The 65,122-nt window shown below is 40.0% G+C and overlaps 4 protein-coding genes across 4 annotated transcripts in view; 2 read left to right on the top strand and 2 right to left on the bottom strand.

Annotated features, from left to right (window-relative positions):
- The first annotated feature begins 5,943 nt into the window (after positions 1-5,943).
- On the top strand, positions 5,944-13,707 carry LOC103008408 (butyrophilin subfamily 1 member A1-like). The gene is given in 9 exon segments (XM_028161752.2): positions 5,944-6,022; positions 6,601-6,948; positions 9,405-9,686; positions 9,804-9,971; positions 10,347-10,367; positions 10,461-10,487; positions 11,317-11,343; positions 11,549-11,575; positions 13,049-13,707. Coding segments are annotated over 9 exon segments (1,638 nt in total).
- A 2,433-nt stretch (positions 13,708-16,140) lies between these two features.
- On the bottom strand, positions 16,141-30,265 carry BTNL2 (butyrophilin like 2). The gene is made up of 11 exons (XM_007193889.3): positions 30,187-30,265; positions 27,092-27,439; positions 25,115-25,396; positions 23,899-23,919; positions 20,079-20,426; positions 18,761-19,042; positions 17,968-18,070; positions 17,863-17,876; positions 17,715-17,727; positions 16,942-16,970; positions 16,141-16,202 (listed from the first exon to the last, which is right to left on the bottom strand). The coding sequence occupies exons 1-11, from the start codon at positions 30,263-30,265 to the stop codon at positions 16,141-16,143; spliced, it is 1,581 nt and encodes a 526-aa protein (XP_007193951.3).
- Positions 30,266-49,092: 18,827 nt separating this feature from the next.
- LOC103007833 (HLA class II histocompatibility antigen, DR alpha chain) lies at positions 49,093-53,816 on the top strand. Its single transcript, XM_007193888.3, has 5 exons — positions 49,093-49,254; positions 51,300-51,545; positions 51,990-52,271; positions 52,569-52,734; positions 53,407-53,816. Exons 1-4 carry the CDS (start codon positions 49,176-49,178, stop codon positions 52,721-52,723), a joined length of 762 nt encoding a protein of 253 aa, XP_007193950.1. The 5' UTR covers positions 49,093-49,175; the 3' UTR covers positions 52,724-52,734; positions 53,407-53,816.
- Positions 53,817-63,191: 9,375 nt separating this feature from the next.
- Positions 63,192-65,122, bottom strand: part of LOC103002985 (H-2 class II histocompatibility antigen, E-S beta chain) — an 8,977-nt gene continuing 7,046 nt past the window's right edge. Inside the window, 3 exon segments of the mRNA XM_028161800.2 lie at positions 63,192-63,302; positions 63,786-63,896; positions 64,655-64,936. Coding sequence (XP_028017601.1) covers positions 63,265-63,302; positions 63,786-63,896; positions 64,655-64,936 — 431 coding nt within the window. The 3' untranslated portion in view covers positions 63,192-63,264.

Here is a 65,122-nt window from a genome sequence, read left to right as displayed (position 1 = left end):
GCACTGGCATTTGAATGCCTCTCCTGGAATGGGTTTAACGAGAAAGTCACAGCCTGCCTGCAGCTCTTTTACTTACTTTGAAAGTGGAAGTAATAAAGGTCACCCCAGGGGACTTTGGACTGGGCTGAGCTATAGAATGATAGGAACTCTAAAGTTGCTTTGGTCAAAAATGCTCAGTGTAGCTCCCCCCTCCCACCTGCAAAGGACTGAAATGACATTATTTGGGGAGAGGGAATCATCTTCCTGTATAATACTCAGTTCGGCCGGTAATCCAAATGTCCATCTAACAAAGCTAGCTGATTTAGAGAATAAGCCCGGGAGAAGCACGCTTACTCTCACCACACCATGATTGACATTGGAAGCCACGTGCAGAGCTGCACAGGGGGAAATAAGAGGTTGGAAATGGAGGGCTCTGCGCTCCAAGAATAGAAGGTCTGTATTTCCAAAAACCTTAGGGCTCCCCAAAGTAGAATAGATATAACTACACAGTTTTACTGTGCTAGATACAGAATGCTCTCATGGCATTTTCTTTCCATTTCACACACTTTCCAAGTTTAATTCATGTTTCTTCATGTCACACAAGGTTTACAGATAATCAGGGACACAAATAGCAATTGCATAAATATTAGTATGTAAGCCCCTAACAGTCTGGCCAAATGAATACCAAGATCCTAAATAAATATTTTCTAGAGATAGTGAGGTACATTTGCCTTTTTAAGAAATCAAATGTCTTGAGATATAATTTGCATGCAACAGAATGCATGGTTTTAAAACATGCATTTGAATGAGGTTTCACAAATGCTTACACTCATGTAACCACCACCTCCATCAAACTGTGGAATTTTTTTGTCTCTTGAAAATTTTCCTCATGTCCATTGTCCATCAATCCATTCCAGGGGGTGGAAAAACAGTATTCTGATATAAATCATGATAGCTTAATCTTGCCTATTCTAAAACTTCAACAAAAATGGAGTCATACAGTATGTATGCTTTTGTGCTTGGCTTCTTTGGCTAAGCAAAATGTTTTTTGAGATTCAACCACGTTGTGTGTATCAGTACATTTAAATTTTTTTTATTGTTGCATAATATTACATTGTTTGAATATAGGACCATATAGTCTTCTGCAATTCTCTTCGGTGCTGTCTCCCCACCTCGTGCATGACCTCTCTTTCCACTCAAATTATTTCCCACCAAGCTGCGCAGCCCTCCTCCATAAGGCCCTCCTGTCTTATTTGGGGTCTGACACCTACTATATGGTTAGGGTCTGAAATATTGAGGAATGGGAAGGGAAAACTGAAGGAGAGAAGGAATGGGCTGAAGACATGACTTGCTTTTTTTGTTTACTTTGAAATGTATATGTTTGTGTGTGTATTCTATCTCAAACTGTAAATATTCTATTCTCAAAATAAATTTGAAAAATTTATATACATACTTATATATTTTTCCCACTAAAAGAGAATTGTTGCATAAAATCAATTAATCTGTGGAGAATATTTTGAGGAATTTCATTGAGTACACACCAGTGTTCGTGTGAGAGAGAAAAGTGAAGAGGGAGCGAGAGAGAACTACAAGATATTATTGATTTCAAAGAGCAGTTTTTAAAACAGTGTAAACAGTATGGTATTGTTTGAGAAAAATAGAAGGATAGACATCAAAATCACAGGAAAATAATGATATGGTATTTCTTTCTTTTTTTTTTGCAAAGTACTTTTTCTTTTTTTTTAAAATTTAATTATTTTTATTTATTTGTGGCTGCCTTGAGTCTTTGTTGCTGTGCATGGCGCTACTCTTCGTTGCGGTGCGCGGGCTTCTCATTGCGGTGGCTTCTTTTGTTGCGAAGCACGGGCTCTAGGCACGCGGGCTTCAGTAGTTGTGGCGCACGGGCTTAGTTGCTCCGTGGCATGTGGGATCTTCCCGGACCAGGGATTGAACCCGTGTCCCCTGCATTGGCAGGCGGATTCTTAACCACTGCACCACCAGGAAGTCCAGGGTATTTATTTCTGAGTAGTGCAAATATGGGTGTTTCTATCTATTATTTTTGCTTATCTCTAATTTTCAGATTTCTCTAACATAAAAAGGTAAAGAATAGTGTGTGTATATGAAGATTTTTAATACAAATATGAAGTATATTAGGAAGGATTCCTTCATAGGAGATACAGGATTGAAGAAATAATCAGCATTCTTGGGAATGAAAAATTGGCTTAAAGTAGAAAACAAATGGAAATGTCAAATATCAGAGTAGACACTCCTGAAGGTCAAAATATTGGGTTAGGAAAATGGAGTTACTACATGATACTTTAAGTCAAAGAGATTTAAAAAATTAGGAAATATAAGTTAAGCAAATAGATCCAGAACTTCAACATTCACCTAGTACACTTTCCAAAATAGAAAGGAGATTAGGGGCAAGAATCAAAAGGAAGGGTACTTCACAAAAAGTTGGAGTATTGCAAAAAAAAAAAACAAAAAACAGTCATTTATACATGAATTCTTATAAAGTTTTAGAGCTCCAAACAAACAACTAAACAAAAAACCAAAACCTCAAAGATTCCAGAGTCCAGAAAAATGTGTTATGTACAAAAGAAAAAAATCAGATTCCATCATACATCTGTCATTCATTATTAATTACTAGAAAACAATTGAAATTAGTCTTTATTTTTGTCGACAAAAATTCAACTAACAATCAAGTTAAGAAAAAAAAGTGGAATTTTATTTGAGCCAAACTAAGGATTATAACTTAGGAGACAGATTCAGAAGTTCTGAGAACTGTTCCACCTGTTAGAAGTTGAAGGCACAGTCACACATATTTTTGAGACAAAGGATCACACATATTTTTGAGACATACTGACATTTTACATAAAAGTTCACCAAAGGTACATAGTCCAGGTAAGCATGTACAAAGCAAGCAGCAAGTCTCCATGATCCCCTACAGAGTAGGGAAAGAATGCTATTCTTTTAGGAAGTTACATTGCTGTCATCACAAGAAAGAAAAAAAAAAATTGATCTTTACAATCAAGCGGGCATTCCCACCTTTGAGGAGGTCTGGTTAATGTATAATGCAGATACACATTGCATGTTACAGGGGGAAGAAGGAGGCCCAAACAGACAGAGAGAGAGAGAATTTTTGTTTAAATTTTCTTGTCCTGCTTTAAAATATAAATTTTATTTTATCACTTTCCTGAGTAGAAACTAGAATTATCTAAGCAACAAAACATTAAGTGTAAGGGCAAAAGAAAGAAAATTCTGGACAAGCAAAGAATCAGAAGTTTTCTCCTCACTAAACTTCTCTTACATGAAGAAGGAAGGTTGCAGGTTTTGAACACAGGGGATTGGAGCAGGGAAAAGGTACAAATAATTTTGAGATACATCCCACATTCTGTTTACACCCGCCCTTTGTGGGGTACTGTTATTTGACTTGGAGTAAAGTGGAAGATAGGAGATTTCAGATATTGTGTCCTGGCATTAGTCACCTAGGAATGGAGGAATCAAGGACTGACTTATTCTCCTTTTCTGATAGCTTCTTCCAATAGAGTAGTTGCCTCCACGGAGACTGCGTGGCTTTCCTGCGGTAGTGATTTACTTCATAAATTTAAATCATTTTCCCAAAGCATGATAGTATTATTCATACTCATGTCAAATCCCTGCCTGTTTAGGAAATGCAAATCCAAATCTCTAATGAGATTAGATACTTAAGCAAGTTTCAAAAGGAATACTTAGAATAAGCAGATATTTTGGTATTAATTTTATAGGCAGACCGGGGAGAGGCTTGGCATTCCAAGCACGGTGGAGGAAAGGGTTAGGTTAAGTATCACACTGACTCATTCTACTAATCCATCTTAATTGCCTGAAGTGGATTTCTGTTAATCAAAAACTAAGAGAAACTGTTAGATCTCACCAAGTCATAAAGTAAAAGATTTGATATAGCATAGTTGTTTAAATGTAGCATATTATTTAACATCTCTATGACTTCATTTATACGTTCTGGAATGATTCTGTTCATTTCTGGTTAATTATAATTTTAAAGTTTTTTGAGTTCCCAACTGATTTTGCGTTTTTAAATTCTGCTGTATGCCGTTAGCACCATGCAATCCTCAGAAGTTATATGCTCTTAATGGATGTCCCTATTTGAAGGCACAATCTTGTTTCTTTGAATGATTTCTCTCTGAATTTTACTTTTATTTTTAAATTAATACTACCATATCTAAAATTTTGTTAGAATATATCTGGTTTATATTTGTTTATTTCTTGTTTTACTATGTCTCTTACAATTTATACATAGATGTTCAATCTTAGATCCAGAATTTCAAAAAATGTAAATTAGAACTTTCATTTTTTCAGGCTCTAACTCAGAATGTCTTTCTGTCATTCTAAGCAAGAAAAACAATTATTCTAGAACTCATAGGATTTGAAGGATCTTCAAAACAAAAATCAATTATGTAAACAGAGGACAGCAATCTCATCCTCACCTCTTCTCATTGTTTACACTATGGAAGGAGGATGAAAGTTTGCAGAGAATCATTTTGGGAATTTTATACCGCTTTTCTTTCATCCTGGTTGAGATGGATATAACCCCCATGTCAGTGGAGGAAATTTCTTTGTCTGGGAGAAGGTATGAATATGCCCGTGTCTTTTCAATTCCCTGTCTAATGGAATGAGGGGCCTAACTGATAGATGAAAATTTTCATCAGAATGGCAGATATATTGAGGTCAATTGAACAAGACATTAAAATAAAAATTGCCAACACTTACACAGAACGTAAAAGTTACTGACACTCTTCTAAGTGCTTTGCCTATATTAATTCATGTAATCCTCACGAAAACTTAGGGTAGGTACTATTATTAAACCCATTGTCAGATGAGGAAACTGAGGCACAGAGAGCTTATATAACTTGCTCAAAACCGTGAGCTTGGAAGTAGCCTTACCAGGCTTTTAACTCAGGCAGTCAAGTTCTAATATTTATGTTATTAGCTTGGATACTATACTTCTCAGAGAGAAAGAAATCACTTGTTTTTGATCCTCTCCTTTAAGAATGTAATTATTAGATAGATTTATTATTCATGCAAGGTCAAAGTTCTCTTTCCTTATCTTATTTTACTTTCAATTTTGAATATGTCAGTGTGACAGAGGAGAATCGCACTGCTGAGAGGTTCCTGAGCAGGGGCGGTCTTTCTTCCAGTTTTCTGAAACCTTTTAAAAAAAAACACCTAAGGCTTCTTTCGGGACCCCAAGCTTTCTAACGTCTGGTATTCCCTTGGCTTCTTGGAGCAAGTGTCACAGGAGAGACCTGTAGACAGCCAACAAAAGGGAACCTGGAGGAATGACGGAGAGCATATATTCCTGGTGCCTGCGGCAGTGAGGGTGAGAAGTTCCAGGATGCCTTCATCTCTGTAAGAAACACTTCGGAGATGTGGGAGTTGCATTTTCTTGGTGACGGGCAAGAGGGAGGGAAGTGAGAGAATCTGGGCAAGGACCCTGGGGGTTGACAGAGGAGAAGCCAAGTTATGTATATTCCTTCCTCCCATAGGAATGTGTGGGGAGAAAATTGGTTGAGGCCAGAGTAATGTTTATGCTAAAGCCTTCTCCCTCAGTGGCTGCTCATTGCCTTTGCTCTGTCTTTCCGTCCATTGGATAAAATGTTCTTCTTGAGAGAGGAGTTTAGAGACATTGTGGTCAGATTTATCACATCAGAGCATGGCTATTGAGATAAAGACCTTTTTCTTGGATAAGGGAAACAAAAGGTCTTTTTTTGTGAATGTCAAAGTCTTCCCTGATGTTCCCTGAGAGAGACACTACGGTCATTTGAGCGCTTCAGGAGGCCATTTCTTAGAAGCACTGTGAACCCCCTTGGCTATAATCTTTTTTACCTTGTGGGTCCCATTTTTGTCTTCACTCCAGCTATTTTCAGGACCTCCCTCTGGGTCGTACTGTTCTCTGCTCTGGGAAAGATGGTGTGTTCCCTGGACTTCTCTCTGCCAAGAGACCTCTTCTTTATCCTGCTTCTCCAGGTGTCCATATGGGGCTCAGGTGAGAATATTTTATATTTTCTATACCTGGATTCTCTTGCTCTCTGAACAGAAGCATTAAACTACTCCATCATGTCTCCTATATACCTAGGTTAATTCCAAATCTTTTATTTTGATACAATAATGTATTTGTCCATATACGAGGACAAATAAATCATTATATGATTATTTTAGAGGGCAGGACCAGGTAGAATTACTTTACTGATGTCTTGTAATTCATTTAGATCTCAGATTCTGGAGGAATGCATTTTCTGATGCCCAAGACCTGATTAAAAACTCTATAGCTTCTTGATTTTTCAGCACTCTCCCCTCCTCCTTCATTGAATTTACCACCATGGCAATTTAAAAATCTTCTTTTTAGTATGAGATCACTCTGTTGATTGTAAGCTCCACAAGGGTGGAAATCCTCCTTGTCTTGTTCACTGCCTTCTTCAGCCTGAATGTGTGCTACAAATTATTGCTGTATGAATGAGAGAGAGAATGTCTATGGGGCTCTACTGGACCAATAATGATGCTGTGCTCTAAAAGGTCCAGGCAGGGTATTCTGATATTCTTTTCACTTGTGGCTCTATTTCACAGATTCCTTTTTGGTGATTCGTCCCTCGGAGCCCATTGTGGCCATGCTGGGTGCAGACACGGTGCTGCCCTGTCGCGTGTCCCCAGCCATGAGCGTGGAGAATATGGAGATCCGGTGGTTCCACTCCCAGTTCTCAGATGCTGTGTATGTGTATCAGAATGGAATGGAGCAGGCGGGAGAACAACTAGTAGATTTCAAAGGGAGAGCAGAGTTGGTGAAAGACTACATCACTGAGGGAAGAGTAGCTGTGAGAATCCACAGCCTCCGGGTCTCAGACAATGGAATGTACAAGTGTTTTTTTGAAAAAGGAAGTGATCTTGAAGAAGCCCTTTTGGAGCTAAAGGTGATAAGTGAGTAATATCTGAGAATACATATCACTCTAAGGGAAATCTAAGTCTTCTGTACTTGATTTTGGGGACAAGGATGGTGAACAGGACAGAAGCAAAAAAGCAGTTATCCTTAGAGCTGGTCAACATCTTAGACACTGGATTTAACCCCAAATCCTCTTCATCTATTTATACATTTATTGTGCTGTACTTTAAAATTAAACTATTTCCATAAATATCTACCATAAAAATCGATCATTTATTTCCCTCTACGTTTCTCCTCACATATTTTGAAGGAAGGCACCATGATTAGCAAAAAGTACCATTACTCTCAGAGACCAGAATTCCAGCTGGGTACCATGATGGACAGAGGCTTAACAGGGAGTGTTAGTGGTCTGGAACCAAATCCACTGTTTGGAGGAAGTGACTGTGAGGGTTTGACAGAGGAGATTGAAGTGCTGGTTAGTTTTGCCTGTTTTTTAATTTCACATTCATAGGCTCTTTTATGTCTGGCTTTTTTTGCTCACCATTATGTTTGAGATTTTTCTATGTAGTTAATTGAATGTAGCTGTAGTTCATTTCTATCTCTTTTTTATTGTTTTGCTTTTTACATTCAGATCTTTCATCTATAGAAATTTATTTTTGGTATAAAGTTTAATGAAAAGCTCAAAATACTTTTTTGTAATGTATATATTCACTTATCTCCATACCAGTAGTGAATAGTGTAGAAAATCTCCACCAGTTTTCAATGCATTGTTTCCCATAAACTTCTCACAGGTACCAGGGTAAGTCTAAATTTTCTGTGTGGTTATAATGATTTATCTGTCTATTTCTTTGGTGTTTCCATTTCTAAAGCTATATACTCTCTACCAAGACAAACATGTTGGTTTTTTTAGTTGTAATGTTTTTCTCATATTTTGACTATGTTGGGCCTACCTTAAATTAATACTTCTCATTTAATACTATCTGACAAGATATCTATGTATTCATTTTATCCATCTTCTTTATGTATAACTTTAATGGAAAAAATTTAATCCATTAGATCTTGAACGAAAGAGTGACAAACTCTCCTGAGCCATGTTACTGTGATCTCACTTCAGTATCTTCCCAGTAAGGGGTCAAAGATTTCATAGTTATGGAAATAACCTCATTCAGGTGACAGCATTTTTCAGTACCTTTCCCATATCAGTTCTTAGACTTACTGGTGTAAAGACAAGTCCAACCTTTAGAAGCAGTTGTTTGATTATATATCCATGCTTATCTTTCACTCATTTAAACTTTGTCTATTACAGCCACTTCTAATGCTTGGAAATGGGTATTCCTTCTTTTTGCTCTTTCTCAACATAGATATAGGTTTCATCTGCTTACGTCAACTTGGAACTTCAATGATTATATTCTTCCAGGAAATGCAAAGTCTATTTGGTTTATTAATTCTTGCTTCCTAGGCTTTGATCTGTTCCATTTTGCTCAGGAGCAGTTTCACTCACTTATGTTTATTTCCTTTTTTCAAGAGAATTGGCAGCTCCCTCAGGCAATTCTGAGAAGATGGATTGTCTTTCAGACTGCTTTCTGTTTTCCAGAAGTATATTCCCCCGGGAAGGTCAGGGATTGGTAGTTAAAATTATTAGCTCTATTATAATTTTTAGCCAGAAAAAAGATGATGTAGCTGAGGTTCCTGATATATTTCCCACAACTGAGAAACTAGAATAGGACTGAGCTATTGGTGGTTCCATACTTTGTGATATCAAGTTTTAAAAAGACAAAATAATATATAGTCTTAGAAGTTAGAATAGCCATCATTCTTGAAGAGACAGTGAATTCATCTAGTATTCTGGTGCTGTTATATTTTGATATGGGTGTTGGTTATGTGAATCTACTAGCAGACCTAGCCTGTGTGGAGTTGAAGAAGAGGAGGGGTAGTGGAAGGAAAAGAAAGGAGTGAGAATGGAAAAGTAAAAAGATCTTGACTCTTTCATGGACTCACTTCATCTTGTTACCTTCATGTTTTAGATAATCTTTACTCAGTGGAAGAAAGAAAATTTGGAAAAATGACAAAAGGAGATTGTTTAAGGAAGTGACTACATGTAGTCTCAATTTAAGCACAGAAGAAGTCTTCCTTGAGACTCCAATAAATGGAATAGACATATGATATAGATATAGAATAGATACAGTGGCAACATGTCTACATTGGCAAATTTTACTCTGTTCCTTCCCTATTATCCTTCTATGGCCAATTGCAGATATGCTTGTGTACAGGAGATATGACAGGCATTAGTATAAGTTTCAGTATCAGCTTCAATGTTCTTGTAATTTTTGAACTTCAGATACCCATTTATCTCATGGGAAAAGAAAAGAACCCCCTTCCATCCACAGAGAGCTATGGTGCTTTGTCCATCTTCTCCCACTGGTGTAGCTGTGAAACATGAGGAGCTTTTGGACAAAAAATGTCCAAGTCTCAGATGAATGACTTTCCTCTCCAGGTTTGGGTTCTGGTCCTCATATTTTCATGGTGGGTCCAGAAGATGAAGGAATAAGGCTGAAGTGCACAGGCAAGGGATGGTTTCCCCAGCCTGAAATACAATGGGCAGATGCAAAGGGAGAGAAGATCCCATCGCTCTCTGAGGACGAGACACAAGATAATGATGGGTTGTTTCAGATTGAGGCATCCCTTCTTGTGAGAGACAGCTCAAAGACAGAAGTGTCCTGTTCCATGAAGAACCCTTTCTTTGGACAAGAGCAAGTGGAAACCATTTTTATCCCAGGTCAGTGTTGCTCATTTGGGGGACAGGACAGGAGTAAGGAGGGGATATTTAGGACCTGGGATGGGCTAGACTTGCTTGGTGTATGTTTTTAATCAGGTTTGGGGGGTCCTGTGTCAGAACCCTTCTTCCCTAGGACCTCTCCTTGGAAGATAGCATTCGTTGTGACTTTGGTGATACTTGGGGTTTTCGTTGGTGCTGTTGTGTATTTGGCTCGGAAAGAACGACAGAAAAAGAAGAAACTATCAGAAGTCAAGAAGGAAAAGGAGAAAGAAAGTAAAGCCAAAGGTAAAACTGTGAATCAGACTTGGTGGGGATCTCTGAATTTATGGGTTTGTTACAATGATTGTGCATGTGGATGGCATCTTTTGGGAACAAAGAGATATGTGTAAGGATGAGTTAGCGTGCCAAGACCTCCAACAAAACATGGAGCCCGGGACATCTATGAGAAAAAAAAAAAAGTATTATAAAGTCCATTGGAGAGAGAAAAATCACTGGTATAAAGATAGAGTTTTTTTTTTAATGGTCATAATAATTCTCAATTAAGGTAATTTTTTTGTTTTAGGTATATGGAAGTAGCACTTAGGATCTGGGCTTAGTAACATAGTCTAGAAAATATTTATTTTCTGTTAAATCCATTTTGTTATTTTCTTTCCTTTTTAGAATCATTTGAGAAAGAGCTCGGTAAGTTTTCTACTTTCTTTGCTCTAATAGAGGAAATAGAGTCATTACTGTATGCTGTATGTCTGGCATCTCACAGGCTGTTATTCCTTTCAGCCAGAAGGAAGAAATTGTATCAGCAAGGTGAGTTATACTGATGTTATGGTTAGATGAACCATTTCATCGGCCCCTCTGTTCTGGTCACCTCCTATTTACCTTGTTGGTGAGGGAGGGATCCCATACCCTAAACAGTATAAGATGCTCAAACGCATGACACCCAACACTGGACAAAAGAGATTGACAGCAGTTTTTTAGTCACATGTACTCACATCCTGGGGGAGAAAGACACCTCACACCATGCAGGACCACATGGAGGCTGCACTTGGGAGCAGAACAAATTAGCAAGGTCTGCAGGAGCCAGGCTTTTCAGGAACAAGAGAATGAGGTGGCCCTGTTTTCTGTGGAAGTATGTAATTGGCTTGTTTGAATAATTTTTGCAGGCTGACAGGGAGGTAAAGTTCATTAGGTTGAAGACCAGCTGGGGTTCAGCTGTTTTGGCCAACAGGGAAATTAGCTGAGAGGGGGAGCTTTTCCTGCTGGGTGGAGGACATACCTGGTGAGAACAGGAGAACTCACAGTTAGGCATTTGGAGCCCTGTGAAGCTCAAAGGTATCAAGGCAGCACATAGAATTTTAGGCTTTCCAATACACTCTCACAATGTAAGCCTACTTTTCCTTTCTCCCCGCAAAAAACCAGACCCTCGTATTTTATCATAGATGTAGACTGTGGAAAATGTGAGAAATAAAACAGGAGATGTGAAAGAGGGCAAGTACATCAGAATTGTCATTGAGATAATGAATGCAGAAATATAGTACTATCATAAACCCTCAGATTTCATGAGGTCACTGCAATTTCACACTCTGAAGTGGCATTCCAATGAATGAGAGAATCTAATTCCTTTGTTTTATTTCAGACTGGAGAAAAGCAGAGTTATAGCCTGGTGAGTAACCGATGTTGTCTTGGGGCTTCAGGTACTTCAGGATTTCATGAGGCATTTCCAGAGAATGTTTCCGATACGTGCCATCATCTGGAGATTTTACTTTGAATCTGGGAGTCCAAAAAAATACAAGAGGTAAAGGGATAAGCATCTCACTAGTTTGGAGGACACGCCCTTAGCATATTTTCTCATATGATTTTCTTGTTAGACTGGAGAAAGGAACAGTTCAAAGCAGGTGAGTGCCCTTACTACTTTTTCTCACTTAATCTCTTTTATACAAATGAGAAACTACTCTATTTGTATAAACTCCCAGTAATACCTAACTGGTTATTCATTTCATGGCTTTCACTTCAATCTCATGCAGAAATGTTAACAGATTTCTTACTGTTCTGACACCGTTCGTTCATCAGCATAAAATTATACAACTATTTATTCAGTGCCAAATAAATAAAGTGGAGCTGGTCTCTAACTTCATGGGAAAGTGCGTGTGCAAACTGTGATGAATCTTATGAAGGAATAAAAGATTGCCATGAGAAAAAAATCGTGGATTAGAGGAATTACCCTGAGGAATTGATATTTAATCTGAGACTTAAGTGATATGGTAGGTCTATTCATGTGAATAACATTGAAAGAATAGTTCAGTCAGAAGGAAGTCTATTACGTACCCAGTCTGAGACACAGAAGAGCCTGTTGCATCTCAGTGGAAAAATGGCGCCTGACCATCTTAGGGTCTTTCCAGAATTATGAGTCGACTCTCTATTTCTACTGCTTGCTACTTCACTCTGAATATCCCTGTATCCACACACATTTCCTAGTTAAGTTAATCCTCTGAAAATTAAAATATATTATAATTGCTAACATACAAATTCTTATGAGAAAAATTTTAATTATTGAAGATGTTTGGTTTGACAAGAAGCAGATTAATTACTACTAGTATTAGCACTATTGCTACTATGAGTACAGGTATTAGTGTTACTACAACCATCAGAAGCTAAAATTTACCAAGTGTTCATCATGGACAAGATGTAGTACTAAGTTCTCTGCACATTATCTTGTTGACTTTTCACACTAGTCCTGTATGTACTGAGGTACCATAATGATGTACATCTTCATGAGATTAAAGTGGGACAGAGAGAGACAAAGTAACTTCAAGATCACTGCTACTAAAGACAGAGTGATTATCAAAATTCAGCTCTTTCTGACCACAGAGCCTGGGATTTCAACCATTAGAAATATAAAAAGAGTGTATGAGAAGTAGATGACTTAGTTTTTACAGAAGCCTAGAGAAAAATGACACCAAAGAAGCTTAAATGAAAGTGGGTACACTGTGATTGGAAATAAGGCATGGCTTAACTATTAAGAGCAAGCAGTAAAGCAACCAGCATTTGCAGGAGGTTAGAGAAACACCAACTTGAAATATATGATCCTGGAGATTTTCAGATGAGACAGACTTCTTGGCTAAATGGTCTCAGCCTGTCTGGAACACATGGTTACCCAAGGTCCTATCCAACCCTGGCCTTCTATGATCTACGCATCATGTGTCTCCTATGAATGAACATAGGATAGAACATGCATTGTTTAACCTAATCTTCCATTTCTCTCCCTCTTGTTTTTCTTCATTCTCCTTTCCCAGTAATTTTCATCTTTCCTAAAACCAACCAGTCTCCACTGTGGAATGACCTTTATTTTTTTTCCCCCATACCTACAGTGGTTTTTACTCTGGATCCAGCCACAGCTCATCCCAACCTCATCTTATCTGAGAGCAGAAAACATATTTATTCAAAAGACAGTGTTTCTCAGAATGGTGATGGCCCAACACACCAAGAGCAAGGGGAGTCTCAAGCCATCTTCAGTGTTCTGGGCAAGATTTTTCTTACTGTGGAGAGACAATACTGGGAAGTAGAAGTAAATATTGGGACAGAAGTTGGATCTAGAACTAGATGGGCTCTGGGTGTTTGCTCAGACACAGCAAAGAGAGACGGGTGGTTTGTAGAACGTCCAGAGAAGAATTTCTGGGTGGTGGTATACAAGGCAGGAGAATTCATATTTCCCACTTCCCAGAGAAAGTCTCTGTCACTGAGGCAGCACTCCTGCAGGATAGGAGTTTTCTTGGACTGGGATGCTGGGAATGTGTCCTTTTACAATATGATCGATGGGTCCCACATCTATTCTTTTACTGGAATCACCTTCTGTGGGACCCTTCGTCCTCATTTTAGCCTTCAGGGTGCTGGCGCATCTTTGACCATCTGTGCAGCTTCAGATCACACTGAAAATTGTCCTGATTCTTCTCCAAAGACCTCTCTAACTCATTTGAATAGTTGTGATGCAAGCGTCCCCCAAGAAACTAACTCCCTATTACCTCCATAAGAAGTGAAGTGTCAGCACCTCTGCTGCCTCTGCTCGAGCTTCTTATAGGTATGTTGTCCAAGAAAGCTCTTCTTCTTGAAGAGTAGGTCATTCTCACTAGGTATAAATCCAACCCCTTTCAAAGAGAGGTAGAGGGAGAAAGAGAAATGGCACAGCTAGAAAATGTCTGGGGGAATTTCCTCCAGTGTTCCCTTTGGGGAAATACTCTTTCTGGGCAGCAACGATTTGTCACGAGAAAACTCCAAGTTAATTCATGGGCCTTTCTTCAGTTCTGGTACTTACTGTGTTTTGAAGTAAATATGTTTAAAGCTACATTTAAAGAGAAAATCTCTCTTCTTACTATTTTTGTTATCAAATATGGAGGAGGGAGTGATGTGTAAAGGGAAGGGTCTCAGTTGAGCAGTACTGTTGGAGATACACACAGAAATCTGTTCAAGTCTTTTAAAAGTTAATGGCTCAGCTTGTTCTTTCTTCAGACTTTGGTGTCCATCAACTTCTAAACTTGGACTTTGCCAAGGTGTGTTGAAGACTGATATATAACTGTAAAACCATTTGAGGAGAACAAGCCTCCTGGGAAGGAAGAGCCCTTTTTTTAAAAAAAAAAACAAGTTCTTACTGGTCAGCAAGTCCAGAACTATATGTGAATAAAAAAGGAATGGATGTTACAATTTATGTTTTCAGAGAAAAAAAAAATCATCAAATAGGAATGAAGAAACGTCCTCAGCCTTCATGAAGAAACAATCATCATTAACATTGCCTTTTTTTTTTCTTTCTGACCAAGTTCTTCCTGCTGTTGAGGGTTTTTCCTTTGCCTTTAATTCATCTAAGCCTTCTCCAGGTGTTTATCACAAAGCTTACATTTTCAAGAATATAAAATATGAGCTTCTCCTGTTGAATGAACCCTCTCTGCCTGACAGTAGACGAGATCAACTTACATCCACTTAGATTTTTCTGCACTTCTAGCAGATCTTTAAGTGGCAATCCCTTTAACAACCTCTCTTGGAGGATACACCGCCATAGCAAAAGTTCCCTAACACACAGCCACTAAGTGGTAGTCAGTATTTGAACCCAAGAAGAATAAATCCAGAGCCCAGAATATTAACTTTACTGACAGTAAAGGAAGGACTTAAATAACAAGCAAGAAATAATAAAAGCAGGAGAGAGGTAAATGAACGGTGGGGAAAATATTAATAGGTATAATCAAATGGACATGTGGATGAGGATATGTGAGGGTAACAACAGAATGGGTACAAATGGTATTGGAAGTATGGTATGGAACAGGAAGGACAACGGGTTCAGTTTGGGATATTTCACTTTTGTCATATATATATGTGTGTGTGTGTATATATGTATATATATCACACAAAATGTGAACCCTGATGTAAACTATGGACTTTAGTTGAAAATAACGTACCAGTATCAGTTCATCAGCTGCAACATATGTACCACACCAATGCAAGTTGTTAATAATAGAAGAAACTAAGGGGTGAGAGGGGAGGGATATGGGAGTGCTCTAGATTTTCCACTCAATTTTGCTGTAAACCTGAAACAACTTTAAAAAAAATAAAGTCTTTTAATTAAAAAAAAAAAGGATGAAGTACTGGTACATGCCACAACATGGGTGAACTTTGAAAACATTACACTAAATTAAAAAAATACAGACACAAAGAAATCCATATATAGTATTTTATGATTCCATTTATATGAAATACCCAGTATAGGCAAATTCACAGAAACAAAGTATATTAGGGGCTGGAGGGAGGGAAAAATGGGTGTAACTGCTTAATGGTTATGGAGTTTCTTTTTAGAGTAATCAAAATATTCTGGAGCTGGATACTGATGAAGGTTGCACATATTGTGAAGGTAAAAATACCACAGAATTGGACACTTTATTTTTTTCTTTAAATAAAATTCTAATGGATATGAAAATTAAACACACTTTGATTACATTCCTTCCTAATTTTGACTGAACTCAGATTTGAGACATCATTTCAGTAATTATGTATCTTTCTCATCTTAGTAATAACATCTTTCCCATTTTGCATTCTGCCATTGAGATTTCTCTCTTCAAGAAACTGTAAAATCAGAGTCTAAAAAGGCCCGAAAACCGTTCATGATTTTTGGTTCCCTTTAAGTTAAAACAACAATAAGAATTGGGCACTTTAAAATGACTAAAATGATGAATTTTATGTGTATTTTACCACTACTGGAAAAATTAAAAAACTAAATAAAATAAATGTGAAAATACTTGTGAAATAATAATATTACATACTACAGTATTACACTACATAGCTTCAAACATAAATTTATGAGTTTAAAAATAGAGAAAACATATCATGACCCAAAAGAGAAAACTCCAGAATGCCGCAGATGAATAATCCTCAAAGGACAGCTAAAACCGTGACGTCTGCCTTCCTAGAAAGCAGCAGCCTGTCATTTGCAGGTATTCCTTATTCTCACTTCAGAAGATTTTAAGACTTTTTCCAAATCTTTATTTCTTCACATTCTTTCTTCTCCTATGTGTGGCTTCTCTATTTTGATTCATTGTGACTTTAAAATATTTTTATTTCCATTGCATTTTATTACTTGTGTTGCATTTATTGCTTATGCCTATTCTATAATTGTTAATTTTAAATTGTGTGCTTTTTTCACTCTGAAACAGAAATTGATATTTTCATATACATCACACATAACACATTTTTCTCTTGGACTAAAATTTCTGAAAAATGTCCTTCCTCCACATTCTTAATTAACTTTCTGAAAAAGTCTGGTGCAAGAATTACACACTTCATGTGATTTTCAAGATTATGTCTTAGTGATCAGATTTTTCTCCTTATATTCAGCTGTATTTTCTTTACCTCATTTTAACTGTATTTTTTGTTTTCTCAGCCCCACTTGGATAATTAATGGTCACCTTCCTAGAGAAAACGATCAAATATTTGATCATTCCTTGCACTTCCTCCTCTAGGCTAAATTGCATTTTCCACTGGATTTTCTAAGGGTCTTTTATCACCGGATATCAGATTGTGATCCGTAGGCAGGATGTCAGAGAGCTTGGGATATGATAGGTCACAGAAGGGATCAGTCTCCAGGTCAGATTTGATGCCAGAGTAAAGTTAAAGCCTCTTGATTAGGTAAATGGGTGATCGTGTGAGTCCCCTTCAAGCGGTTGGTGAAAGGAGAAAAGAGCTAGGACTTAGAATATAATCCTGGTTTCCAGAATCCAGGGTTATTGTTTTCCTTGGAGGTGTCGCTGAGGCTCTCTTAGGTGCAGGGAAAATGTCAGGAGAACCTACAGTAGGGGACCAAAGAATGAAGGGGGGTGCAGAATTTCAGAGAAGAAAATTGGGGGGGAGGTATAGATGAGGAGAGGAAATGGCCCAGTACTCATTTCCATAGCAACTCACTGCCCGAACCCGTTCTCAGTTGACACAAAGATGACTCCTTCACGACACCGTCCTTGGCAACACTCAGGACCCACACTGTCCGGTCCCTAAGCTCCGCTTCTTGTAACCACCTTCCTGAGATGAGCCCCTCCTGGCCCATCGCAGTGAGGAGGCCGTCAGATCACTGTAGGAAGTCTGGCTGCGTGACTGTCTGTGGGCTACATGCTCATTTCCCTCAGAAAAGATCAGTTCTGAGTGAGATGTATTTGGATCCAATGTCTCATTCACTGCAGAGAAAGAAAATCCATTCTGATAATAATCAATACAGGAATATTTTAAAATATCAATTTCATGATATTAACACCCAAACAGGAAAACAAAAGTTACAATGACTTAAGAAATTTAAAGTGGAAGAACTTTCTAGGGCACACAAAACAGCCTATCAATATATGAGAAGTCCTTCACTGGCAGAGCAGGAATAACCAATAAGCAAGTCACCATATTTGTAATGATCTTAGTGAAATGTTCATGCCAACAGAATCCCAGTTAAGTCTCAACTCTCAACTTCAAAGTAAGGATGGCTTTGCCCCTTTTTTTCTTCCTCTCCCTTAACTAGATCACTTGGGAATGTGCACTGGGAGATTAAATTATTGTCTTTTAATCCTTTTGCTTCTCTTATCACTGTAAACTGATCTCTTTCAACACTGATCCTCAATTACATGGATGTAAGCCATGAACTCTCATGTTTCATCAATTATTGACTATCCACTGAATGTCTCTGTGCTTCAGTGCCTGCTGAAAAGAAAGGTTAGGGAAAGTGTACAGTAAGGTCCCCATCACAAAGTGTGCTCCACGCTGTTTCTGTTTTCCTAACTTACCTTTTCTACAGCTCTTCCTCCAGATCAAGCCTACAGCCCCAACAAGAGGAAGCAATCCCAAAATAAGCAGTATCTTCCATGAAAAAGTCATCCCAGGCTCTAAAATGGAAACCCCAGAATCACATTAAATCATGAAACTGGGAAAATTTCAAGATTGTTCTTTTCATCTGAGAGCTCCTAGACTGGAGAGGAAGGTGAGAATTAGTCCTGTCAAGAAGAAAGTGGGTCTACTTCTCCCTGCTCTGCAGAGGCTGAGGAGAGGCTGGGGGTTTATGCTAGCTTTCCTGTTTGCTCCTCTCAGAAATACACACAGACGCACAGACACACTTCTGCCCCTTCTCTTTTCCAATTATACCACCACAATCACTGGAATAATGAGGGCGGCAAAAGGATAAATTTACCGAGTCCACAGCCATGAAGATGGTGTTAAGGAAAATTAATTTCTAATCCAGAAGAAAACCCATCATGAGGGGGAAAAAAATGATGTCATTGTTTTCACATTAGAAGAAAAGAGATTGTAGATATAGTGATGATAGAATCAATTCTTGGAATTCAGTAGATAACAATGTAACCATATAACCTTAGGGCTTTACTTGGGGATTTCAGGAAGAAACTCTAAAGAGTAGAATCTTTAGGTGTCCTGAAGACCAGCTTTGCAAGAGATAGCAAGAGACTTCATCAGAAAGAAAACATAAAAAACAAAAAATAGAAAAGCAATAAAATGAGTAAGTTTGGGTTGGTCTTCATATTTATTTCCCAAAGCTGAGAAGAGCACACAGAATCACTAACCTGAAGGAGAAAAAGTTGTCATTTTCTCCTCACCAAGAAGGGGATTGCTGATGGAGCAGGTCACATTCACAACAGAGCTGTTTGTGACCAGTAGAAATGCCTCCACATGGAACAGGCCCTGGCTGCCTTGAGTCAGGTCCTGGGAAACGGACGGTATTGTCTTTCCTTCCATGTCCCTCCATTGCACATGGGGCTGTGGGAACCACCCTTCTGAAGTGCACCTCAGCTTTGTTTCTCCATCCTTCAGTGCCTCCATGGAGATCCGAGGCGAAGAACCCAAACCTGGGAACAGAGGTCAAGGAAGGCAATTTAGAGTCTCTGCAAGTGGTTACACAGTCATTGATTGCACAGAGGGGGAAGAGAAGGGTTCAGAGGCTCGGAGAAGAAAGCAAAGCTTAGGAGGGAATTATACTCCACTCAGGAAGGAGACTAGCTGGAGCCTTTACTTGTTTCCTTTTGTTTGCAAATTTTTCTTTTTATGCTTTGTATTCCTAAAATCATTCTGGGACAGATTAAGGGATACAGTACATTTCAAATCCAATTTTTTTTCTTCTATATCTGAAACAAAATAACTTTGACTAGGTAGGTCATGAGTCACATGGCCAGAAAAAAAAAAAAAAAGACAGAGAGAATATCCTCAAAGAACAAAATCTTATAAATACATGTGTCCAATGGCAGAAAATGATGAAGCTCATTAAAACTTTTAACATGTGCTCTCATGGATGTTTTCTAAACATATTTATTAATTTGAATACACCATCAATGGGAGAAACAAGTAGATTTTCCACAATTTAGGCAATGTCCTCAATGGCATTTGCTAACCTTGGAAAATCAATTCTCACCCACAAACATAGGCAGTGGGAAATCATGATGCAGGGATTGATTTTGTCTTTCCTCCTCCATCCTGCCAATACTGTCTATGTTTATGATTTTTGCTTATGTGGTGGATCTAGTTCAGCCTTCAAATCATCATGCTTCCTAATAACTACATATTTCCCAGAATTTTAAAAACACACTGAAATAATGAGTCCTGTGTACTTATGGAGTAAGAATCTCACATTTAACTAGGTGTATGGCCACTTTATGGAGATCCTGGGAAGGATACAAATTCTACACACGAAGAATCAAATCTGGTCCTTTAGGGTTTGTGGACTTTATGTATTTATTACAGCTCCTGCACATGGGAGAGTTTACTATAAATTTAATGAGTGAATGGACATTAAGAAAATTTCAGGTGCCAGAGAAATTTTCCATGAACTAGCAAGTTAAAGCAGTGGGAACAGATGTTGATTTCAAAACATCTATCTAGAATCCTTACCTATGATCTTCAGATCCAAATCAGCCTCCTGGTAGACACCATCTTTTTCAAAAAGGCACTGGTACTTCCCATCATCTGAAGTCCTGGCATTGTTTATCTGCAGGGTCAGCCTCCCCTCGTTGATAGCATCACTCACCAATACAGTCCTCCCTCGATACTCGGCCATCTGCTCTCCAGCCACGTGGTCCCCATCCATATAGACATAAACAGCAGGATAACGGTGCCATCGCACCCACCTCACCTCCATGCTCTGTGCATCAGTCTTTGGGGACAGGGAACAGGTTAATTGTATGTCTTCTCCCACTCTGACAAGGATGGGCTGGGAAGGTCCAATCACTTTTAAGGAAGCTGTTAAATACAGCAGACAAAACACAATGAAAGATTCAAACTGGAGCAAATAGTGTCATCAGTAAGAACATCTTGAGTAGGATTTAGAACCCAGGGATGTCCCAGGGGAGCCCTGAGGTTCAAAGTCATCCCCTGGAGAGGTAGAGGTTTGGTGGAATCAGGATAGAGGTTGTCCCTATTCAAGGCAGAACCATCCCATGATGTGTGTCTGTCTGAAAATTATCACTAACTGAACCCACACCTGCAGCCCCTACCTATCCTATAATTTTATGCAGTTTTCAGCCCAATAAGAAAATAATTTTGCAATTAAAATCAAATTAAAATTTTATCATTTTAAATTTGCACAACCTTAAACTACTTCTTAATCTGTGTATGTCTCAGCTTCTTATACCATAAGACAAATGTATCACTATCAAAATCATAAGGTTTTACTGGAGTTAAAATAATCCATATAAAGAGTTTGATGACCATGCAGTGTGAGTGGAGACCTGAGATTATAAGACTTGAGGTCATTGGAGCCAATCCCACTCTAGACTTTGATAATGGGGAGGGAACAAAACTGAGTCAGGTGGCCTTTTAGTAATGAAATGTGAAGAAACCTTCCCCTAGTTTGTTTTATAATACCTTATATGTCAGATCCAGCCACCGTATTTCAGTTCCCCAAGCTCCCACATATGTGGGGCTCTAAACACACACCAGTCAATGTTCTCAGGTGATCTTGAGAAATGTTATAAGATCAAGAATTGGGGAGACTGGCAAAATACGAAGCACAAAGCAAGAATGAATACATAAAAACGAGTCTAATTCCCCCATTATGAAGAATGGAGATTTTCTCTGAGGGCTTTCCTGGCTTTTCCTGGATCCAACTTCAGTTCTCATCAGGTCCTGGCCATGCTGATTATGCTCTATACTCTATTTAGTGTCATCCGTTTCCATCAAATGGTAGAATGTTTTTACCATTCTAATGCTGAAGTGTAATGATCATTTATAAAGAAATACAAGCATAAATTTGTAAACTGTCTGGATGGGGAGTCAATGATCAAAGGCAAAATGTCCTCATTATGTATTTAGCCAAAATCTTCTAGGTACTACTCCAGAGAGGAAACTCGTTGCCAACATAATTTTAATTTTCAGATTATTTCATTCTATTTTTTTTTAAACAAAATTTTTTAAAATTTTTATTTATTATATTTATTTATTTATGGCTGTGTTGGGTCTTCGTTTCTGTGCGAAGGCTTTCTCTAGTTGTGGCAAGCGGGGGCCACTCTTCATCGCGGTGCGCGGGCCTCTCACCATCGCGGCCCCCCTTGTTGCAGAGCACAGGCTCCAGACGCGCAGGCTCAGCAATTGTGGCTCACGGGCCTAGTTGCTCCGCGGCATGTGGGATCTTCCAAGACCAGGGCTCGAACCCGTGTGCCCTGCATTGGCAGGCAGATTCTCAACCACTGCGCCACCAGGGAAGCCCTCATTCTATTCTTGCTAAAATTTGACTCGCAGTTATATCCAGCATGTTGTTTGCTTTGTTCGGCAATTTTACCTAAAACATATTATCTCTACTTCATATGTATCTGTTTAACTCTAAAGACAAAAGTAGGAGTCAGAAGAAAAAAAAAAGAACTAGTAGTTAGTTTGCTGCTATTTCTCTATCCATGTATCTTATAGTAATAAAGCAGACTGTTTCCTCATCTCTGTTATCCATATAAGGTTTTTTTTTTTCTCCTGTCCATGACCTGTGGTACAAATCAACTCTCAAACTGGATTACTCTTCCAGAGATTGGTAATTAAGAGCTAAAATTGACTGTTTCCCAACTGTAAAATGATGATAAATCTATTCACCTTTAAATTATTGTAAGAAAAGAAAATAATTCCTGAAAAGCACTTAGCATCGTCCCAGGCACGTTATTACCATTTCAAAAACTTGGTCATTATCTGTATAACCAACAACATTATTTGCCAGAGTAGGGAACTAGGACTTCAGTCTCAGGACTTCTAAGGAAATCTCGGTTCACCAGCAGCCTCTGAGCTCTAATTCACAAGCTCTAAAAACACGGAGGTAGCTGTGAATCTCCTACTCTACTCTCTATTAACAGCTCACCCTCAAAGCTCCTGAGGGCGCAGCCCTCCTCCTGACAGGGAGCCCAGGGAAGCTTTGTCTTTTCATATTGTTTCAATTTGGGCCCAGAAGGTGTGCACAACCTAGAAACAACAGGACATCAGATTGTTATTTTGTGTGCTACGTGTCCAATGGGCATGTCAATTTGGTTCAGATAACTTAGAGAAATGAGTCTTCACTTACATTTTTCTTAAGGGCCAGAGATGTGGGTCAACCTGCCCAAACACTGGCTTGGCTTTCTGAGCTGTAACTAACAAGCTCTGCCAGCCAAGGTTTCTGTCCTATCACAAGCAGGTGTCACCTGGGTGGGAGGGTATCCGACTTGCAAGGTAAGGTTCGCACATGTGCACTCTCCTCAAACTGTGGTGTTACCTTTGACCGTCCCAAGGCCCTTTCCTTTATCTTTATGGTCCAAAGGGGTCCAAAGTGTCACACTAGACTCTGACAGAGATTGGGGTGTGTTGGTCACCCTAATTTTCCTCAAAAACTCCTACATGGGCCGAAAAGTGTGCTTAAACTCACCTAACATGCGCACAGGCATGCACCCACATAAGCACATATTCCTGTAACAGGTGACTTGAGGGAGAGCAGAGTACTGATGGAAGGAGAAAACGAGCAGGTAGGGGGCAGCTTGGTTGTCATGGGCTGGGAGAAGAGGTCACAGAAATGAGGAACGGGAGGAAGATGATAAGGCAACAAAGGAGAAACTGAAAGACGTTAAACAATCAGTTGGTTACTGTTTAAACCACTTATCTTAGGTACAGTAAAATCCTACCTGCAGTCCAACGATCAAGTAAAGAAAAAAAAAGGAAAATGATCACCCCAAGCACAGGGTCCCAGGCTGCATCTAAGAAAGTCGCAGCTCCCTCCCGAGAGTGATGAGGTCTGGCCTGCGAGGGTGAAGAGCAGGTGCAGAAACCGTAGCAGGGCCAGAGGTTGCAGGTGGTGGGTGAGGACCGCCAGTTATCACGATGGCACTGCTTCCTCACACTAGAAACTCACACTAGGGCCTCCAGAGCTGGGCCAGCTGTCCTTTGCCTTGCCCTACACACTCCCTTTCCTCCCACCCAGAAGGACAGAGCTTAGGTCTGCACCCATTTTAGGCATCCACCTGAGGCTCATTGGGGTCCCAGGAACACTGAAAGTGGCAGGTTACGAGGTGCAAAGACGCCTGCAGGAAGCTGCGCTTTGCTGGTCCCTCTAGCACTAAATGTGAGGCTTGGGAAGGTCATGCCTCAGTTTCTCCTCTGGATCACGAGGTGTCACCTTCTCTGTGCACGCTTTGTCCAAGGAGCACCACCTTCCCCTGGAGAGGGCAGAGGCTCGTGTATACTCGCGAGAGCCACCACCTCTACTTACCCAGCTCTGTCTGGAGTTTTTCTGGAAAGAGAATGAAAATAACATATCAAGGAATTTGGTCTAAGGGAAAGGAGAGAAAATATTTCCAAAAAAAAAAAAAACAAAAAACCCCAAAGTTCTACATTTTATGGAAACACTTGATTCATAAGAAAGAAATAAAATGTAGAAAAATAATGATTTTTCCCCATCCACCTCCTGGTGGTCCAGCTGTTTTTCCCTTTCTCTGCACAACAAAAATGCTCTCAGTTCTACCACCCCATGATTCTGCTTGTTTCTGCTTATATTTAACATATCGATATTTAACTATTTCATAAAAATAATAATATTCTTTTTATACATGCATGAAAAGTATAAAAATATATGGACATAGACAATTATCACCCATAATTACAAACTGAGAGATATATAAATATATATGTATGTTTTGCAATTATGTATATATATGTATTGTTCCTTTTAACATTAACATATAACATTTGTTTTAACTTTTTTTCCTGTATCCATTTATATGAATAACTATGTGCTTATTTCTTTATACCTAAATGTAGAGCGTGTCCCAAAAGTCTTAGTGCAGTTTTAAGTTATTTAAAGCCAATAATCTTTCCATGATAGGAAATATCTATTTATAGATAGATAGATGATAGATAGATAGATAGATAGATGTAATCTTTATCATTTAAGTAGTCCATCAGGGGGATATTTTCAACCATTAAAATTATTTGAAAATACCATTTTTCATCAATGCTATAAGTAACATAAGACACAACACTCCACTGTTGTATTGGGGTTTTGGCTATTGTTTTTGTTGCTATTTATAAATGAGGCTATAATAAAGATGCTGCTATGTAAACAGCTGTCTCCATCTCTGATTATCTTCAGATGATAAGCTCCTAGAGGTAACTGGCACAAATACAGTGCAAGAAAACATTTCAGTTGAAAGAATATAGTTGTATTTCCTTTACAATGTAACACATACTTGTGAGTAAAGAAAATTAATAAAGAAAGAAGTAAAGGCAGAATCTGAAAGAAACTGGAATGTCATTAACAATAGCTATACAGTGTATATATTTCCAGCCATAAATGTTTCATAGTCTTTAATGCATATTACAAAATATTAGATATTCTTCTTGATTAAAAAATATTAGGTGCTATGGAACAGTCCCTGCAAACTTGCCTGCTAATCAGAACATCTTGGTCCTAGAGGCAGAGCACTGACCTGGGATGGAGATGTCTGACCCCCTCTCCTCAGTGAGTGTGGGGCTGTGGATAAAGCAGGACACAATCTCTGTAGAGACATTCCTGACCACAAGAGTGCTTTCTACATAGAACAAGCCATCTTCATCTTGGATGCTATGCTTAGAGATAGTCAGCAACTTTTCTCCCGTGATGTCTTGCCAAGAAATTTGAGGTTCTGGGAACCAGCCTTTTGCAGTGCACACAAGCTGGAGTCCGCTTTCCACAGAGCCGTCCATGTGGATGGAAGGGTCAGACCCCAGACCTGTGGTGGAAAGACACAGCCCTGAGTCCCGAAGCCCATGGAGGCACAAATCACAGAGGATGGGAGTCCAATGACATTGTTCAGAGGGAGAGAGCAGAAGTTCAAGGTTCTTGGGAGCAAAAGGTGGTCCAAAGTCCTCTTCCCATTCAAACTGGAGTTCACATACACTTTATTTATACCCCAGTCTCAATCCTTAAATTTTAGCATATGAGCAGTATTTTTATTCAGACCCAGACAGGAAAATAAGAGAAAGGGACATAATAACATTTTGCTTGTGTCTCTAGCACTGCAAATGAAGATGTGTTAAAATTTACTCATGAACTCCCTTATGCCACAGACTCTGCCCTTTTCATCTTAATATTATTGTGTCAGGCACTTTGACATGTTGGATAATATCTTGACTCCAATTTAAATAGAATATTTAAAATAAAGTGAGACATCGTTTCCAGGGAGAATATTCTTCTCATTTCTTTTGTTGGTGTTTGTGAACTTGGGGTGCAAATAGGTAATCTGGGTTATGTAAAATGGGAAGCTTCATGTTGAGTTTCTGTATCCAAATATTCCATTCCATGGGAAAATGTTTTCGAGACATCCCAGTTTTATATAATCATGAAATTCTTTCTCTATTCAACACAACTCTCAAACCCAGACGAAGAGGATTCTATTTTCCATAGATGGTAGTTCTGTCTCTATCACTTGCTGGGGACAGAGACCCATTTTCTTCACCTAGAGCCTTGGAAAATGCATGGTTTCTTTTCAAATGTCCCTGATAGTGAAATGCCTTAGTACGTGCCCTCCCCACTCCACATCTCAGAAGTATGTAGATTCTTTCATCCATCTTGAATCAACTTGAACATAATAACATTAATAATCATACATAGGTGTTAAGACAAAATGTGTTAGGGAACAGAAAGAGGTCACATCAGCTAGAGGTGTTAACATCTCCAGAGAACTATTTCCCTGATAAGGCAAATGGATTTGCCTGATTTTCTCTTTAGCACATGGAGGAGTTATTCCTGCCAGGGAACCATACGATAGTTTACTTTTCAGATATTTGTTTCTCCACAGAGACATCCTTTCTTCAGTCGTTCCCTTCTTCTGACTCTGTCCTACTTTGCTAACACAAAAACATCATGCAGACCCTTGTCACTCACAATGGGTGTGTCCCCAAAGCATCTGTGAACCCCCAATTCACTGAACACTAGTATACGGTAATCTCCATAAAAGCACCATGTTCTTAACCTGTTAGTCTCGTCACTAGCTTTCTAACTTGAGGCGGCGTTACACAAAGAAGCAATGTGTTCACATCTCAGTGACTGTGTACTTGAGGCTGAGTAGAGAACGTGGGTGCGGGGCAGTCCGCTAGGGTCGCTCGCCCAGCAATTGACTTGCCCTTGTGCACTAGCCTATATGGCATGAATTCTTGCCTCAGCCAAACTGCTGGTGACTACGTGTCATCAATGTTAAATAATCCTCAATAATAGGCAAAACTGTGTAAGTTAAATTTGGGGGAATTGTTTGTGAGTTCACTTTAAAGATTTCAGAACCACCTGCCTCCAAATGAATCAGGATAGAGGACTGGACAGGAGCAATTGCCTTGATGATTCGAAGGGAATTCTTCAATTGGAACTAAGCTTAACACAAATTAATAATACTTCTCCTTCTGAGACCCTATGTCTTTTCTGAGATACTCACCTGCTACTTTAAGCAGCAAGCTTGTTTCTCCACAATAGTTTCCCTCTTGGAAACGGCACCAGTACTGCCCATGGTCAGATGGCCGGATGTTGTGTATCTTCAGAGCCACACTTCCCTCAGTAACGTTGTCCTCTATCCACTCTACCCGGCCTCTGTACTCCTCCATCTGCATCTCCGTCACCTCAGCTCCATCCCGATACAAAAACACAGGTGTGCTGAGCTCTGAGCGGTACCACCTCACCTCCATGTGCATCGTGGTCCTCTTGGGGAGGAGCTGACAGGTTAGTAGGGCATCTTCCCCGACCATGACCAGGGTAGGATGGGCAGAACCAATCACTCTAAAGTCATCTACAAAAGAGTGACAAAGAGAAACCGGGAAATGCCAGCTGGAGGATCAATATGATTGCTTTGGGATGTCTACTCTATGAAAATGGAGGCACCTGGAGGAGGGAAAGTTTTATTTGCAATGTTTTAGAGAAACCCAGCATTATGATTTGCATGTTTGGTTGTACAGAGACAATCTTGTGTACCAAAAATAACATGCAGTTCAAAAATTTTAGTGTGAGCGCTAAATCTATTACTTACCAGCTGTGTGATTCGGGGGCAAATCCATTATTCTCGATGAGATTTTGAGATTTGCAATATCAATTTCTTCATCTTTAAGGTTTTAAAACCACCATCTCTGGGTTGCTTTTATTCTCAAATAAGTTAATGTGTAAATTGATTTTTTTAATTGGGAACTTTATTAGTTAGTGATTTATTTTATATTTTACAGTGATTTATTTTCTAGTTAGTAATTTCACTTTGGTGACTGACATTGTAATCACTTTTCCTAAAATTTAGATAATAGATTTATTCAATAGATTTTTCAGCTTTTCAGAATTGTTTTTGTCTTGTCCTATGTAACGAACTGGGTTTGTTTTGCTTTGTTTTATTTCGTTTTGTTTTTGTCTGGACCAGGCAAGACTCCAGTTACTGGGGCTATGTAAAATGCAGTTTTTTTTGTTTGTTTGTTTTTGTTTTTGTTTTGGTAACTCTTTCTTGTTTTTAATGCTACTAGAACTTATACTCCTTATGTTTTCCCGTGTGCTAAAATTAAAACAGCCAATATTAACTGCATGCATATAAGGAGGCCTATAATTATTTTGACACTTATGAGAATTTATAGAACATAGATATAATAAATGAATTTAAAGAGATGTTAATATTAACCATATTAACCAACATTATTGTTTGAATTTCATAAAAAGTTCGTTATTTTGAAAATATTTCCTGGTTGATGATTACTTCTAATACTTTGCAATTGAAATTTGGGGTGCACTTTGATGATAATTTTAGTAGTGGTGCTTTTGAGGGATGATTTTTCTTTTTACATGAAGAATTACCTTACGTGCTATACGAAACAAAATTTCTTCCCAGTTCCAACCTTCCCATTGTTCCCTGCTTCTTTCTTAGAAATTCTTACCTAAATTTTTGAATCAGATAATATCTTGTTTCTCTCAACGATAAAAAAACTTGAAATATGTATTATCCTTATAAAAGACTTCTACAGACAAGTTTATTGACCTAGATGGAACATAAAATGCAGTTTTTGCAAGGACATTTTGTGGTGGATTAAGGGTAGTGATTAGTGAAGTAAGTCAGAAAGAGAAAAACAAATATCGTATATTAATGCATATATGTGGAATCTAGAAAAATGGTACAGATGAACCTATTTGCAGGGCAGGAATAGAGATGCAGATGTAGAGAATGGACATGTGGACACAGGGAGGAAGGGTAGGGTGGGACGAACTGGGAGATAAGGATTGACATATATACACTACCATGTATAAAACAGATAGCTAGTGGGCACCTGCTGTATAGCACAGGGAGCTCAGCTCCGTGCTCTGTGATGACCTAGACGGGTGGGATGGGGGGGGAGGGGGTGGGAGGGAGGTCCAAGAGGGAGGGGATATATGTATACATATAGCTGATTCACTTCGTTGTACAGCAGAAACTAACATAACATTGCAAAGCAACTATAGTCCGTGTAAAAAAAAAAAAAACAGAAAAAAAAAGGCAGTGATTAGTATAAAGAGTTCAAGCCTTCCAATAAAATTTTAAGTCATGTTTGACGTCTTCTTTAAATTGAAGAGCTGTTTAATAATTCTGTATGTTCCTATGCTTAATAATTTCATATGTCATGTATATTATGTTTTTTCTCATCCTAAAATGCTCCAGGGCCATTTGCACTTTGTGCAGATCCAACCCTCCTAAGAAGGAACTTCATCTCGTTTAGTTGCTGCTCAACATCAAGTAGATGGTGCTCAAAAGGTCACTATGGAACATAGGTAGACATCTGCTTGCATTGTGTTGATGGAATCTGAATATAAAGCTAGAACTGAAGTCATACCATCTGGGCGACTTCTTTTACAGGTTAGGAAGGTGCATCCCATAGCAGGGAGGGCAGCCTCACCACATCATATAGTTTCTGACAGCCTCAGTCTGGAGCCTGTGTCTTCTGATGTCCTATCCAATGTTTTTTCCCACTTTGCAATCCTGCATTTTCCTTGGGGCTCTGATATTACCCACTGACATTGAATTTTCACAATCCCTTCAAAGTACAATATTTTGACCAACAAAATTCAGCTACTGAGATTTCCAAGCCCATTTCTTAGAAGTCTCCTTCTAGTTTCTTATTTCCAAATACTTTTATGCTGTTTAATTTATGGTAAGAAGCAGCCACTTTTTTCTCACCCCAGAAGTGTTGTACTAAATAGAAGCAGGAGAATGGATGACTTATTGTGTTCCAGGTACTGATTTAAGTGTTTTCTATGTACAGCCTGATTTAATCTTAAAGGCTGTGCTAAGCTATGAGATGTAGGTAGGTTGTTATTCTTATAATAAAGATGAGAAAACTAAGGCAGAAGGTATTCAAGTAACTTTCCAAAGGTAACACAGCTGGAGGTGGAGGAGCCCTTTTTATAACACAGGTGCTTTGACCTCTGAATCCCCACTTTTAATATTGTACTAGCCCTTTTGAATTTAGAACTCTGCACCCAGACTGGACCTCTGAGACACTCGAATATGCAGTAAAGAGAAGAAGAGCATCCTACCTGACTGCTTCATGCTGAGCAGTACAAAGAAGAAGGAGGCAACTACACCAGACAGACTGTATCCTGGAAAATCCACCATCTTCCCTGGAACAAACACAAGAGAAAACATGACTGTACCTAAATGAGGCTGTAATACAGCAAGCATTTCTGTGGTTTCCAGTGGTTACGTAGACATAACGAGAAATCAACATCAACACCTTCCACAATCAAATGATGAAATGGGCTTGGTTCCCTTTCTCCGCATTTATCGATCATTTCCAACCTCTTACTTACTGTGTTGTACTTTAAACTATTTGGGGTCCCCGAGGGAAGATTTCTGATTTAAATGAAAATATCTTCTGGGCTAAAGGGACAATAATATTTAGATAATTTAAAAAAATCTCTTTAGACCCATTTATTCTGAGCATGCAGAATTCTAGAGCCCTCCTTCCAGTCCCTCCTGCAAAGTCCTTCATCTCTACGGTCTCCAAGATGTAAAGGAAAGAGCAGAAAGGCTCTGCATTCTCATGCTATAGCCAGGAAGCCATTGCTAGGGCCTCGGGAGGACCCAGGGACAGGGGATGCCTTGGAAACGAAAGGAAAGAATAGTGGAAATGGTGATACAGAAGAAGACTGGCAAAGAAATGACCTTGAATGACCTTTCAGTATCATCTAGAGGACATATAGAAATGAATTTTAAAAAATAGCCCAACTGGCAGAGATGGGCAAACCCAACATGCCCATTGTACCAGCATTATAAAAATACTTCTACACAGATTAAAAAAAGTTTTAAAACTATCCGGAAAAAAAAAAAATAGAATGCTAACTTTAGTTTTGGAAAATGAAAAATTCAGAGTGAAGCACGTCTAAGACTTATTCTACCTGCTGTGTCAAGTGTTTTATGGAAAGAAAAACTTGCTTCACACCAAATAGAAGAACCTGCATAGGAGCAATGATAAGTTACTGCTTCTCTCTCCCTGTAAACTAATGTCAATATGATTTTATAGAGCAGGGGGGAAAAACAACAGTCATCTGAAATGGGGATGATGAAACATGTGGTTCAGGAGATTATTTTTACTCCATTATGACTATTTACTTTCTAAAGTGATGCATAATTTCATCTAAAATATCTCTAGAAAAAGTGATACAAGCCCAGTCACAAAGCCACAATACCTGAAAGAGTGCTCAACTATTTATGGAAAATTAGACTGAGCATTAGAAGACACCACAGAACAGTACTAGTTTGCCACTTGAAATAGATCAGTCATGTTGCCTCAGATGAAAGGAAATTGCCTTCTTGACTCCTTGACTCCTCCTGTGAAAAGTAGAAACATGTTATTCCACCAAGTAAAAGCAAAGAAAACCCACAAAGACGGTGCTAAGCATCACTGCCTTTTCCTGTGAGATAAGGACTCACACTTGCTACAAACCAGTTTATAGGTTTGTGTTCCTTTAGGCTCTTTATGTGAAAGCCGAGGGGAAACCTACAAATGCCCTCTAGAAAAAAAGCTGTCCAAATCATTGAAGCTTTTGAAGAAATTGTGAAAATGCATCTTAACCTTCAGTGATGCTCAGAAAGAGATTTGTGAGAGAGTATAAACAGGGTGAATAAATGCCTTAGACCAGGGTTCTCAATGGGGACGGAGATGGTTTTGCCCTTGGAGGACATTTGGCCAATGTCTGCAGACATGTTTGGTTGTCACACCTCAGGGGAGGGGACTCCCAGTGGGTATTAGCCAGGGATGTTGCTAAACATCCTACAATGCACAGGAAAGCCCCTACAGCAAAGAATTACACAGCCCAAAAGGTCAATAATGCCAAGGAGAAGCATTGCCATAGACCATCGGCTGTCAGCGTGCTGAAAATCTTTGGTACATTTTTTTTGTAAATAAATAACTGGACTCACATTGTAATCGTTAAATCAAAACATTTTAATCATAAGCTTTTGACATCTCCGTGTTACGACTTGAGTGTAAGCCAAGAATCTTCTGAAACCCTCATTGATATTAAATATGGTAAACTTTGATATTGTAAAGTGATATGACCTAATATGCATGTGTTTCATCAAATTCTCAAATATCCATGTTTCATTTAGTTTTCTGGATAAAGTGCAACTGTTAAGATGAGGTGATAAGTGATGGTATTTAGGCATTGGGTAAGTAACAATTCCAGATTTCAAGGTCTATGTGTGCGCTATTAAAATTCATGCCAAAGAAAATTACAAGTTTCTACATGTCATGGGTTGTTAGAGGATTTTTTTTTCAGTAAAAAACCTCAAAAGTTAAATTCTCAAAATGCCAAGTAACCGTAGTAATTAACTGGTGTTAATGAATTAAATCAGTTCATGAAGTTTGAAGCTTATTTATCTATATACACTTGAACAATAGATCCCCATTTTTTAAAAAATTAATTAATTAAGTTATTTATGGCTGTGTTGGGTCTTCGTTTCTGTGCAAGGGCTTTCTCCAGTTGTGGCAAGCGGGGGCCACTCTTCATCGCGGTGCGCGGGCCTCTCACTATCGCGGTCTCTCTTGTTGCAGAGCACAGGCTCCAGACGCGCAGGCTCAGTAATTGTGGCTCAGGGGCCCAGCTGCTCTGCGGCATGTGGGATCTTCCCAGACCAGGGCTCGAACTCGTGTCCCCTGCATTAGCAGGCAGATTCTCAACCACTGCGCCACCAGGGAAGCCCAGATCCCCATTTTTATAGAGAGAAAGCAAAGTAGCATGAGATTTCTTGCAGCAAAGGTGACTTTGTGTTTACTTCCGTGACCTTGAGAATCTCACTCTATTTCCTTGAACCTCTCCTTTCTCTCCTCTCTGAAGGAGACAATCATTCCTAACATTTTTCCAGCTGTATCATCGCCATGTGACAGACAAGGAAGCAAGGCTCAGAGGCACAAGCCCAACATCCGACATGACAAATGAGTCATGTGATCCTGGTTTTCTGAGGTTTAATCTAGAGCCCCTTCCTCACCCAGCCTGCTTCACAGCAATATTGTGAGGCTCGAATACACTATGGCAGCACTTTGAAAAACGTAAAATGGAGTTGAGTATAAAATACAAGTAGCGGGGACTTCCCTGGTGGCGCAGTGGTTAAGAATCCGCCTGCCAATGCAGGGGACACGGGTTCGAGCCCTGGTCCGGGAAGATCCCACATGCCGCAGAGCAACTAAGCCCGCGAGCCACAACTACTGAGCCCACGTGCCACAACTACTGAAGCCTGCATGCCTAGAGCCTGTGGTCCACAACAAGAGAAGCCACCTCAATAAGAAGCCCGTGCACGGCAACGAAGAGTAGCCCCCGCTCGCTGCAACTAGAGAAAAGCCCGTGCGCAGCAACGAAGACCCCACAGAACCAAGATTAATTAATTAATTTAAAAAAATACAAGTAGGTGATATGACGACAAGGGGCAGAGGGTCCCTGACAGGTGTCTCTATGCCCTGCTTTGTCATCTTAGTCAACTTCCCTTTCCTCCCCGAGCTGTCCTCCACCAGAGAGTCTCCAAACCACTCACGTGTCCCCGTCTTTGCTTGGGGGAGAAACCTGGGGCTGCTGGGGCTTCTCCTCACTGCGTCTCAGCTGTACCCTGCATCAACAGAGCAGATGTCCAAAGACAGGTCAGAGCTTGAAGTGCTGACTGGAGCAAGAATTGAGGGACAGCCAGATGGGGTGGAGGGAGCCCCCGTCCCCCAGGGCTTTGGGGGAAGGAGGATTTAAGCCACCTCACCCAAACTGAAGGAAGAGCCAGATCCCTGAAGATGAGATTCCAGTCAGAATCGCATGTTAACCTCCTGGCTGTAATCCTCTGGAAAGTGAAACTGAGATGGCGAGTGAACTTTGGCTGGGTTTAGTTATGAGTTCTTTAGAGCTGCAGACCAAACCGTGACATTTACACTCCTCACCCTTCCCCAGAAAGCCAGGTCCCATCGGACACCCACCTGTGCCATCTCATCAGGTCTTCACACAGCACGTCAGGCTGGTGGTCTGTCTACAGCATCCCCTCTACCTACCCACACGTCAAGGACTTCCATCTAATGCCGTTTCCACCAGAATACAGTGTGCATGGGGCTTAGAGTAGGAAGCACGACTGAATACCTAATATCCTTCCCCTCTATTCACTGATGAGAAAACAGAGGCCCAGAGAAAGGCATTACCTTCTCCAGGATCAGAGCGCCAGGCCAAGGTCTCCTCCGTGCTAGTTTATTGCTCTTTTAACTTTGGTTCTTTATCTCCCTTTGCTGGGTAATAAAGAGCTTAATTATTCTCAGACATTAAACCAAAGAAATTTAATAAGCTTCTCAACACAATGTTTAGGCACAAAAATTATGATGATGGAAGTTATAGGCACATTTTGTGTGTGTGTGTCTGTTTTGGTTTAAGTTAGATTTTCTTTTAAAGTACTCAAGTCCATTTTCTTGAATCAGAGTGCAAGTACCCCTGGGGGTCTGCAGATACAGGCATACTTCCTTTAATTATGCTTCCCAGATATTGCTTTTTTTTTTTTAAACAAATTGAAGGTTTGTCGCAACTCTCAGTCAAGCAAGTCTATTGGCACCATTTTCCCAACAGCATCTGTTCACTTCATGTCTCATGTCACATTTTGGTAATTCTTGCAATACTTCTAACTTGTTCATTATTATTATTTTTGAATGGTGATCTGTGATCAGTGATCTTTGATGCTACTCCTACAGCTCACCGAAGGCACAGATGATGACTAGCATTTTTTAGCAATAACGTATTTTTAATTAAGATATGTACTTTTTTAGACATAATTCTACTGTACACTTAATAGACTACAGCACAGTATAAACATAAATTTTATAAGCACTGGGAAGCCAAGAAATTTGTGTGACTCGCTTTATTGTGATACTTGCTTTATTGTGGTGGTCTGGAATCACACCTGCAGTATCTCCGAGGTATGCCTGTATATTCTCAGGAATTCAAGAGTTCTCCAGAACAATTTTTTCTTTTTTTCTTTTTTATTTATTTATTTATTTTTGGCACGTTGTGTCTTTGTTGCTGCGCGCGGGCTTTCTCTAGTTCTGGTGAGCGGGGGATACTCTTTGTTGCTGCGCGCGGGCTTTCTCTAGTTCTGGTGAGCGGGGGATACTCTTTGTTGCGGTTTGCAGGCTTCTCATTGCGGTGGCTTCTCTTGCTGCTGAGCACAGGATCTCCATGCGTGGGCTTCAGGAGTTGTGGCACACGGGCTCAGTAGTTGTGGCTCTCGGGCTCTAGAGCACAGGCTCCGTAGTTGTGGCGCATGGGCTTAATTGCTCCGCAGCATGTGGGATCTTCCCAGACCAGGGCTCAAACCTGTGTCCCCTGCATTGGCAGGCGGATTGTTAATCACCACGCCACCAGGGAATTCCCTCTCCAGAACAATTTAAATTTAATTTTAGGTGTTCATTTCAATGTAAAATAGAAGCATATGCAACATTATGGTGTGGTAGTGTTTAAGCTGATTTTTTTTCCTGAAGTTTCTTCCTCTCCTCTGGTATGATCAGCCCATATTTGGGCCATCTAACTGGAAACTGCTATTCTTAATGATGAATGTTTTCCCTCCAATCTTCAGTGTAGATAAAGACCCTTCCCATTGTGGAGGATGAGGGGTTTGAAGAGGAGACAAAAATAATTAAACATTGGTGAAAGTTCCTTTACCCTGTTTCTTTCTCTCAATGAGGGTAGAAGGGACCGTGCCCCACTTCACCTCTGATTCCCAGAACGGCAGCGGTGCCACAGACGTCTCTCTCCTACAACAGAACCAAAGAGCAGCAGGAAAGGGAAAGCTACCCAAGGCAAGAAGAATTGTGCCCTGGAAGCTTCAACTATTAGAATGAAAATTTGCTGCCTAAAATGCTGGCATGGGGTGATACAGGAAGAGGAGAGTGATGGTATGGATATAACAGTCATCATCACCAATATGGGAAGGACAGGGACGAGCAGGGGCAGTGTGACCATGACATACAGTGGGAGCCAACGCTGTAAATATGAGGAGAGCCTTCTTCACCAGCCCTGCACCACCTCCTACCTGGGGACTTAGAAATAACCCTGGGCAGAGAGCTGTTTTTAAATTATTAATTGTTGTGAAAGCCACGGAATTTTCTGGAAATTACTAGATTGACCCCTTTGCTCTAAGACATTATAGGGCTTGACATAAAAATTAGGATCAGTAATAGGAAAACACAGAAATTTATTTTTTCACACCCAATTTTGTGGTATGAAAATATTCTACTCATGACACATATTCTGTATCGTCTTGATGGTATATGTTGTTGGAATTTTCCCAGGACCTTAGGACTTGTCTTTGCGTTTTGTTTATGGTCAGTCACATTAGCACCAACTGACCGCTTAAAGAAGCTCTATTTAAAATTTTATGCATCTCTTCACAAAAGGCCCGTACATACACTTTTTCAAGGGGACCCCAGTTTTGAAATAAGAACTGTGTCCTGAATTATGCTGTGGATTATGGATATTCATTTTGTGTAGGGACATGTTGGTATGTGGAAGAGAGAGGCATGAAAACAAGACAAATGCTCCTATCAGTGAGGAAACCAGGGAGAATGAGGATTCCAGAGAAGGCAGGAGGATGGAGGGAAAGGGTGTCATGCATCAATATGGCCACCAGATGGCAGCAGAGACATGCTCACTGTCTGCCCCTCAAGGGCTTTTGTTCAAAACCTGATTCACTCCAGACCTTTCCTCCTCCAAATGCTACTGTCCTGTATGACACACATTCAAGACTCTCTTAGCTAGTAGATGACAAAAGGAGCCCTGAGCTTAGGATGTCTGAGATTTAAATTCTAGTTTTGCTATAAATTTGGGCAAGCTTCTTCTTTGGATAATTCTGTTCATTTCTGAGGTTTCAATTTCATTAGCTTTAAAATGTACGCTACTCACACTTGAACATTCCTAAAGGGTATGTGAAAATATAACTGTGACACAAAATCCCTATTTAGGTTTCATTATTGGGAGTAGAGAGTCTTGGAAAGGTCGGAGGCTAAAACAATAGGGGAGATAAATGAAAATAAGAGAAAAAGCCTTATTGAGAGAGGACATCAGGACTCTTGCTATGAATTCAGAGAAATTCAGGTGATCACTGTCAACTTCTATCTGGGGGACCTGGTGGAAATCTATTTTGAGAGTTGTCAGGTGGACTCACCATAAAGGTAATAATTATTTCATGGAGTCCCCTAGCAATGGGTCTTATAAACGTAGAGGTCTCTCTGGGCAAAAGAAAGAAAAAGTATCAACTCAACTCTCATATCCTGGTGGCATAGCAGTCTATCATTCTACTGTCTTCTTGGTTTGTTTTCTGACTAGACGGGAGAAAGCACTGGCAGGGCTCTGAGATGCCCACCTAGATGCTGAGGCACGTGTCTAATGTTCCCCAAAGCACAGAGTGGGGAGGGGGGTTGATGCTCAGAGTTGGACGGTGGGCTTTCTTCATATGCATGACCACAGTGCAGTTGGCACCTCGGGAAGGGTAACCTTCTATGTTTCTCTCCTCCATCACCTTTGACGCTCTGGAACAACTACAGATAAGAAAGTCTGACTCTCGCTATTGTTTGGAAGAAGCCCGAAGATCTAAAATCTTGTTTAAAATAACATTTCTTGGATCTGTGCCTCTCACAAATGTGTTTTTCTGACACAGGATAAAAGATAATTAGCTTTGATAGAGGGGGATGATTCCCTCACTTGAAGGCAATATTAGAGCCTAAAATGAGAAGTTCAAGCTACCCGTAACAGGGACAGTAGGGGGAGGAAGTAGACCCACCAGGGGGGCTTTGTGTGGAGGAGGAAGCTGACCAAACAGGGGCAAGTCAGCAACCCTGACCTCTGGGAATGTTGCACCCCAAAGGGTGGTGTGTTCCCAGGTATAAACAGCCTGAAGATTAACCCAAGTCCTGAAGGGGTAGAAGCAAGTTACTCTGTGTCCGTGGCCATATTGGAGGCCCCGCTGTGATATCTCAGGTCCATAGAGATGAAGGTGATGTGGTAATAAATGCTCGGGGAAGATCTCTGAGGACTCCTTGGTGTGTATGCCTCCCTGTCCTACTCTACCTTATCCAGTGTCACCTTGGCCTCAGTAGGGGACACAATGGACATGGAATTGTGCTTCTCTTCTGGAGACCTGCGGGGCTTAGGGCCATGACCATGTTCCTTTAAATCAAAGGGAAGCACGGCATTGCCATCTGGCCAAAACCCAGGAGGAAAAAGAATCAGTGACAAAGTGAGATCCTACAGACTGAGGAATCATTTAAAGGAGAAGGAAGAATATAGTGATTTCTAAAGTTCCTGCCACAAAAATAGGGTAACTGTAATACTGTGATTGGCCCCAAGGACTCTCATTCAGATCCAGCTTTATTAACAAAATCTCCCCATCTTACAGATTTTCCACCATAAGTCAGTATAAAAATAAAAAGCAGTGGAACTTTTGCACAGTGGTGCTTAAAATACCGAAACATTTAGGGTTGGGGGACTGAGCTAAATCCTAGCTGAAGAGCTCATTGTACTGTTAGAGCCATCCCAGTCTTAGAATCCAGAAAGTGTCTGACAAACCAATTACTCCTCTGAAGTGTTTAAATTTTTTAAAATGTACTTTTAAATTTCAGTTTTTACTTTGAAATTTACTTTTGTGAGAAAGTTACAGAATTGTAAACACAGTCACTAATTATCATCCATGACTTTTCGAAAGTGATAAAACTATGTAAAATTGATTCCGCTGCAGGTTTTAGCCTGTAGGAGTGAAGCTCATGGGAAGAGTTGGTGAAACACACACTAACGCACTAGCAAACTAGCACAGATGCCTCAGTTTGGGAATTAGGAGGACCACAGGATGTGTCTTAATAACTGCAAACTCCTCCCAGGACCCCAGAGAATGCACAATCACAGAGATAGCCAAGCATCTCACACCGGAAATAGGAGAACCTTCTGAATGTTGGGGAAAAGAGGGTTAAAGAAAAGCACACCAACCTAGCAAGCCTCCTGCCTTTGCACCCTTGTACCCTCCCATACTTCCTTGGTTCAAATACTGTGCTCGGCCCTCCTGGCAGTCCCAAGCAGGCTATTGCAGTTCCTCATGTGACCAGTAGATGGCATGTTTGTCCAAGAACGTGCACCAGGTTTCAAGGAGGCTAGCGACTTTCTGAGTGCGGTGGGGAGGGCTGAGAGCTGGGTCCTAAAATGTCCCAGATCCTAACTTCCAATCTCTTCCTTTCATAAATTTTGCGAAATGGGAGCAGAAATAGGAAAACTGATGCTGCTGAATCTGCGCCAGTCTCCTGGGGCTCCAGAATTCGGTGACTGAACCACCCTATAGATACAAGTGGGGATGGGAAAAGAAGAGAAGGAGAGAAAGACACGGAAAGAGAGACTGAAGGGGAGGCGAAAGGAAAAAGGAAAGGTTTCTTGAGAGAGAGGCTGCTTCCTTATCTTACATTCATTGTTACCGTGTTTCATCACCAGGCACTCCTAAAGAAGCAACGCTGAAAAAATTATAAATCCAGTTCTCAAGGGCATTTACAGTTTTAAGAGGAGAGAACATAGGCACTAAATTATAATAGTTCAGTGACGAATGAGGGAGTCAAGAAAATCTTTATGGAGGAGATGGAACATACGGCATAGTTCATACTTCACTGAGAGCTGTGAGCCACAGGTGCAGGAGCTGGCGGAGGTGGAGCAACTATCAGGGACACGGAACTTTCAACATCGGAGAAATATCTACTTGTGGACACATTTGAGAATAAAGAGTATTCCAGATATTGGCAGAGAGAAACGAAATCTACACCCTGAAGGCTATGAAAATTATTTAAACTGGAACATGGAAACAATTGGTGACTAGTTCCATGATCATGTCTAAGATGTTTAATTAACTGTATCTGGTTGTAATTTAACATAAAATTGGGTATGAGAAACAATCTTTAAAATATTCTTTAATTGTTTTGATTAATCAGGCTTTATTTCTCAAAATAATATTACTTTAAAGTTTCATATAAGCCAAGCAGATTTCCCGTTGTTTCAGACTCTTTTGGACAAAGAATGAACATTGCAGCCTGGAAAGCATTTTATATGATTACATAGAAAACCCTAAGAAAGTTATTAAAATGTCTAGAATGTGTGAATTTAACGATGGCAATATACAACAAAACAATTGTAATCTTATATGCTAGCAGCAGAATACTGTGTATAAAATTAAAAGGTAATTCCAACAGCGATAAAAACATAAAATACTTAAAGATGAGTTTAACCAAAATATGTTTGCTCTCTCTACAGTGAAAACTATAAAGCTCTGATGAGAGAGATTAATGAAATCTCAAATATATGGAGAGATAGTATATGGCTGGTTCTGGAAGAATTGATATTGTTGAAACACCAGTTCTCCTCAACATAATCCTGATCAATGTTCCCAGCAGGTTTGCTGTGTAGAAATAAACAATTCTAAAACTTATAATGTGCAGGGTAAAAAAAAAAAGTGGTAAAGGCAAGAAGAAACATTCTACAGCCAAGATACCTAAATTATGTACAAATATGAAAAGTCGTTCAACCTCCTCAGTACTAATCAGAGGAATGCAAACCAAAAACACACTGGAAAAATAATAAAAATGTCAAAACATATCAGTTGTAAGCAAGGATGTGGAACAATGTTTCTGCCAGTATACAGCTGATGGGAGTATAAATTGATGCAGTCATTTTGAAAGTCAAAATTACATAGTAACATTGAAAAGAGGTACATACTGCATTATATTCTTAAATATGCACCTAGAGAAACTGTTGTGAGCTCATAACAACTTTATTCATAAGAGCGAAACATTGAAAACAACTTAAGTATCTGTTAACCATTGAATGGTTACATAACTTTATATATCTTCATATAAATTATAGCTAAATTCACAAACATAAATAACTTTCTTAGGGCTATTGAAAGTGACCTTCACCTGGATTTTCGGAGTGGTGCATATTCAGCATTGGCTCTCTCCTGCTGGCCACTGTGTAGGGCATTAGAGTCACTCTCGCATGGTAACCAGTCACTTTCTGATAGTGTTCCGTGCTGACAGTGCTCTGTAAGCAGCACGATAATCATAATTCCCTTATGGACATGACCACCCCCTGGAAGAACTCAGCAGTCCCACAATCCTCACTTCTTGCCTAAATAAGATCAGCTCAGCTGAAATTAATTCCTGGTGCATGATGACTGGTGTGTAGTTGACATAATCAGAAGACACAAGAGCAGGAAATATCACCAAGGAGGAGCAGGTCCACGTGGGGAGAGTGCTGTCTGCAGCTGCTCACATGGTCAGATTTTTTTCTCCGGTCTGGAAACCATTCAGAGATTTTTATCATAAAGAAACATTTACATCAGCAGAGGAGAAGAGTGAGGGAAAATCCAGGAACCGTTGGCGAAATTAGGCAGCTCTCCACGATAAGCTCTATGTTTGGCCCCATGGTCCAGTGACATTATTTCTTCTGGGCACCAGTTCCAGCCTCTGCCTTCAGTTGTAGCTTCTGCTGCTCCAGTTACCGATACCTGCAAAGCCCAGGCCAAAAGTCCCTTATTCTAAGGCTTCTCTGCTTGTCCTCCCCTCCCTCATGATTACTTTTAACAGCTTCATTGCACTGTTGTGTGTCTGTACTTTATTTGTTCAACCTGTCACTTGAAATGGACATCTGAGCTGTTTCCAGTCTTTTCCTACTGCACATAATTTTGCAATAACTAGACTCATGTGCCCCTTGGGCAATTTTTCTTGGGGAGCAGTAAGACTGGTAGGACTGAGGAGCAATAAATCTAAACAGAGAAGAGGAATGGCAAAAAAATTTTGTCAGGAAAGTACCAAAGCCCCCTCCAACCCTGGCCTGCATCCTAGCACATCAGAGCCAATCTGAGAGACGAACTTTATAGGTTTATGGACCCTGACCTTCTGCACCAAACTTGCTTCAACTTTCCAGAGCCATCACCTTGAAGCATGCTGAACATATAGGCAGATTGTCAAGGGTGAGAGATGCCTCCAGAACAGGAATATAATCCAAAGAACCGGCTTCTCTCTCAGGGCAACTCACAATAATGTATCAGATCCTTCACAAAAGAAAAAAATATGTATATCTCTAGGGCTCCTACCTTTTCTCCAGGGTCTTCTGTGTTGTGTACTGGACCTCTGGTGAGACCCATCCTTGTGATTTCAGATTTGGGGTCTGAACAGGCTGAGTGGGTACGGGGGTCATTGGCAGCCCTATCACCTCCCCTCCACCCTTATCTCACTGCCCAGCACCACACAGCCGTCCCTACTTGAAACTTTATCCTTATACCTTCTCCAGGTGGGAGCCAGCATAAAGCAGAAATTGATTCTTTGTGCAGTTTAAGTGCCTGATCGTCACTCTTGGCTTTCTCTCTTGGCCTCCAGACGTGCCTACAAGGCTCTGCATAAGCAAGTATGGGTCTCTAGCTGCTGACCATTATCAGCAGTTGCTCTGCTGTCTTGTCCAGGGCAAAACAGCCCATACCACAGCTGAATACGTTGAGTTGTTTCCCCACATGTGACATCAGTTTCACAGAAGCCTGACAGAAAGTCTACCCAATTGCAACAGGAGTGCCATTGAAACCAGCCTGATGAGGGGACACGTGGGAACGGTGTCATCCAGTGCCTGGTTGTTTAATGATGCCCAGTGAGTACACTGGTGCGTGATCCAGGTGTGACATGGTGCAAGCAATATGAATGGAACATACCTCCACCATCCATATGGGGTCACCATCAGGGACACATCCTAAGTGTTATAAAAGCTCCTACCCAAGACTAGGTTTTCCAGATCATGGACTTTATGTGCCTAAAGTTTTAATGATGGTAACTCTCATCTCACTTTTTCACAGGAGATTTCCTCTTCACTGTATTCCCCACCCCTTTCCCCAGAATCCCAGGGACATCTGCAGAGTCCAGGTGAGCATCAATCCATGTGAGGGATGGAGGACCCTTTGCCCACACCTTCCTTTGGGGGCTCTAGAGAGCTTTTTAAGGAAAGTCCCAGCTTTGTACGAGGGAGGAGTCTGCAGCGGTGGTACGTCTCCCTGGCATTGAGCATCAGGACGATCCCAGACAGGGTAACGCCAGAGGAAGAGGCGCTCTCCTGTGCTGAGAGTGCTTTCAGAGTAGACAGAAACGTGTTTCCTGCAATCCACATATATTGAAAACCTAAATTATCCATGCAGGTAGGAGCAAAGCAATTCACAAAGAGAAATGGTAGAATTTCTTGATTCCCAAAGCAGCATTGATAGACAGCAAGAGTGACGTCATGCAAAAAAAAATTATGAGTCTAAAGATAGAAATAGCATCTTAAGGATATTCAAATACCGATTTCAAAAGTATTATTTTTAAAAAAAAATTTTTTTTAGTGTTTTCACATGATGTACATTGGGACAAATCAGAAGAAATACAAATGTTAAATGTCATATGGAAGTTAAACCCATTGGTTATTAGACTTAATCATGAACATATAGGGAAACTACCTGCCTCAAACTTTCTGCCACTTTGATAAATCACAAGGTGGTGGTGATAAGGAGACTTGTTTGGGGCTATGGTGCTACTACAGGAAAATGGGGGAAGAGTGATCAAAGCAAGATGGGACATTAGTAACCCCTTTATCTGTGTAAATGTAGAAGCAGACACTTATTAGAGGGGGATCTCTAATAACACCGAGGATGTCTCATATACACATATATGTGCAAAAAATAAATAAAATGAAAACGGTCCATGTATGAAGGCCCAGGGAATCTTCTTAGGTTTAATCAAATATTCAGGCTTACTTAGCTCTCAGATTCACTCAGAAGGATAGCAGACAGAATCAAAGCATTTCAAGGGAGCAGCATCTGATCATTCTCTTCAGTGGGAGAAGTTCTTGAAACAGTCCATAATGCAGACCAGGTGCTGGTCTCTGCCCACCTCGCCCCTAAGTGACAGCTTAGGTGCAAGATGAATTTACACCTGTGAAAGTGGCATCTACCCTGCGGTAGAATCCTCATCTTTTTGGAGTCAATGCCCTTTGCATCAAGTTCATGAGCAAAGCTTCCAGACCCCTGGTAAGTGCATGCCCAATTACAAGGGTCACTGCATTCAGAGATGCCCAAGCTATGTATGGGTTCCCACACTTGTTATAATTCATCAGATATTCCTCCTAGCCAAATACAACTTACCAAGCAAAAGCCATGTTTTACAATAGATAATTTTGTCTAGAAAGTTAGCTGACATTCTTCCTTTCTTAGTTTTCCTAAAAAGAGCTAGAGATTTAGTCTAAGATTAAATTTGTCCTGGAGAAATAGAAAGGGTATTAAACTTTTACCCGCAAGAATGAAAGTGATTTACAGTTACTTGTTTTCTTTATCAAGCATCATTTTATTTTTCAAATTACTTAAAAGAAACACATTCCATGTTTTGTTTGTGTGCTTATCCAAAAAAAAAGCATTGTGATGCTTAGTATAAAAAGGTTTTAAAGGTTTTTAAATTGCAAACCATTTAAGCAACCTAATTAGATCAAACATATCTGGGAATTTCTGAGTATGTACATGAGGAAAAAATTAGTTAAAGCATCCTGATTTTTAAAATCTTGGATCATTCACTAGCTTTCTGAATGCTCAATGTCAGAAAAACTGATATGAAGAATTAAATACTATTGACCACAAGAGGGAAGCCTAGTCCCACTTTCACTATGCTTTAGGGAAAAAACCCCCAAAAAACCCAAAACAACCTCAAAGGAAAGCCACGTTTACTAAGAACTTTTAAAATATTCACCAATAAATACGGTGTACAAGACAAAACAACTGTCATCCCCACCTGAGGCTGCATTTGTGGTGGGAGTGGTTTTAGTGTTTTGAATGGACTCGTTCTTGGACTCCACATATTACTGGCTATAGAGTTAGAGACGTGATTTACAAAACTACCTTCCCACTTTCTAAGTGAGACATTGACCAAAGGGCTAGACTTCTGTAAATCTCGGTTTCCTCAGAATAAATTGGAAATATAATGGTAGAAAATATAATGGTAATATTTAATATGATATTTACTATTTTATTAGTAATATTTTAATTGGTAAGGGAGAAAGACCACACCAAAAAAAAAAAAAAAAAAAAAAAAGACTTTCAGTAAAACCAATGACAGTTCTCTGGCCGATTTCTCACCTTTTTTTCTACCATAAAACTTCAAAGTTCAAAAGTAACCTTAGATCAAAAATAGGTAATTCTCTCTCATCATAGTTAGATAAAAACATTGATTTTGCTAAAGCATTTTACGGCATTGGTCATTTCTCATGTATTATCCTATCTAAGTCTTGAAATGCCCTGTGTGTTAGATGACATTCACCCACTCATGTTCTCCCGTGTTCTACTGTGATCACCTAACAAACTTCCCTCTTACACTCTACGCTTGACCCGTGCTATGTCAATGCGCACGAGAGCCACCTTCTCATCATGACCTCTATTTTTTGAAAATTTCTTTCATTTATCATAACATTCAGACTTGAAACCTAACTACAAGGTACTTTTTGATCATCTTCTACCACCTTCTTATCCTAATCCAGCCAGTAAGCAGGCCTAGGGATTCATTCCTCACGTTTAACTTTGCCAGCGGGTGGCAAAGATGATAGATGGAGCTGGAAACGGCTCTGAAAATAATTTGCCAAAACGTGGAAGGAACAGAAGGTTGAAGGAGTGAATCAGCCATTGTCCAGGCACAAGGGGGCAGCTGGTGAAGGCAGCCACTTTCAGGCTTCGCTGGTGATTTTTCGAATGAAACTTTTCCTTCACAGTCTCTCAACTACCAAGTTCAGCCTATTAGAAGAGACAAGAAAATCGGGAATTATAGAACAATCTGACTCTAGATGCTCAAATCATAACAATGGGGCCTGTGGAAATACTCTGAGATGTGGATTTGAAGTTTCCAACCCCTCTCCCCACGTGTGTGTGAATGTGTGTGTGTGTGTGTCTGCAAATCCTTATTTACAAAAGCTACACTAAGAAAAGTGATTTCGCACCCCTGAGAGCCTGTACAAACTCAGGCCTTTGAAGCATCAGATTTCAAGTGGAGGTAAAGAGAAAAATGAATCAAACTCTCAAACTCTCCTCCTCCCAGGGTAGAGATGAGCCCAAACACCATGGACCCCTTTATTCACACAGGACATCTTAGGAAGGTCCATTAACCCATCATCCCAGCACATTTGTTGATGTCATCAGTTGGCAGTTTTCAGTCTGACACAGATTTATTTCAGCAGATTAGCCTTTGCCCCCTCTCAGGATGGAGAGGAGACATGATAGCGAACAAGGAGAGTTTTTTACATGGGGACTTGGGGAGGAAATGCCTAGATCAACATCCCCAAAGATCCTCTGGTAGGAAGTCCTCAGCAGGAGAAACACCATGAAGACTCTGAGTACTAGAGGGAAAAGGAGGGAAAGGCAGCTAAAGGAGGGGGCTGGAGGCTCTCAGAGCTCAAACCACACAAGCATGAAGCAGCGAGGTCCCAGACTTGACCTGGGTCCAAGGAGAAAGCGATCTCATTTCCAAGCCCTCGCCTTTTACTCCAAAATAACATTTTCTCTGGTTCTAAGTTTGGACTGTGGGGAGAACCCGAGTGAACTATGGGGGAAATAGAGATACAGAGATAGAGGTAGAGAGATATATTTGCATTTAGTAGTTTTAAAAAAAATTCCTATTTGCTTCTATGGTCTTGTCTGTATAGTAGGGAATAAAACCAAGAATATTACATTTCCCAGGCTCTCCCTACCCCCGGTTTCTGAATGTGGTCTACATTCTGCAAGTGAAATTTAGGATTGTGAGATTCGGGAAGCAGAGACAGGCTGAAGGTTTCTCAGGTCGTGGATACAAGGGTTCACGGACAGGGGTCTTGTGTTGGCGGCATCCTTGTGTTCCCGAGACATTCCCTCCCCCTGAGCTCTAGAGGAGCCATGATGCCAGCAGTGGCTCCTACAGGTCCCTCCCTCTCAAAGTTAAGGGTCTGTAACTGATTTGTGCTCCTCCAGGCTTCCAACAGTTTTGAGGTATAATTCCCTACAATAGAGTAGAATTGTAACAAATAATCCCATTTAGGGTGTCCTCAGGGACTTCTATTTCCTGAACGAACTTCGACTAGTACAGAGGCTCCTCGCCTTTAAATGTTACCGAGACAACCTCATTCAGGCGCCCTCAGAAATTCCCGCAAACACACAGGAAGTTAGAGGTCAGGAGAAAACAGGGAACCATGATTAATGTCCAAATAGAAACTTCTTTCTCATCACAGAGAAAGGGAACTGAAAGTCTATTCTAAAGACTCCCCAGTTTAGTAATCTCATGAGGAGAACCAATCAGTGTTTTAGGACTAAACGACATCATAAGTTGCTGAGCAACATCTTGGGTTGAAGGTGCTATTACAACATGTAGAACACAGAGACATATAGAGTCTCTGAGTTTACTGTACATATATTGAGCATCTTGTAAGAACAAGGCATTATGGCAGCCAGCAAAGGGCAAGCACAGAAAAATTATATTGGTTAAGTGTGATTAGAGGAGGTTAGGATAGAGGAGATGAAAAACCGAAATTATAGGATCAGACTCTCAGCAGAGACTGATACTGTAGAAGTCTCCTCTGGCCCATTCCAGTGCCTCCAGGAAACACAGTCCTCAACAATTTTAGGGCAGAACTGTGTGTGCATCCTCCCAGGCATCTAGAAGTCAGTATCAGAGGATGTCCAAAGCCCTTAGATACAATCAGAAAATCAGCCATGTGTAGAGTCTTGGCTCTTCTGAACTGGGAGGGGAGTTGTAGGGCAGGATAAGACCTCAGCAGTGTAGAAAACACTGTGGAAAACCCACCCTAAGTATATGTGTCATGACTGATCTTAAAGAGTAAACTCACCATCTCATGAGCTGCCTCACTGCCAGGTCTCTCCTCCTTGCAAGTATTTGGATTCCAGCCCTTTCTAGGGTTGGTTTAACACTTTCCTTTCTATTTTGCTATATTTTCAAAAAATGAGGGTCAGTCAACATGTGCTAACTTTCAGTATTCTCAACAGTGAACATCAAGATAAATTCTTTGAATCAGAACTTTCATCATGAAGAAGTAATGGTAAAGCCCTCCTACAGGTTATTATCTCTAGTCTTCCAGGTAAAATAAGCTCTGCCCCATTTACTCTCTTTATTCATCTATCTGATTCTTCAGGAAAGGTATGTGCCCAGAAGTCTTTTCCAATCTCAGGACATATTTAAGGTAACAGGAATTAGGAATAGAATTCCCCCTTTCCAGTCTACTGTCTCCAGTAACCACTACCTACGTTCCAAGATGTAGCTTTCCATACATCTCCAGCTTTGGGAGTGTTGGAACTCAGAGTTTCTCTTCTGATGTTCTCCTGAACTGTCAGGGATCCCAAACTCTTGGGCAGAGTTGGCCACCTTGGAGTCTAGGACACGGGAGGGAGCCTGAAGCAGTAAGAGGTGCCTTAAGGGCAGCTCTGTAACCCGACACTGCCAAGATTCAGGCATTCCTCATAGCCTGACCATTTACATTCTTTTTAGATGAACTACTCTCCCTTAAATAAATTCCCCGGCTGTCACAGCACAGAGACATGATCTGCCATTAACTCTCATCTTAGGATATTTCCATTGATTCTATTCTCACTAATGTGCTTCAGGCAGATCCATTTCTGGCACTTGGATTGGGATGGAAGAGTCTCTGAGTGATTGCCCATCATTCTTGAAAACTCGATTTTTTTGTTCTTTTTGTTTGGTTGTGAGTTTGTTTGATTGATTAAGAAGTTCCTTTTCATCTAATGAACAAAGCATCACCTTTCCTGGACCCTTTGCAAAAGTCCTTCCCTTAGCAACAGCAGTGTCATCTCAAACGATTTTTCTGATTGGCTGCAGCTCAACTGATTCTTAATTTTAATCAGTCAGACTCTGACACCCTACATTCTCTTTACTTGTATTCCAGTCTGTTGTGACCCACCTTGAGCTCTACTGACCCTCATCGAGACGCCTAAAAAGAAAATGGCCATAATTGGAGTCCCAATACCAGGATTTTTCATCACTGTTCTGATAAGCCTTCAGGAATCATGGGCTATCACAGGTAAGTGCTGAAAGAATCAAAAGTAGGGATAAATAAGTTCTGAGAGCATCGGAGAAGTGAATTGTGGACATTTGAAAGACAATCTTTGGAGTGAAAAAGAAGAGTGACAGGTATTTTCTGGGTCTAACTCTAACATTATAATAAATTGTAGTTAGAAGAGTTCTCTGCTCACCAGCAATTGAAGTAAAATTTAGATTAGAGAAGCAAAACTGAATTGTATACTGATTAATACTATTGACTTTGATATAAGCCAAACTTTCAGGGAAATATTTTCTGACAGGCATTAACAAGATACGTTTCTGCTCTTTAACTTTTCATTCCTGGAAAATTAGTAAAAATTAAAAACCTCATGTAATTTCATGAGGATTAAGTCAGAAAAAAATATGAGATTTCTTGACACCTGTTCTTAACTATTTTTGCCACGGTAGCTATCTTTTGGCCTGTCAATTCTGTCAGCCTATTTGGAGCACAGACATTATACTAAAGATCACTAGAAAGGAAAGTCACCAAAAAGCAACCATTCACCCAAGGGAGGGGGAAGGGCAGGCATGCTGATATGAATTGCATTTACTTTACTGTCTCTTGGGACGGTGATAACCCCAATTACAGTGGATCTTAAAAGGATCTTTGGTCACTGTAACTTAGTAATATTCGTAAGAGGGTAGAAAAATGAGTAAGGAAGTGAAGTGTCTGATATTACTCTCTACCATCTCCAGAGCAAATATTGTGCCGTTGTGAAGGTGTATTGTGAAAAAACATTCTTCGCCCAGAGTGCCCCCCAAAGAAGGTGGCAGGTAGACTGGAAATAGGTAAAGTAATAACCTAGCTCCAAGACCCATGATGACAGTGTAGGTTTCTATTGCCCAGAAAGAGCCACATACAAGGATGCCTTCCAGGAAAGATAGCTTCCCTTGGAGCTAAAAGAGGAAGTTAGAATGTGTGTGTGTGTGTGTGTGTGTGTGTGTGTGTGTGTGTGTGTGTAGCTGCAAATGCTAGATAAATCCCTAGGTTTATCAATATACAGTTGGATTTTAAAACCCGCCGCTCATTTACATGCACCACAGAGGCAGCCTACTCTTCAACTGTAGCTTTCTTATTTCAAGTCCATTATTCCCTTGGTGTAGATTATTCTCACTATCAACCATAATAGAATATGTCCCTTAATGACAGTCTCAATCTAAAGATCTTTAAGATGCAAGGGAACGTTGGTGAGGTCAATCCAAATATAATACTTCCCTCAGATGGATGCAGGGTGTGGGTGTGGATACAGGAAAGTGAGTGCTCTACAATGCTACAAGGTCTCAAACTTAACTATTTGGGTACCACAATCTCCAGTCATATATTCCATGGGTCTGGCCCTTAAACATAAAGCAGTTTCTGATGCTAAAGTACTTGTTGTAATCCCGATGATATACTAAGAAATTACTTAAAACTAGTCTCATTTCATCTTAAAAACAAACCCAACATAGAAGCAAAACCACAGTGGAATATAATGGGAAAACTACATATAAATAGATAAAGTAATGTACTCAAGATCACTAGGTAGCTGAATGAGAATTCGAGATTTAATTTGATTCCAGAGTTCAAACCCAACCTTTTAAACATTGTTTCTCTCTTCTTAGAGTTATGGTGCTCTGAGACATGCCCTGGGATTCTGGCTTAAATTATTTAATTCCTAGGTCAAGAGAGTGAGAGAACATTTCTCTTTTAGGGGCTACTGCTGAAATTCTAAAGAGGGAATCATTTCTCAGGCAGTAACATGGAGTCAAACAAAAGCTTCACGAGACTCTAGTTTTTCAGAGCTCATTTCCTCAATCCACACTCTCTAAATTGAACCTTTGCTTGTCCACTCCCAGCTCTGTTGAACACGAATGTCCTTCACCCAGGCCTCATCTTCCCACTCATCCCTACTCTCCATCACTCCTCCTTTCCACTTGGCCCTCTCTTTCCACTACCCCTGCCCACATTTGTGTGTCTCACATCCTGGGTTCTTCTTCAACACTCTCTCCTGGTTCCCACCCTAATTCCCTTTCTTGTCTTTTCAGAGGATCATGTGATCATCCAGGCTGAATTCTCTCTGGTCCCTGACCAGTCAGGCGAGTTTATGTTTGACTTTGATGGTGATGAGATTTTCCACGTGGATTTGGAAAGGAAGGAGACAGTGTGGCGGCTTAAAGAATTTGGAAATTTTGCCAGCTTTCAGGCTCAGGGTGCATTGGCCAATATTGCTGTGGGAAAAGCCAACCTGGACATCATGATAAAGCGCTCCAACCACACCCCAAACACCAATGGTACCTCTCTCTCTGCTGCACTCCTAGACTTGGGAATTGTAGCTTTAGATAGATACTTCAGCTCTTTGTGTTATGTTACTATGACTGCCTTTCCCTCCCAGGGACCTGTTCTTGCCATATGCAAGCTCCAAATTCTCATGCCACCAGCCCAAGAACTTTATGAGTTTGTTCCTTTCTTGATGTGCTCACATCTCGTCTCTAGCATCCACAGTCTCTCATAAAGTCATTGCCCTGAATCCATGCTGGGGGAGCCAGGAATGAGGTCCTTGGGTATCTTTACACCTCAATGTTGGTTCCCGTTCATGGGGGAGGGTATTAGAGCTGGGTATCTGAGACCATGACACAGATTCTCAGGGCACAATTTCAATTGCTTTTTCAGCCTTGGTGGGAGGGAGAAGGGCAGGACTAAGCAGGGAAAGCTAATTTCTGTCACCTGTCCCCCAGTACCTCCAGAAGTGACTGTGCTCTCAAACACCCCTGTGGAAGAGGGAGAGCCCAACATCCTCATCTGTTTCATCGACAAGTTTTCTCCACCAGCGATCAATGTCACGTGGCTTCAAAATGGCAAACCTGTCACCACAGGAGTGTCAGAGACAGTCTTCCTGCCCAGGAATGACCACCTTTTCCGCAAGTTTCACTACCTCCCCTTCGTGCCCTCAACCGAGGATGTCTATGACTGCAAGGTGGAGCACTGGGGTTTGGAGGAGCCACTTCTCAAGCACTGGGGTAAGAACCATCCTTCAATCTCCTGTATTTTACGGCTTCCTCCTGTGATGCATGCGTCTGGCCCTTTGGGGCCACAAGTCCCCTAACTGTTTCATAACAACTGCTCCAATGCCTGTTCCTGGTCTCCCATTGCTCAGCTTTCCCCACTTCTAATCTGTAATTCCCTTAATGCATCATCTGTCTTCCTCTTATTTAGTTGATGAAAAAATATTCTTTTGACTAAGTACCCTATATTTGGTCCTAAGTGCTGCTCCCTACCACATGCATTATTCTGTACTCTGATTTATTTTTCCCCAGAGTATGAAGCTCCAACCCCCCTCCCAGAGACCACAGAGAACGCGGTGTGTGCCCTGGGCCTGATTGTGGCTCTGGTGGGCATCATTGTTGGGACCATTTTCATCATCAAGGGCGTGCGCAAAGGCAACACTGTTGAACACCGCGGGCCTCTGTGAGGCACCTGCAGGTGGGTTTGCTGTGGTCAGAGGAAGACATATATGGAATGATCCAGAGGAAGGAAACAGAGTGAGGGAAAGGACATGTGATGCCTTTAAGGGAAAACAAGCGCAAAAGTCATGGCCCTTGATTTATCTTTGCTGGACAAAATCAGACATTGCCGTCATCTGATACTCCAAAGCCTCACAGTCCTACGTTCCTTTCCATACATGTGCCCCTAAAACCACACCTCCTGTCTTAGAACTTATCGCCAGTACCTAAAATAATTGTTTCACATTAGAATACTGAGTCCTGTGATCTGGGAAAGTCAACTTCAAGATTAAGACTCCTCCTGGCTTATATTTCCTGAGCAGGATATCTGTTCTGAAACATTTCCAGAGCTTCACTCTTTGGGGTTTAGGGTAGATTCATTGTATGAAGTGGAAATCTCTTGGAGGCCAAAGCGTGTTTTTACCCCTCCATTCTGAAAAATAGTGTCAGAAGGTCTAAGAGAAAGTAAAGCATGGTCTGCTCATTCGTGCTTACTTGGAAGGTTGGAAAGGTTGTATTTACAAGAGGTCACACAAATACTAAGAGACTGTTTCAAAGTCAAAGGATTAAAGGTGAAGAGGAAGGAATCTGAAGGTAAGAGCTCAAAATATTCATCTTAAACTCTATAGTAACTGTGTGTGTCCTGCTACAGGTAATGGACTTCGTTAAAGAGAAGATCGATGAAGATATTTCTGCTTTAATAGCTCTACAAACCCGGCAGTACCCCAATTGTTCACCTCAGTGATGACAACCATCCTTCAGCACTTCCCAACACTTTAGCTACTCTAAGAGTAAAGACGCCTTCTACAATCTCCAAGTTCTAATGTCTAGTTATTCCCTGTCTATTGCTCCTTCTTGTATTGGCTTTCCCTCCGTTTTCCACTGTCTTTTTATTATCACTATGTAATGCCTTTGGAATAGAGCCCATAGGATCCTTTCTCTGCTATGGAACTTTTTGAATGTTCTATGGGCTATCTCTTGTATACTTATTATTTGGAGTTTCTTCTGACTGCAATTGTGATTTTTCTGAATACAATAAACTTTGAGTGGGTCTTAAGTGGAGTTTTTGGTATCTGAGCCAATTCTTCATGGTGGCTGGGGAGTATATGTGATCCTTTCATCCTGAAATGTCTGAACGCTGAATGTATCTTATAGGCTCTGTAGTTAATCAGAAATAGTCCGGTTTATTAGGACCCAAGTCCATTCAGAGGATCTGCCAGCAATCCAGTTGCTGTGGTCTGGTCCTTATATAGAAAACCCTAGAGTAGGGTTTATTTGTTGAGAGATGACTTAGCAACACGTTCATAATCTGGTTTGGATTCTTAAGCCTCCAAATCAATGAGATATCTGGATCTTCAGGAGAGTGAATCTTAAATCCTAAGGAAGACTTCTGATAATGGATGAGACAGATGGTGGGGAACAGATGGTGGTGGAGCAGTGAGCAGAATACAGGAGCGTTCATATACATAACAGGATTTCCAAATCAACACCATGCATTTTAGACTTAAGGAGGCATGAGATTGGACACTGAGATTGGCATTACCATTTTCTTTTTTTTTTTTTAACATCTTTATTGGACTATAATTGCTTTACAATGTTGTGTTGGTTTCTGCTGTATAACAAAGTGAATCAGCTATACCTACACATATATCCCCATACCCCCTCCCTCTTGCATCTCCCTCGCACCCTCCCTATCCCCCCCTCTAGGTAGTCACAAAGCACAGAGCTGATCTCCCTGTGCTGTGTAGCTGCTTCCCACTAGCTATCTATTTTACATTTGGTAGTGTATATATATTAATGCCACTCTCTCACTTTGTCCCAGCTTACCCTTCCCCCTCCCTGTGTCCTCAAGTCTATTCTCTATGCCTGCGTCTTTATTCCTGTCCTGCCCCTAGGTTCATAGGAAGCATTTTTATTTTTTGATTCCATATATATGTGTTAGCATACTGTACTTGTTTTTCTCTTTCTGACTTACTTCACTCTGTATGACAGACCCTAGGTCCATCCACCTCACTACAAAAAACTCAATTTCGTTTCTTTTTATGGCTGAGTAATATTCCATTGTATATTTGTGCCACATCTTCTTTATCCATTCATCTGTCGATGGACACCTAGATTGCTTCCATGTCCTGGCTACTGTAAATAGTGCTGCAATGAACATTGTGGTACATGACTCTTTTTGAATTAATGTTTTCTCAGGGTATATGCCCAGTAGTGGGATTGCTGGGTCGTATGGTAGTTCTACTTTTAGTTTTTTAAGGAACATCCATACTGTCCTCCATAGTGGCTGTATCAATTTACATTCCCACCAACAGGGCAAGAGGGTTTCCTTTTCTCCACACCCTCTCCAGCATTTATTGTTTGTAGATTTTTTGATGATGGCCATTCTGACCAGTGTGAGGTGATACCTCATTGTAGTTTTGATTTGCATTTCTCTAATGATTAGTGATGTTGAGCATTCTTTCATGTGTTTGTTGGCAATCTGTATATCTTCTTTGGAGAAATGTCTGTTTAGGTCTTCTGCCCATTTTTGGATTGGGTTGTTTGTTTTTTTTGATATAGAGCTGCATTAGCTGCTTGTATATTTTGGAGATGAATCCTTTGTCAGTTGCTTCCTTTGCAAATATTTTCTCCCATTCTGAGGGTTGTCTTTTCATCTTGTTTATGGTTTCCTTTGCAGTGCAAAAGTTTTAAGTTTCATTAGGTCCCATTTGTTTATTTTTGTTTTTATTTCCATTTCTCTAGGAGGTGGGTCAAAAGGGATCTTGCTGTGATTTATGTCATAGAGTGTTCTGCCTATGTTGTCCTCTAAGAGTTTTATAGGGTCTGGCCTTACATTTAGGTCTTTAATCCATTTTGAGTTTATTTTTGAGTGTGGTGTTAGGGAGTGTTCTAATTTCATTCTTTTACATGTAGCTGTCCAGTTTTCCCAGCACCACTTATTGAAGAGGTTGTCTTTTCTCCATTGTATATTCTTGCCTCCTTTATCAAAGATAACATGACCATATGTGCATGGGTTTATCTCTGGGCTTTCTATCCTGTTCCATTGATCTATATTTCCGTTTTTGTGCCAGTACCATACTGTCTTGATTACTGTCACTTTGTAGTATAGTCTGAAGTCAGGGAACCTGACTCCTCCAGCTCCATTTTTCTTTCTCAAGATTGCTTTGGCTATTTGGGGTCTTTTGTGTTTCCATACAAATTGTGAAATTTTTTGTTCTAGTTCTGTGAAAAATGCCATTGGTAGTTTGATAGGGATTGCATTAAATCTATAGATTGCTTTGGGTAGTATAGTCATTTTCACAATCTTGATTCTTCCAATCCAAGAACATGGTATATCTCTCCATCTGGTTGTATCATCTTTAACTTCTTTCATCAGTGTCTTATAGTTTTCTGCGTACAGGTCTTTTGTCTCCTTAGGTAGGTTTATTCCTAGGTATTTATTCTTTTTGTTGCAGTGGTAAATGGGAGTGTTTCCTTAATTTCTCTTTCAGAATTCTCATCATTAGTGTATAGGAATGCAGGAGATATCTGTGCATTAATTTTGCATCCTGCTACTTTACCAAATTCATTGATTAGCTCTAGTAGTTTTCTGGTAGCAGTTTTAGGATTCTCTATGTATAGTATCATGTCATCTGCAAACAGTGACAGTTTTACTTCTTCTTTTCCAATTTGGATTCCTTTTATTTCTTTTTCTTCTCTGATTGCTATGGCTAAAACTTCCAAAACTATGTTGAATAATAGTGGTGAAGGTGGGCAACCTTGTCTTGTTCCTGATCTTAGATGAAATGGTTTCAGTTTTTCACCATTGAGAACGATGTTGGCTGTGGGTTTGTCACATATGGCCTTTATTATGTTGAGGTAAGTTCCCTCTATGCCTACTTTCTGGAGGGCTTTTATCATAAATGTGTGTTGAATTTTATCAAAAGCTTTTTCTGCATCTCTTGAGATTATCATATGGTTTTTATCCTTCTATTTGTTAATATGGGTTATCACATTGACTGATTTGCGTATATTGAAGAATCCTTGCATTCCTGGGATAAACCCCACTTGATCATGCTGTATGATCCTTTTAATGTGCTGCTGGATTCTGTTTGCTAGTATTTTGTTGAGGATTTTTGCATCTATGTTCATCAGTGATATTGGCCCTTCGTTTTCTTTCTTTGTGACATCTTTGTCTGGTTTTGGTATCAAGGTGATGGTGGCCTTGTAGAATGAGTTTGGAAGTGTTCCTCCCTCTGCTATATTTTGGAAGAGTTTGAGAAGGATAGGTGTTAGCTCTTTTCTAAATGTTTGATAGAATTCACCTGTGAATCCATCTGGTTCTGGGCTTTTGTTTGTTGGAAGATTTTTAATCATAGTTTCAATTTCAGTGCTTGTGATTGGTCTGTTTATATTTTCTATTTCTTCCTGGTTCAGTCTCGGAAGGTTGTGCTTTTCTAAGAATTTGTCCATTTCTTCCAGGTTGTCCATTTTACTGGCATATAGTTGCTTGTAGTAATCTCTCATGATCTTCTGTATTTCTGCAATGTCTGTTGTTACTTCTCCTTTTTCATTTCTAATTCTGTTGATTTGTGTCTTCTCCCTTTTTTCCTTGACGAGTCTAGCTAATGGTTTATCAATTTTGTTTATCTTCTCAAAGCACCAGCTTTTAGTTTTTTTGATCTTTGCTATTGTTTCCTTCATTTCTTTTCCATTTATTTCTGATCTGATCTTTATGATTTCTTTCCTTCAGCTAACTTTGGGGGTTTTTGTTTTTCTTTCTCTAATTGCTTTAGGTGTAAGGTTAGGTTGCTTATTTGAGATTTTTCTTGTTTCTTGAGGTAGGTTTGTATTGCTATAAACTTCCCTCTTAGAACTGCTTTTCCTGCATCCCATAGGTTTTGGGTCATTGTGTTTTCATTGTCATCTGTTTCTAGGTATTTTTTGATTTCCTCTTTGATTTCTTCAGTGATCTCTTAGTTATTTTGTAGTGTATTGTTTAGACTTCATGAGTTTGTATTTTTTCAGATTTTTTCCTGTAATTGATATCTAGTCTCATAGCGTTCTGGTCAGAAAAGATACTTGATATGATTTCAATTTTCTTAAATTTACCAAGGCTTGATTTGTGACCCAATATATGATCTATCCTGGAGAATGTTCCATGAGCACTTGTGAAGAAAGTGTATTCTGTTGTTTTTGGATGGAATTTCCTATAAATATCAATTTAGTCCATCTTGTTTAATGTGTCATTTAAAGCTTGTGTTTCCTTATTTATTTTCATTTTGGTTGATCTGCCCATTGGTGAAAATGGGGTGTTAAAGTCCCTTACTATTATTGTGTTACTTTCGATGTCCCCTTTTATGGCTGTTAGCATTTGCCTTATGTATTGAGGTGCTATGTTGGTGCATAAATATTTACAACTTATGGATTGATCCCTTGATCATTATGTAGTGTCCTTCTTTGTCTCTTGTAATAGTGTTTATTTTAAAGTCTATTTTGTCTGATACGAGAATTGCTACTCCAGCTTTCTTTTGATTTCCATTTGCATGGAATATCTTTTTCCATCCCCTCACTTTCAGTCTGTATGTGTCCCTAGGTCTGAAGTAGGTCTCTTGTAGACAGCGTATATACGGGTCTTGTTTTTGTATCCATTCAGTCAGTCTATGTCTTTTGGTGGGAGCATTTAATCCATTTACATTTAAGATAATTATTGATATGTATGTTCCTATTACCATTTTCTTAATTGTTTTGGGTTTGTTTTTATAGGTCTTTTCCCTCTTTTGTGTTTCCTGCCTAGAAAAGTTCCTTTAGCATTTGTTGCCAAGCTGGTTTGGTGGTGCTGAATTCTCTTTGCTTTTGCTTGTCTGTAAAGGTTTTAATTTCTCCGTCGAATCTGAATGAGATCTTTGCTGGGTAGAGTAACCTTGGTTGTAGGTTTTTCCCTTTCATCACTACCCATTTTCTTAACTTAGACTGAAACTAATTTTTATCACATTGAGTTATTATGAAAATTTCAAATTAAAATGCAAGCAAAATAGTTAGATATCATGCTTAGTGATGTTATAAATTCCATTAGTTTTCTTCAAAATTTTTACAGCCTATTGATAAAAATCTAAGAGAAGCAAAATAAAAATAAGCAAAACAAGCACAAATCATGGCATGACCTTGAAGGGTAGCAGAATATGCCACCATACAATATGCCTCTTTGGCATAAGGATTATTTTGACCTAACAGGTGGTTTTAGATAATAGAATTTAAATTACTTGCTGGCCACAGGAGTCTGCGATACCAAATATCTCCTGCAAATACCTCTGGTATTATAGAAACTCAAATACAAAAAATTATTAAGCCAGTTGGCTAAAAGAAATTAGTGCCTCTTCATGTACATTCTTTTATTTGTTTGGTACAGAATGATTTGGTTCATGGGGCCTCTGAATAGATGCATATTTCAGTCTCTTGGTATTTTCCTTCTGATAGCCATCATTGTTGTCTCCCTGATGAGCTGTGTTCTCTCAAGGGTTTTATAGGTGTTCACAGCACCATTAATACATCAGATTGTCTCACTGTGCTTTGAGAAACAGAAACAAGATGAACAATGAGATGAACAGCAAAAACCTTCCTCAAAAGTGATTTCATAACCTATAAGTTTCACAGCGAAACAAGTCACGCTGCTGATAACTGAGAGTGTGCTAATAACAAACACATGAGAGGATGACCAAAAGGTGGGAATTGCTGAAGTAATTACATAAGGAGGCCATTAGACTGAGATGGCTCGAATGCCTAGGTAGCCTGCATAAGCAAACCCAAACCCAAGCCAGATCTAATATCCGTTAATGCACTCGTATCCCAGAAAACGAATTTAAGAGCAACCAGTCACAAACACCCAACTAGGCTTTTGCAAGTAAGGTGGCCACTTAAGTTATAGCCAATCAAATAATTTCCTTTCTTTCCTTCTGCCTCATTTTTATAAAAGTCTTTCCCCCAGCTTGTGTTGGTGGAGTGCTCCTAACCACTTTCGGTTTGGCACTGCTGGATTTGAGTTGATAGTCCCTCAAATAAAGTCTTGAAAAAATTTTGGTGGGCCTCAGTTTACCAGATTGTAAATGATATTGTATACTTAATTTTTGTTTAATGCCTTCATTACCATATGTAGAATACAAATCAATTTTTTGGGTTGATTTTGAATTCTGCAACCTTGATGAACTTTCTTATTAGTTGTAGCAGTGGGTTTTTTTTTTGGGGGGGGAGCATTCCTTGGAATCAAGAAAATGATACCATTTGCAATAGCATCCAAAAATGTCAATTATCAAGGAATAAATCTAATAAAAGATGAGTGAGATTTCTATAGTGAAAACTACAAATCATCATTAAGAGAAATTAGTAGAACTACATAAATGATGAGAATACAAAGTTTGGAGATCAATCATAAGCGTAAATATTTTAAAGATGTCAGTTCTCTCTAAATTAATCTAAATTCAGTAAAAATCTCATTCACATCATGGCAAGGAATTTTGTTTGCTGGTTTCCTTGCTAGTTTTGTTTTGTTTCTTCACTGTTTTGGGGTTTTCTTGTTGTTGTTGTTGGTGGTGGTGGTGGTGTGGGAGGATTGCCAAGCTGAATTTAAAAATTCACATGTAAATACTATAGTCTTAGATTAGCCAAGAAAATTTTGAAAAATTAGAAAAAAAAAACCTGGAAGAAATTCAGCACAAGATAATGAAAGCTATATGAGTTAACATTGTGTGATATATTAAGTGATATAGTGTGGTGTTGGCTCAAGTATAGACAAACTGCACAACAGAACAAAAGAGAAATTCTAGAAACAGATCCCCTCACAAATGCAATGCTCTGGTCTATGGTGACACTGCAGAGCAATGGGGGAAAGACGGTCTTTTCAATAAATGCTGCTAGGTCATTTGAAGGTCCATTTAAGGAAATTTAATGTGACACCTAGTCAAATTTCAATAAAAACCAATTTCAGATGGATTGGAAAAATTTAGTAAGATATAACATTGAAGCAAACGGGGCCTTGGATTTCAATTGACGGATGATCTAAATTTCTTTATCAGATGTACCACTATACAGATTGTCTATTTTGAGTCAGTTTTGGTAAATTATATGGGGTAGATTAAAGAAGGGTACAAATTATTTGCATTTATCTCATGGAGACGTAGATTGTATATCCCCTCCCCTTAAATCTGGACTGACCCTATACTCACTTAGACCATTACAATGTGATGGAAATTACCCCACACAAGTTCTGAAGCTAAGTTAAAAGAAGTCTTGTAGCTTTTACTTTCCTCTCTTGGGAGTCCTGAGGCATCAGGCTTGTCTGCACATCTGATGGGACCACATAGGCCACGTTAGAGGCACTGGAACTTCATGCAGAGGGAGAGAGTGTCTCAGTGTCCCAGATGAGCCTCCAGAGGACCCCAGCCCCAGCTACTGTCTGACTGCAGCCATGTGAGAGACCCTCCATGAAAACCACCCACTAAGCTCAACCAACTCTTAGAACTGTGAAAAATCATCAGATAGCTACAGTTTTAAGCCACTAAGTTTGGGGATGATTTGTTACACAGAAATAGATCATGAAATTTAGTGTTTTTCAATGAATTTCATCTAAAATATCAAATCTACTGGCATAAAATTCTTTATAATATCTTCTTAGTATCTTTTTAATGCCTGTAGGATCTTTAGGAATATTATCTTTTACATTCCAGGTGTTAATAATTTCTAATTTAGATTTTTTTTTTCTTCTTTAGCAATCTTGTAGGTGATTTATTTAAAAAGTGAAAGAAAAGAAAGAAAACCTTCTAGTTTTGTTAATTTTCTTTATTATACATTTATTTTCAATTGTATTAATTTTCTCTTTTACCTTTATTATTTCCTTTCCTCTATTTTTCAAGTTAAATTTACTTTTCCTAGATGCTTAAGATAAAAGTTTAGGTCTCTGATTTTTATATATTTTTCCTTTTATAATATAAGCATTTAAATCTATAAATTTCCCTCTGGAGATTCCTTTGCTTGCATATCACATGTACTGAAAATCTATTTTAACATTCCCATAGTTTTCTAATTTCTCATCTGATTTATTCTTTAATAAGCCATGGATTATCTAGAAGTGTATTACTTCATTTCCCAAAACTGGCTACTATCTCAGCTAAATACTCCTGATTACAGAATACAGAAAACTCAAGATAAAACAGAGAATGAAGCAAAGAAACCTACGAGACCCACATGTGACCAAAATTCAGGAATAAAAATAAAAACTATTATTGAAAACCTCTTGTTGGGGCTCAGGGAAGGCTGTTCCCAAATATGTCACAATGGCATATTGATTATTTTGAACTAAAGTTACTTAAGAAATGGCCAATGCAAGAGGGACACTCTGACCCTCCTTCTGTCTCCCTGAAAGCAGGAAATAACCTCTCATGTGAAAGATGCACTTCCTGCATCTGGAGGTATGACACACTTATCACCAGAGACAGGAATTCAGACCAAGAAACCTATATAAACAAACCTTGTTGCGTCTTTAATTTATTGATACTACCTCAAGCCCAAACTTTGGTTAGGTTCTTCACTATTAGAGCACCCAAAACCTAAGTTTCTTTGTCCTGTCAATTACTCACAAACTTATTGTTTCTTTGTCTAAAAAGCATAAAAGCTACCTGCTTTGGCCACTTCTTAGGTCCTATTTCTAGAGACCTCCATGCACGTGAATTAAAATTTGTTTCTTTTTCTCTTGCTACTCTGTCTTGCATCAATTTTATTAATAGTCTAGCCACAGGAACTCAGGAAGGATAGAGGGGGAAATTCTCACCCTCCTGCTGCCCACCCTCCCCACCAGACACTCCCTTTCTCTCTCCCTCTCTTTTTTCTTTTTTGCCTATGTTTTTCCTTGAAGCTGTATCAGATGCTTCTCACTCCACGTTTATTTGAGCAAAACTTCGTAAAGACACGTGGGTTAAAGATGTGTTCAGATGAAAGGGAGGCCAGAAGGCTTGAATATAAAAGGGACCAGGAAAGAATGAAGATAGGATACTGCCTTCAATATTCCGGATTTCCAGGTCAAGCGGCAGGGGCTGACGAAGCCATCAGGGAGGAGATTTTCTGCAGGAGCAAACCAGATCTTGAGAAAGTACTCTCTTTGTGGATTAAAAGCCCAACAGGAAACACTTTCATGCTGCAAAGTAGCTGAGCCAGAAGGTTCTTCCTCTTATGAGTGTCATTATCTTCACTTCAGTTTAGGAGTCCTGCAGAAGACAGACGACAGAGTTGTTTTTACTACAAGCTAATTCTACAAGCAGCTGCTTTCCCCCTCTCCCAGGGTCTCATGTTAAAGCAGTACTGTAAGAAGGGAAAAAAAATTCCTAGATCTCCCTGAGCCAAAGCTACTTTAGAGAACTGGCCTTTTGTTAAGTGGCAAGAAGAAGTTTAGAATTCAAAAAGTCATACCCGTTATGTCTGTCTCCTGTCTTGTCATCTCTACAACCAGTTCTAGGAGACCAAATCTATCTCTAAAAGAGGATTAAAGGGCATTACTTGTTGGCTGAAGTCCGGAGTGTCCTGGGAAAGAGAAGAGAAGATATATATTTAAACGATATGGAAGGAATTCTGTCCCCAGATACCACGTCTCCAGCCCCAGGCCCCCACCTGATATTTCCCTACACCACAACACTTATCCCCTAATGCTAGGGTAGACAGGAGAGCAGACACTAGGAGCATGTGATCCATGAAGTTTCTGTCACAAAATTCCAGTGTAATTTCATCAGCCATTGTGTCTCTTCCTGCATTTGCTCCAGGATCTCCACCCAAAATCTCCATGCATGTTAACTCTTCTTTTATCTCTACAGGCCATCACCTCTTATTTTTCAACCATAAGTAACCATGAACTGTTGATTTCTGGATTTCTGGAAATTTGAGGTCAATAAAGGGGAAATAGAAGTTTTATACACAGTCACTGATATACAGAGAACAAACTTGAGCAAAACCATCTTTCTTTCTCCAAAAAAGTCTGTGGGGCATCTCAGCTGCCAACAGGTTCCTTACCTTTCTGATTCCTGAAGTAGATGAACAGCCCCACCCCAAGGAAGAGCAGACCCAGAACAAAGGCCCCGATTCCACTCATCATCTTGCTCTGAGCAAATTCAGACTGTGCCCCTGAGAAAAGAAGCTAGTTTTAGTGATTCTTATCCCAAATCCAACTTCTCTAATTGAGATTCTGAGATTGAGATCTTTGAGAATGGGGAAAGAAGGCTGCCCTGGAAGAACTAGAATGATTGGTCATTTCTGGAAAAGAGGTTAAAAATACAGAGTAGCTACAAGGTTAAGACATTGAACTCATTTAAATATCACAGCCCTGACATAAGGCCATGACTACAACATCTGATGGGTGAGGAGCCTGGGACTCAATGATATTATGTAGCTTGTCTAGGGTGACAGAGCTAATAAAAGGCAGAGCTGAGGTTGGACTCCCCTCATGTCAGGAAGGTCCCTGCATCGTAGAGGACACACCTCTTCTCAGATCACAGTGAACATCTCAGAGCAACAGTGTCAGAAGTGCAAGCCCAGCCCGAGGCAGGGGACTGGTGCCCAGGGCCATGTAGTGACCATGACCTGAGATTTCACGGAGGCTCAAAACAGGGACACCTCTTTTCTGCATGTCAGGCAGAATTGCCTCCTAGGGGGTTTAGGTACTTGTAGAAAATATCACAGGATATCTGTAAACTATCAGAGAATTTCTATCACAGGATATTATAAGGTTCCTGTGATATCCTCAATAATAACCTCAGCTGAAGGAGGGGAGAACATGGAGCAAATAAACACATGCTGTGGGGAGAGGAGAAACCGAACCCTCAGGGGTAAGCAAGATCCCTCCTTGGTAGGTGAGGAACTTATGAGGCCAGAAAGCTTCTCACTCCATTCCGCTGTGAGAGGGCTCGTCCGGCTGGGGTGCTCCACATGGCAGGTGTAGACCTCTCCACTCTGAGGGACTGTTTCAAGCATCACCATGGTCTGGAAGGTCCAGTCCCCATTAGGGATCAGGCCTGTGGACACCACCCCAGCCTCCTCTTCCTGGCCGTTCCGGAACCACCTGACTTCAATGTGGCCTGGATAGAAACCATTCACAGAGCAGACCAGGAGGTTGTGGTGCTGCAGGGGCTGTGTCTTTGCAGGATACACAGTCACTGTAGGCGCCACTAGGAGAGAAAATGGTAGAGGGGATAAGTGAGGGAGACAGAGTAAGTCTCGTTGGTTGGCTGCCTTTCTGCCCCTAGTCTCTAGTCCCAGTCTTCAGTCTCCGGCAGGCCTCCCTGAAAGCTGGTCATGTAGTCCAACAGAAATTAGTGCCATAAGACTTGACTTTAATGCTTACAGTATGGGCC

Source organism: Balaenoptera acutorostrata, chromosome 10 (assembly GCF_949987535.1).
Source record: "Balaenoptera acutorostrata chromosome 10, mBalAcu1.1, whole genome shotgun sequence".
NCBI classification, from domain to species: Eukaryota; Metazoa; Chordata; class Mammalia; order Artiodactyla; family Balaenopteridae; genus Balaenoptera; species Balaenoptera acutorostrata.
Note: the sequence above shows the minus strand (reverse complement) of the source record. Positions and strands in the feature narration are given on the sequence as shown.

Excerpts from the sequence above, each read along its gene's own strand:
- LOC103007833 (XM_007193888.3), top strand. The coding sequence starts at position 49,176 with ATGGCCATAATTGGAGTCCCAATACCAGGATTTTTCATCACTGTTCTG. Across the intron at positions 49,255-51,299 it reads GGAATCATGGGCTATCACAG|AGGATCATGTGATCATCCAG; the intron begins GTAAGTGCTGAA and ends TTGTCTTTTCAG. Across the intron at positions 51,546-51,989 it reads CCACACCCCAAACACCAATG|TACCTCCAGAAGTGACTGTG; the intron begins GTACCTCTCTCT and ends CCTGTCCCCCAG.
- BTNL2 (XM_007193889.3), bottom strand. The coding sequence starts at position 30,265 with ATGGTGGATTTTCCAGGATACAGTCTGTCTGGTGTAGTTGCCTCCTTC. Across the intron at positions 27,440-30,186 it reads GCTCAGCATGAAGCAGTCAG|ATGACTTTAGAGTGATTGGT; the intron begins GTAGGATGCTCT and ends ACTCTTTTGTAG. Across the intron at positions 23,920-25,114 it reads GTCAGACATCTCCATCCCAG|AAAAACTCCAGACAGAGCTG; the intron begins GTCAGTGCTCTG and ends TTCTCTTTCCAG.